The following is a 68,431-nucleotide window of genomic DNA, read 5'->3' on the forward strand; positions in this document are numbered from 1 at the left end:
GAGGTAGGCACATGGACCTGGAAGCCTGCTTGCCCCCGAGTCTTTAGAATTATTTCACTGGCCTCCTGATGAAATACAGACATGGCCAATCATGTCAACTCGCAGCAGACAGCAAACAGCTCCCATTAACACTCTAGCCCAGCCTTCTAACCAGGGGTACACAACCCTTGTCCACACTTACCTCTTACCTTGTTGCTCTTCCCATAGAATCCTGGCTTTTCAAAACTGCCACAAGTTTAGCCTGTTCCCAAGATCCAGAACATAGATGTATATTCAGTGAACCCAAGAGAAAGGTTTATTATTCCACTCCTGTCCCCACAAACTCCTTGATGACAGTGCAGACCTACATGTGTAACTGCAACAAAATAACTATAACCCTTTCCTAAGATGATTTTGATGACATCAGACTAGCACCAAGTACACAAACACAAAAGATGCCAAAGAATCTCAATAGTTTACCTCTCCCACAAGTTCTCTTTAAAAACAAGAGAATTAGAATCAATGCTGCCACCTAGTGGCCAGCCAGATAAATCCAGTAGCAGAGAAGCTAAAGAGGCACAGTGGTTAGTAAGCGGTTTCCTGGCCCGGTGACATCTTCCTACCACACTGGGTGCAATGCCTTCAGTCTTGGGATACAGAAGCCTCCAGCTGGCCTGCAACACAGATCCCCCCCCATACACTGTTCTCCGCCCATTTTAAGGTCCTCAGTTGCTTAGTCCTATAGCCAAGTAGAGATGACACAAAAGGCCAAGAGCTCATCCACAATCTTCTTCTGTTCAGAGTGTATACACAGTAATTTTGATGTCTGTTGCCTCAAACACCTCTTCAATAATGGCAGACACATTTTCCCACTGCAGGCGGTCCAGACCACATCCAATCCTGAAAACAGAAGAAAACATCTCATCTTTCCCTGGCTTTTTGGTGAAGACCAACTGTGAAAAAACAAACCCCTTGTGCTGGTTATGATAGAAGTATTTAGGAGACTGTGCCTCCTCCCTCGTCCTCTGGACTCTATCCAAAGCACATTTCTCTGGGCTCATACCTACAGGCAGCCACAATGAAGAATCTATAGTTGAGTGAAGTCTCTGGGGACAGTTCTTAAGTGGCTGTCATAACTCCACTTTCCAAATATTTATTACTCTTTAATATCATTTCATTTATTTCACATAATCTAATATTATCTCTATTATTTCATTCTGACACGAGGCACTAGCCTAGTTACCCTCTTTTGATAAAGACCAATTTCAGTAGATGGGGCAATGTACCTGCATTTAAAACACACAATAATGGAGTGTTAAGGAGGATGCAAGGGAATGGGAAACCTTTGCAAAAGGAAGGAAAAAATGGAATGCCCAGAGATGCTGGCTGTGGCCAAAGTGAGGTCTTTGCAGCCTACTGGTCAACCTGTAAAGCTCCACCACCTGACTCTTTTCTTTTAATATGACACTGTACTGAGTCTCAACAGCCCTAGGGACAAAGGGCCCTAGGGACAAAGGGGAAGCTTTAAACTGCCAATTTCACCCGAAAGCAAGACAATCAACCTCCTCAAGAATAGATACCAAAAAAAAAAAAAAAAAAACTTTCTGACACATGAGTACATGAGTATATTAAACAAAAAAAAAAAAAAAAAAAACAAACAAACAAAAAAAAAAGATGATGGGCTAGAATGGCTCATTAGTTAAGAGCACTGGCTACTCTTCCAAAGGACCTAGGTTTCAATTCCCAGCATCCACATGGCAGCTCACAGCTGTCTGTAACTCCAGTTCCAGGGGACCTGACACCCTCACACAGACATGCATGCAGGTAAAACACCAATGCACACTAGAAAAAAAAAAGGTCCTGGGGTCACACACAAAGTCACTTGAGCTCGGCCAGCATTGACTGAAGGTACTAGGGTATTACAAAGAGGAGGGGTATGGACCAGTTCCCGAGGAAGCAAAGGGTCACTCAACACCCAATGTCATTGACGTCCTCAAAGGGACATGAGGGCCAGGTTCTGACGGCTGTCTATTGGAAGAACAAGCATGCGTGCAGCAGAAAAGGCAGAGGTCACTGACACCTTTCCGGGCGGAAGTAGCCTTAAAGGAGCTGCAGCTGCTCAGTCTCTGCGCTGCAATCCCGCCGCTTCAGCAGCAGGGGCCAGCACTTCAACACAACTCTAGAACTCAACAGATGCGCGTCGCAACACCAATGAGTCCGGGCGAGGCAGGCGTGTGCCTCCCACCACTTGCCCCGATTCTTGACCTCAAGCTAGGAAACAGCTATGCTATGGCCTCACAGCCACTTGGTAGGGAGCTCTGAAGAGCAGGGTATGTCCACCTTTACGTTTATCCTTTCAGCGTGGCCTGGAAGTCGGAGATTAAACCTCACCAATCAATCTTCGGTTAGGACCCCGGATCTCCTTGCCTGGGCATGGAGAGGTCAGTGACTCCATTCTTCAAACAATGGGACTTCATAGCCTCTAAGCTCTGCCGCAGGTTCTCATATGTTGGCTTGTGTGACGCCCGTTTCTTTGTAATCTGAACACAAAAAGAAAGGATTCAAACCCTCATTCGCCCCTCCTCCCAAAAAAGGAATTGGTGAGGGAGCTGACCGATTCCTCTACATCCTATGAAGATACTTTTTAAAACTAGATTAATTCACTGAATTTGTCTAGAGCAGACAATGTCCTGCAGTCACAGGAAAATCCACCAATGACTGAGAAACAGGCTCTGCCCTGTAACAAGGAAACCCACCGCACGGGAAAGCTGTGTCTAGTGCCATGCTTAAGCAAGGTGGTGAAATCTGTGCAGATAAGTGGCATTCTTGTGTCAAGGTGCCCATACTGCCTGAGCGGCCCCCAAGGTCTGTTCCCCACAAAGGAAGCAGTAAGAGGTAGTTCTTCTAACGGACACTCATTCCAGGCTTATAGGACAGCTCACAGGGTAGTGATCTCCCAACTCTGTTTGCTGACCAGAAAAGGTTTGCTATGGGTCCGGTTCTAAATCACCCCCAACTGGCTGTAAAGAAGCCACACCTCTTCTGGGGCCAAAGATGGCACGGAAGGTAAAGAATCCCACATTCCCACAGCAGCCAGGAGAGGGGCAGGACATTCTGTGGCTCTGCATGTAACAGGGAAGATTAGAGCCAAAAGGGTTCCTTTCACGTGACTATGAAAGGGCAGCGGGTCTCCCTAAGGCCTGCCACTCTTGGGCCACAGGCCTAGGGTGGACGGCACAGGAGTCTAACCATGGAGGAGTCTCACCATGGAGCTGTGGAGCAGCTTCGTATGCCACCTCAGTGCTCCAAGCAGCCTGCCCCTCTGGAGCTGAGTGCTGTCCAATTGAAAGCTGTTCAGCATCCTTTGCTGTCTAGGATTAAGTACTGACTGACAAAGGGAATCTATACGGTGTGAAGATTTCGCCCCATCTTACCAAGTAATATATATATCGTCCATCTCTCTTCAGAACGGCCACTTCTCCAGACTTCTTTTCTAAGAAGTTATTTAACAGTTAAAAAGGAAAAAGAAAACGGTAACATCCGTCGCCACACTAATGATAAGAAAGTTCTTAGACCTGGCTGTACCTAGCCCAGTTTCAAATGCACTGGCATCTGCCCACTCAAAAAACAGTGACGTTAACTGTCTTGGAACTGTCCCAGAATATGCCACTTCAAAATCTGTCAAACATGTCCATTCAACAAGATCTGTGTGTGTGTGTGTGTGTGTGTGTGTGTGTGTGCGTGCGCGCGCGCGCGTGCGTGCGCATGCATGCACAAGTACAGCCACAGACATCAGACCCCCCTTGAGCCAGACTTACAGGCAATTGTAAGATAGCAATGTGGAGGTTAAGAATAAAGTTCAGGTCTTCTTCCAAAGCAATATATACTGTTAATCAGAGTCATCTCTCCAGCACCCCACCCCGCCTCACACCATATTATATATATATTTCAATCTCTCTCTCTCTGAGTCATGCCTCTCACTGAAACTGGAGCTCCCTGAGTCAGCTAGACTCACTGGCCAGTGAGCCCCAGAGATCCACCTACCTCCACCTCCCCAGGGAGGAGCAAATGAGTCTGTACTTAGCTTTACATACTAAAGCACAGGAATGAAACTCACATCCTCAGGCTTGTTCATCAAGCACTTTTCGAGACTGAACCATGTCCCCACCCCAACAATCAGTGACCTTTCACAGCACTGTATTAAGCATTATGAGGGACGTCCCCCCACCCCCACCTTGGGCTTCTCTGTGTAACAGCCCTGGCTGCCCTGGAACTTGCTTCGTAGACCAGGCTGGCCTCAAATTCACAGAGACCCACCTGCTCAACCATGAGAAACATTTCTTAAGGTCCGCAGTTACTATCTTTGGATAGAAGCAGAAGTAGCTGTTCTAAAGAGGGATGGGCCTGAGAAATTTCAGAGGCTCCAGATGTACTGTACTGCAGAGCTCTGATTTAAAGTCACTGGTAGCGGGGTGGAGAGGTCTGTAAAGAAGCGGTTTCCAAACTAGTCTCCACTGGTCTAAGTGCATAGCCCTGGTTGGCTTGGACTCCCCATGTAGACCAGGCTGGCCTGGAGCTCACAGTGATCCACCCCCTACTCTATATCCTGATCACTGAGATTAAAGGTGTCTGATAGCACTTCCAGCACAAGCCACTTTTTGAAGAATAAGTTGAGAAAGTAGTGGCTCATGCCTGTCAATGTCAGCATTCAGGAGCCTGAGGCAGGAGGACTGCTTGGAGTTCAAGACAAGCTTGGGTTACTCAGCAAGTGCCAGGCCAGCCTGGGCTACACAATAAGACTTTGCCTCAGGGAAAGGACAAACAGAATAATGGGGTGATATCTTTCTTACACAAATAAAGCCTGTCTGGGGGTTCAGAGAATGGAGCTTGCCACTAGCTAACTATAGAGATCTGGAGGTCTGGACAGATAGGAAGTGACCCGGGACCTGATGCTCATGCTAAATGGGCAAGCTCTGTGCTCAAAGACAGATAGTGTCAGCCTCTGGCCTATACACATGTATCTGCACACTATGACCTCTCTCTCTCTCTCTCTCTCACACACACACACACACACACACACACACACACACACACGGAAGATTGGAAACTTTGACAAGAACTCTGATTTGGTGTGGTAATGATCTAAACCAGACAGCGGTCATTCTTGTGAGAAAATTGAAATGAACTGAAAAGTTAAAAGCAGTTACAAATCTCTTTGAAGACCAAATCATGCTTCAGACAGAATGAAGCAGGCTAGGATCAACTGTCAAAACTCACGTTGATTCAACAGTTCCTGCACCCCTCCAAATTTCTTCTTGAAGAGAACAGCTATCCCAGCACCCATTCGGCAATCCTCACTGATACAGTGGGCTAAAGAGTCTGTTTTGGGACATGCGAAAAGATCTCCTTTCACATAAGTGATCTAAAATGTGCAAAGGGAAAGAAAAAGCCTGTTAAAAACAGAAAAAGATTACTCCTTTCAGATCTTCAAGAGAGCCCCCAACCTCTTCCCTGCCTCTCCATTGCCCTGAATTAAAGCCAAACCTTCCCGTCTTACAGAATTAACCACCATATATTTAAGTATCTGTAAAAGGAAAGTGATGAATGAGCTCTGCCTAGAATTGTATTAGCCTTTCCTAAGTAAACCAGCTAGAGAAAAACAAACGCGCTGGGGGAGGGGTGGCAATCCAATTATTGGTTTAATTAGAAAGTGTTTATGTTTTTGACCTCAATTATTCTGAATTTCACTTCACCGAGAAATTTGAGAGCTGTCACGTACTCGACTTCCTTCTGGATCTTCACTAACGCGGCTGGCCATGGTACTGAGTCGCTATTTCCAGAATTAAGAGTTTCTTCTGCTAATGAAAAGGAAAAGCAAGTGAAAACGCCCAGGCAGTCTGAACGTAGCATGTTCGGGCCACCCTGACAACCCACGCTTTCCCCACGTCCTCTACTTGTATCTCTGAATGTGAATTCACTCAGCCTTCAACAGGCAACACAAAACAGCCTTCCAGGAGCGGAAGCTAAGGCGGTCCCAAGACACGCCTCCTTACTTCACACAGTCTTCCTAGCAGGATAGATTGGAGGACAGTGTGGCGTTTTCCCAGAGGACTTATGGCTTAGAAGTCCCGAAGCGCTGTAACCAGAGTGGACCGAACTGAGGTGTGCTGCGCGCGGGCGGAGACAAGAGCGTCTTAGGGGAAGATCACCATCACTCCTAGAGGCGCAGGAAGTCTAAAGAAAGCGTCCCATTTTCTCCTCCTAGCCTAAGGAGGGTCAACCCTGGGATCCCATAGGAGTGTGTGCGCGGGTCATCCTTCACCTGCAAAGGAATCGGCCGTCAGCAGGCCCTCCTCCAAGCAGGGAAAGGTTTGAGATGAAACCCTGGCAGGCAGGAAGCCACAGAAGAGCCCCGGCGCGGAACCAATCCCGCCAAAGCCTTTGACTGCACGCTCCCAAGATGGCGGCCCCCACCGCTTACCGGGGCGGAAGTGAGCCTCTCTGGCCAGCCAGCTGAGCCCGCTCTCGATGGTAAAAGCTTCAGAATTTCCGGCGGCAAACTCCGTAGTCTCCCGCCGCCGCTCACACATGCGTACAAGGACGCCGACCCCGCCTTGAGAAGAGGAGCGCTTGCGCATTTGGCCCCAGGGGGGGTGTGTCCCGGGGCCGCTCAGAAACCGGCGGACAGTTGGAAAAAAAAAAAAAAAAAAAAAAAAAGGGAGAGTTAGCGCCTGCGTAGTACATCACTCAGTATGGCGCCTGGAGAAGGCGCCTGCGTAGTCCTCCGGCGGAAGGCGGGGTCAAATCCAGGAAGTGGGTGTGGCCCCCGGGACGCCTGCGCAGTGCTCCCCGGGGGGGCGGGGCCAGGCTGGCCGGGGTTATGGGGCGTGGTCTCGAAGGCGCCTGCGCGAAGGCGGTTGGAGGGAGGCCCGATTCCTCTTTGTTCAGATTCGCCATTTTGCGAGGCAGCGGCAGTGGCGGCGGCGGCGGCGGCTGGAGCCTCTGATTGGGTTTCGGGGTCCGGTACTGGAGCCAATCAGCGCGGGCAGCGAACCGGGGGAGCGAGGCACGGTGAGTATGAGGAGCCAATATCCAGCGGCCCAGAGCCGGCCCCAGCGCCCCGATTGGCGGGTCTCGCTGACCACTCAGGAGAGGCCCAGGCGTCCGTCGAGCCCGGGAGTCGGGCCGAGGCTGCCGGAGCCGGGGAGCCGGCTGCCCCGGCTCGGAGCCTGTGGAGGCCTGCAGGGGTCGTCGCAGCGTGGGGATGGCGCCCTGGAGCCAGGCTCCGCGGGGTCCTGATCCTGTCCGGGTGCGGATGGCGGATGCACCGCTGCTCCCCGATCCCTGGGTCCCCGGAGGGCAGGTGGCCGACCGGCCCGTTAGGGACCGTGGCGGTTTCACCGCGTCGTTCCGGCCTCACCCTCCGACCTGCCCTTGCGTCCCCACGTTCCGGGCCCCCGGGAGGCCCGTTCCTCTGAGCCTTGAGGCAGTTGGGCCGGCAGATTTGAAGCGAGGCCAGGCGGGGACGCGCTGCGCGGCCTCTGAGACCCACCCCGGGGCCGTTAGCGCGCCCGCCGCGCCCCTCCTCCCGGCCCGCCACCCCGGGCTCCATCCCGCCGCCGTTACCACCCCTTTCTGGCTCGTCATTTCCTCTCCTCCCGCCCCGCTCGGCCGCTGGTGCCGGCTCACCTCGGTGCTGGAGCCTAACCAAGCGCTCTTCCTCGTTTTGCTCGGTCTTTGGAACCTCGCCCTGTGCGAGACTGATAACCTCGTGCATTGTTAATGACCTGGGGACACATTTCAGTTACTGCTATCCGCGTCTCCTCCTGCGAGCCTTCTGCCTTGGATGCGCTCCGATTCTGTTTTCCTTTAACCTTTTGTGTCAGTGTCGGGCTCCACTCAGCTCAGCCCACTGCTGTCTATTTTCTCTGATATATTTCCAAATTCCGTGTGAACGTTTTCTCAACAGATGTTTAAAAACTTAACATTCTGAGTTCTTTTCCTGCGGGCCGAGGAAGCCTTCCTTCCATGCGCCGCTAGCTGCTAGTCTTTGGCGGGCATCACCAAGTGCTGCTAGGGGGGAGGGGAGAGGTTGAGAACCACGCCTGTTCGGTGGAGATGGGCTGGTGAAAATCAATACCGGGGGTTAGTGTTATGTAGGGGTCTAGTGCAATACCGGGAAGTGCCAGCCAGTTTTCATCGGCACACTTCTGATTGGAGGGTAATGTCCTCGGAGAGGAGAGCGCGCGTAGGCTGCAGATAGACAGTGCTGCTGGACTCAGCGACGGCCAGGAGTACTGAACGTTTAGGCGGGAAAGTCCAGATTGTGAAACCTTTGCAGATCTCACAAAGGAATTTGACTGGAGCTTAAAAGTGATGTAGAGTGGATTTTTCTCCCTAATGTCGAATATAAAAGAAGAAATTGTTGACCTAAGGACCTAACTGAGTTTTTTTTGGGTTTTTTGTTTGCTTGTTTTCTTTGCTTTTTTTTTTTTTTTTTTTCCTTAAGAAGAAAAGGATTTTTTTTTTTTTTCCTTAAGAAGAAAAGGATTTTTTTTTTTTTTTTTTTTTTGTCCTCCGGGCGGGGGACATTGTTTTTACTCAGGCCAGTCGAGTATCAGTTGTCATCATTTGATGGGAGCCCACTTTCTGGGTGTGGGGCTGTGGTTTCTTTAGTCGCACTTATTGAAAACTTAACTGGTGAGTTTGAGAAAACTAATCCAGTGCTCTTTCTGAGCCAAAACAGCTTATATTCACATTTTAGGAAGAGTTTTTCCTTTGTTAAATTGTTAATTCCCTGTTGCCCTAATTCGCTTTTTTTTTTTTTTTTTTTTTTTTTTTTAATTGCTGTGATAAGCACCACATGAAAAGCAGCTTGGGGAAGTTTATTTCAAGTCAAGTCAAGAATGCAAGCAGAGGCTATGGGGTGTTGTTTACTGCCACGCTCCTCACGGCTTGGACAGCTTTTAAGTTCAGGACACCTCCCCAGAGGTGGCACATCCAAGGGGCTTGGATGTTCATCAAAAAAATGCCACACGTGTTTGAAGGAGACATTTCTCAGTTGTTTCCTCATCCCCACGACCCTAGCTTGTCAAGTCAAGAAGTAACTAACCAGCACACCTTATTTCTTAGTTTTGCAATAGAAAATGGGTCTGCATTAGCACGGCTTCAGTCTTTATTTTTAAAGATAGAGTTGTCTTTGGACTCTGTGTTCTGACCTTAGTATTTTTAAATTGGATGCGTAGTTATACCCTCTGCCCAGGCGTGTGGAGCCTCCACTCCTTCATCTGCCTCTGCATTTAAGAAAAAGCAGTGCAGACTCACTTTCTCTAGACCCTGCCTGAGATTTGCCCTTGGAGTACTGCAGCCTAGGCTGCCATCGCCTAGCTGAGATCTCACATGTCACTTAATTCACATGACACCTCCTGACATTTTCCTTGATTTAGTCCCAGCTGGAGAATCATCTGTCCTCCAAAATTCCTGTTTACTTTGTTTTCCTCTTAGGACACTAATATACATTTTTGTTCCTTTTTGGACTTGAAAGCCACTTTAAAGTTAGAGGCTTCTATTATTTAAGTTAGAGGAAAGGGGCAGATTTGGGGCCTTCAAAGATCCTAGTCTGATGTTGGCTTGGGGTTGTCAAATCTGATGGCCTCCATTGCTATTATGCTCACTGTGGTTGCATTTCTGAACATTTCAGCTTTCCAGTAACTTCAGATAGACTACCTTTCTAAGCACTGCCCCACTGTTCCTGTGCCTTCTAAATGGGCAGGGAATGCTATGGAAAGACAGCTTCTGAGACCAGAATAAATCCATTCTCATTCATATTCATTTCAAGTCTCACTTCCAAAAACACATTCAAAATTTCGGGGAAGAGCCAGACAGTCTTAAATCCAGCTGGCTCAATTTTGTCATAATCTTGGGAGATTGAGAGTGTGTCTGATTGTGTAGAGGTTCTGGTGCCTGAAGTTGACAGAAGCAGGCACCTTGAGCAGCCCGAATGTCATGCTCCAAGCTCCATGGTTCCCTTGTTAATGCAGACTGGCTGCTGTACCCTCTAAAGTACAGTGGGTGCCAGTGGCCTGAGAGGGAAGCGTTTGTGTCAGCAGGGTTAACTAGTGACATCTAAACGCTGCCTGTTAACCATCCGTGCCCCCTTTGAGCTCCAAGGAGAAAGCCTTATAGGAAGGAGACTTGGGGCTAGTGAACGTATTGCAATACAGAGAATGTTAATCTCTATTTTTCACATCAAAGTGTAATCACTGTAAGGTTTTTTGGTGAGTTTTTAAACCTCTCTGTACTTGTACAGTCCCTACTTCAGGAAAATAATGAGAACTTTTGTTGCCCCCAGAAGGTTTACAGCTTGTCCAGCCAGTCTCTCTCCCTCTCTTTCTCAGGCCCAAGGAACTCTGATCTTCCTCCTCTGTCTAGGCTACTGTCATAAAAGTTTTATATAAATGGTGCCATTTATATAAATATATATATATTAAATTAAATAAATATATATTGTTTGTATCGTAGCCTTAATTTCATTAAAGACAGATACATTGTTAGACACAAGGTAAAATCTGGAAACATTGGGCTTGCTGTGGTGGTGCATGTCTTTAATCCCAGCACCCAGAAGACAGGCAGGTTTGAGGCCAGCCCATAGAGAGGGTTCCAGGACAACCAGGGGTATACAAAGAAACCCTGTCCATACACACACACAAAGGGAAAGCATTGGTTTCCCTAGTAGAGCTACGAAGTTTGGCTGATTTCCATAAGAATCAACTCACTCAACTGGCTCAGAAAAGGCTGGTATAAAAATCTGTAGATTTAGCCAGCTTTTCATCTGATGGGATTAATATCCAGAATATAGAAAGAACTCAAATTAAAAACCAAAATAACCTAAGCAATAAGTAGTTCCCAAAAGCTTACAAATGGCCTGTAGGTGTATAAAAATACCACACTGAACCAGCAGGAAAGTGCAAGTCAAAACTATACTGAAATTCTCACTCCAGTCAGAATAGCTGTTGTTAAAGCAATAGAGAATGGCGGTGTGCACCTTTAAACACAGCACTCGGGGGCAGAGGCTGGCAGAAGCCAGCCTGGTCTGTAAAGTGAATTCCAGGACAGCTGTTACACAGAGAAACCCTGTGCTGAAAAACCAGGAAAAAAAATAAGAATGCAATTGAAGATAGGATATAAACTAGTTCATCCACTATAGAGAATATATGGAAATTGGTGCATCATGTGTTAGGGTTCTCAGAAATAGAACTGAGAGACTGCATGTGTGTTTAGGTGATTTACAGGCATGGTCCAACAATGGCTGTCTATATCAACAGAAAGTCCAGGAATCCAGTCGTTGTTCAGTCCTTGAGGCTAGATGTCACAGCTGGTCTTCATATACACAGAAGAAGTAGGCTCTGATGCCAGGGAAGGCATGAACTTACCAGCGAGGGCAAGCAGTCAAAGAGCAAAAGCTTCCTTCTTCCATGCCCTTTAGATAGGCTGCCAACAGACGGTGTGGCCCAGATTAAAGGTGGGTCTTCCCACTTAAAATGATTTAATTTAGAAAAATTCCTCACAGGTGTGCCCAGCTGCTTGGATTTAGTTAATACTAAGAATGGCTATCACATGTCTTAAATTCTAAAGATACTAAGAACAGAACTATGATCCTGCTGTACCACACTGCTGGGTACCCCTGAAGAAAGCAGAATCAATGTACACTTGATTGCAGTGCCTTCTCAATCACCGTGTTAGGGAGTATGTATGCTCAATGGAATATTATACATTAAGAACAGAATTACGTTATCTCTGGGGAAATGGATGGAACTGGAACATCACAGTAAGGGAAAGAAGGTATGTTCAGAATTACAAACACCAAGTATGTTCTCTGATGTGTACTCTAGATTAAGACAGGGACAAAAAAGGGGGGGGATTATTTGTAAAGTGAAAATCGGGGTTAGAGTGTTCCAGACGGGCTACACTTAGTATAAAAACCATCACTTTATACAGTGAACACATGCTATAAAGCAGTAATCACTCACTTAGGTTGCTAATAAAGTAGTGGTTAAATTTAATTATGTTGCCTTTCATGTTATCTTTACATTGTAAGCCCTCACTAAAGGCATAGTGGTCTGTTTTGGTTATGGATAATGAGCCTGATTATTATTTTACTCTTGGTGTTTTGAGACAGGGTTTCTCATGTAGTTCTGAAGTTTGTCCTGGAACTTGCTCTATAGAACTGATTGACCTTGAACTCACAGAGACCCAGCTACCTCTGCCCCCTGTGTGCTGAGACTAGAGGTGTGCACCACCCCTGCTCAGCTCCTGGTTATTATTTTTATTGACTATTTTCCCCAACATTTTAGTGTAGAAATTTCTAGACAGTGAAGTTGAAAGAGTGCCCATGTACCTGTAACATTAGCAGCTGCCGTATTAAACGCTGATTTATCTTCCCACCTGTTGTTTTGTTTGGTTTTTTTAAATCACGAGAGGAAAACACTTAAGATACAGACAGAAAAGAATGGCCTTCTATCCAAGTACTAAGGGCTGATTAGTCCCAGCCTTGGTTGGCTTGTGAGATCCGACAAAATCAGGTGTGTCCAGGATGGTATGCCAGGAAAAGGATAAGAATGGCATTGGAAATAGTCTTAAAAATTGGCAAGTGGAAGCCGGGTGGTGGTGGCAGCGCACGCCTTTAATTCTAGCACGCAGGAGGCAAAGGTGGGCGGATCTCTGTGAGTTTGAGGCCAGCCTGGTCTTCAAAGCTACACAGAGAAACCCTGTCTCAAAAAACAAAACAACAAATTGGCGGTCTGTGCTGCTTCTGCCAAGCCGTAGAGCCTATCAATGGATTGGCAGTTTGGTTCTGTTATTTAATTTTTGCAGTGCTGGGGTCTGGGGAGACAGCTCAGTTGGTAAAGTATTTGCCGCATGAGCACGAAGGCCTGAGTTTGATCCCAGGATGTTAGAACTCTGGGTGTGCTGGTGAGTGTACAAGATCAGAGCTGTGAAGGCAGGGACAGCACAACCCCTGGGGCTCTAGTTCAGCCTGATTGGTGAGCCCTGTACCAATGAGAGACCTTGCCTCAAATGAGAGCGGCCCTGCGGATGCTAAGGTATACTAGCAAAAATGTTTATTCTGCAGCCTGTTCACTTTGCTAAACCTTAATTTCACGAAACTCGAACTCTGTGTGAGTTCGAGGCCAGCCTGGTCTACAGAGCTAGTTCCAAGACAGGCTCCAAAGCTACACAGAGAAACTGTGCCTTGAAAAACAAAGTGGGAATTAAAGGCATATGTCACCACCACCCCAGAGAGGGCTGTTATTTTTAGACTTGACCCCAACATCCTTAGCCACTAGGGTAATGTAAATTAAAATTTACCCCATCCCTCCTCCTCACCCAAGTTGAAATGGCTCTCATGTAGAAGACAAAGACCTACAGATGCTGTGAGGACAGGGAAGGGTAGCCTTGTTTGTTTACACTGCTGGTTTGTGGAAATGAGTGTGGAGGTTTCTCAAGAAATGAACAAGAACTACCATGTGACCCATCTATAGACCTGTAGGCTTGAACCCAGGGGTTCTATGAGATATTTGCACATTCATATTGACTGCTGTTCTAGGCATAATAATAAGGAAATGGAACCAGCCTAGATATATGGATAATGAAAATATTATGCATGTGCAAAATGGAATTTTACACAGCCATAAAAAAATGGAATGAGCAGGAAAAGCAGATAAATCTGGGAAGCGTTGCGTGATGGCTATTCTTGGTTGTCAACTTGACTGTCTAGAATTAACTAAAACCCAGCAGGTTGGGTGTACCTGTGAGGAATTTTTCTTAATTGAATTATTTGAAGTGGGAAGACCCATCTTTCATCCAGATCTTTTGAGGTAGAAAGACCCACCTTTAATCTGGGCCACAGCTGCTGGTGGCAGCATATATAAAGGGCTTGCTTGCTCTTGCTCTTCACTGGATTAGAGCCTACTTCTTCAGGATTCCTGACCTACACTGAACACCAGCTGAGACAGCCAACTTCGAGCACTGAACAACTGCTGGGTGCTCAGGCTTTCTGTTGGTAAACAGTCATTGTTGGGCTAACTGGATCACAACTTGTAAGCCACTGGTGTAAACCTTCCATCCATATAAATATATGTATGGGTCCATTCTGTTCTCTTCTCCAGAGAGCCCTGACTAATTCATGTTACATTACACCAGATAAGTCAGACTAAAAAAAAAAACCACACCTCCCTCCTAGGCCATAGGCACCCTTGCCTGTGTAAGTATGGGTGGGTGGAGGTCTTTGTGGGCAGAGATCATATAACTAGAAAGGGCACAAAAGGTGTAGAAGAGGTGATAGGAAAGCATAGGAGATCAAGGAAGTTTTAAATGTCAGCGTGTGGGCACACTGAATATTGTTAGGTGCCTTTCCATTTCTAAGGAGCAGCTGAAGCAGTTGACCAAGAAAAGGTTCGTTGGGCGCACTGTTTAGGCTGTGCTGTAAAGTGAATGTGCAGAGAACAATGTGGAAAGTTAAAAAGCGGCTCACTGGTCGGTGGTGGCACTTGCGCCTTTAATCCCAGTACTCGTGAGGCAGAGGCAGGCGAATCTGAGTTATGCCAGCTTGGTCTACAAAGCTACACAGAGAAACCCTGCTTTGAAAAATAAAAACAACAAAAAAGAGAGGCTCAAGAGAGAAAGACCCCATGCAACAGAGTTCAAGCAGAGGGGTTTTTTTTTATTAAGGGGAAAGGATTGCAAAAAGGGGAGGGGGAGACTGGGGGACAGGAGCCCCGGGAAAGAGGAAGGGGCCGGGAGGTGGGCAGAGCCCTTTTGAAAGGGAACATAGTGAATAGACTCAGGCCGAGCTCTCAGTGGCAGCAGCTGAGGGCCTGGCGTGTTATAACTGCAAAGGCAGGCCAGTAAAATGCCTAAATACTAACAAATAACAGAGGATTTGATGCTAAAAGGTTTTAGACACCTGCTGTGTGTGAGTCGTGAACACCCACGTAAACAGGCTCTGCTGCGTGTCCTTGTACCATTTCTTTGTCTTAACTGTCCTGGACTACAACACAACTCCCAAAACTTGCTAGAGCTTTACTACTTGGTGCTATTTAATGGAGTTTGAAACAGGGTAGCTCTAGGTGGAACTCTCAGGAGACCATCTGTCCTGGGACTCAGACCTACCTGCTGTTTGTTTGTAGCCAAAGTCGCACTCCAGCTAAGTTTCCTGGGACTTATGTGTAACCCAGACTGGCCTGACACCAGTGGTCATTATCTTACCTCAGTGGAGATTTTGGCAAGCAAAATCTTTGAACTGTTTAGTAACAAACCTCCAACCCCAGGTGGCTTATGGCATACATAGCTCCAGAGAGTAGCATGTTTGAGTACAAGTGTGTGATACAAATTCTCTAAAATAGGCCTATGGCCTTGAGGCACAAGAGGTGACCAACAGTGCCTCAAACTGTTAATCTGGTAATACTGAGTGATCACTTTTATTAGTTTAACTGGATTGAGAAACAGCAAATTAGTCAGGCAAACCTGGGTATGTAAGGGTGTTGCTTACAAGGGATTGCATCCTGGGAGCTCTGGTTTGAATGGATTAATTCCTTGGTGCATTTATATGATGTCATTATTGGTAGTTGGGGCCTAGTTGGAAGAAGTGGGTTACTGAGGGGTGTGTCTGTTCTCGGGGACTGTTGTCTTATCCTGGCCTCTTGGAGTATTCTTTTCTATGTCCTGTCCACCATGGTGTGAAATGTACTTCTCAACCTCACACACCCACAGTGGATAAAATCCACTAAAAGTGAGCTAAAAGAAACAGTTCCTTTCTCTTGTTAGGTTCCTGATCACAACATCACAGATAGCTAATATACAAGGTAAGTTGCCAGGACAAAAATAAGTAGAAGCATTTTTAAATGTGCACATCCAATGCCATGTTTCTTGGTCTGTTGGTTAGTGTTTTTGAGGAAGGTTTGTATAGCCCAGGCTGTCTCAAACTCTGAGCCTCCTGCCTCAACTTCTCCAGTGCTGGGATTGTGGGCGTGCACTGCCGGTATGACTGTAACATTTTATGACTCTGCTATATAATCTTTAAAAAATATTGAATATATAAACATCTCCTTGGGTGTTTTTTTATTAATGTTGCAAATAGTTAGAAAATAAATTATTGTGTCTTAAAAGAGAGCCTTTACTGATTGACTCATTTTAGGTTTTTTCCTTCCCCTTCTCTTAGGAATCCCTACCTGGCAGCTGCTTGGGATCTATAGAGTGAAGCTTCAGAACTCTTAACGTGGCTGGGCCATGGAGCAGTATACCACAAACAGCAATAGTTCCACAGAGCAGATCGTGGTGCAGGCTGGCCAGATTCAGCAGCAGGTATGGGATCGAGTATACTTTGACCATCACAGTACCACAGCTGGTGATGTTGCAGGCTGTTTGGGGTTACTCAAGTAGAAGTTCTTGGGTCCTATCAGACCTAGGTCTCGTGATTGTACTGTGCTGGGATACAGTCTGTTGATCACTTTAAAAATAGGTTGGCCTTTGTAGCTTATTGAAATGGAAGTCTGCCTTTCTCTGGATTCAGTCTGTTTGTTCTCCTTCTTTTATGCTAACTTGTGATAAAATAAGGGTTTAGCCACAACAGACAGTAGTCAGAGCCACAACAGACAGTAGTCAGGGTTCAGGCAGTCTACTGGTCTGTTCTATACAGACCAGAGTTTATTCTGAAAAGTTGAATGTTAGAATAATACTTGGGTGCTGCTCTATGGATAAGTACATCCTGAAAAGGAGCTCTGTTGCCAGCTTCTTCCACAGTAAATCTGACCAGTTGTGTGAATTAGTACACGAGAACATTTGCCATGTTTTTACCTGGGTTTATAGTAGGGAACCTTCTCTTCCCCCATTCCTGAGCTTTGGGATAAAAGGCATTGTTTCTATTTGATGACAGGCCAGTACTATTGTCCTGGGTGTGTTTTCTCCTCAGAATAGAGGGAGGGTGAAGGAAGGGTTGATGTTGAGTTCCAACCCACTGGTGGGGGTGGGGGCTACTCTGAATGAAAGGGGGGGGTTAGCTGAGTGGTGGCTCCAGCCTTCCTAGTCTTCCTTATCCACACTCTGCTGTGCACTGGCAGCTTGTTGGTGTCTCTCTTTCTGGAAGGACTTCCCCAGGATAGGAAGTAATGCAGCTTCCTGAAGGCATTGCCTCTAAATCAGTCATTTGGATAGAAATGTCTTCATTGGGGACATAGAAGCTGTAGCCTCCTGAGACTGGAATTTGAAATGCCTTGACTACTTCCTTCTTCCTTGGTGATGCAGTTAAGCCCCAGAAACTCTTCACTGTAGCTTCAAGGCTTTAAAGCCTGATGGTTTTGTTCTTATGACAAGACAGTAAAGAAACGTAGGTATGAATGTATAGCACTGGGATAAAATTCCTATTTTTGGAAAGAAGGAAGGACTGTATTATAAATTTGTGTTTGAAGTCATAGAAGTATGATGTAAGGTGCTCTCTGGGTATGGATCTTGCCATATGACAGACAGCTTGAATATAGGCGTCCACCTTTGTAGGCTCCTGTGAGGGGTGAAGCTTTTCAGAGACACTCCGCCTCCCTCAAGTGATCTCAGATCTTGAGCTGTCCGTTTCCATCCTGATACAATCCGAGCTCTTCCTGTTCCTTCTCAGCAGCAGGGTGGTGTCACTGCTGTCCAGTTGCAGACTGAGGCCCAGGTGGCATCCGCCTCAGGCCAGCAAGTCCAGACCCTCCAGGTAGTGGTGCCCTCTCCGAGTCTGTGTGCATACCTGCATGAGCATCGCCTGTCCACTGCTGTTTGTGTTTGGGGCTCAAGTTGAATGGCAAAGTCGCATGCCTTTTGTGCTGCTAACCTGTCTCCAAGTCCAACATGCCAGTGTTCATGCTAAGACATTGATGCTGTATCTGTCTTCTGAGAAGTACATGCTGAGTGTGTTGCTTTAGAAATGCCAGGAAACAAGCAACAGGAAGACACTGTACAGGTGGCTTAGAGCATACTCAGATGCCCGTCCAGCCACTTGGTAAAGTTTTGTAAATTGTATTACACTGGAGAAGTGGGTGTGTACATGGATAGACTTGGCTGCACAGTGTTTGTTTTTGCTAAAAGTTCAACCTGGCTTCTAAACAGTCATTGCACTGAGCAAAGTTCATCTTAGGACTGAATAACTTTCCTGTCTCATTACGAGTTCTGCAGAGGTGATTGTATATCTCTTGGATGGGCATGTGTAAGTGCTAGCATAGGGCATGGTGGTGCGTGCCTCCTGTCCCGGCACTTGGGATGTGGAGCCAAGAGTATTGCTGGTTACAGTAATATGCTTTAAAAAAAAAAAAGAAAGAAAGAAAGAAAGAAAGCTGGAGTTAACCAGAGCTGTTCTTCACTATTGTGTATGGTCACTTTAAATATCCTAAGTTCCCTTGAAAAACAAGAGTAGCAGCATTGGTCTTTTCTGGGTCCATTGAGAACTAAAGATTTTGAGAAATTGTCGAGATTCAGATGCCTGCCCTCCCTGTCTTCCTCCACTGAATTGGAATGACTTAGCGGGGCTTCCAAAGTCAAACTGGCATCTCACTTTGTAGTTGGTGCTGCTGGGATCCTCTGGGAGATGATACCCCTTCCTGTAAGACAGCTCTTCTCAACTTCCTAATGCTGTGACCTTATACAGTTCCTCATTGCTAATTCATAACTGTAATCCTGCTACTGTTTTGAATCGTAAGTAAATATCTGTGTTTTCTGATGGTCTCAGGCAACCCCTATGAAAGGGTCATTTGATTCTTTTATGGGGGTCATGACCCTTTTAACCTGCCCTAAACCCACCACCTAGTAAAGTTTGGTGATGACATGTGGCCAGTCCCACACATAAATTAAGTTGGTTTTGTCTTCCTGCACAGTTGGCATCTCAGCAAGTGCAGCAGCTTTCTGTCCCTGCCTGCTTCATCTTTTTAATACGTGAGGTGGTGTCTGGGATTGTCATTAACCACTGTAGAATTCCCATTCTGTTAACTGTGTGGGTTCTGTCTCGTGCATGAGTCCTTATCATCTGTTGTAGACACAGTGAGCTCTTCAGAGTTTCACATCCTTTATCGCATGCATATGTGTATATATATACATACATGTATATATATATGAAATATATATATATAGTTAGTGTGGGGGGTGATGGATAACCAGAAAATTATCAAGTGTCTTAAATTTATGTTCACTCTAAGAATGTTTGCTATGCAAATGTAAAGACCTAACTTTGAGTCTGTAGAACCCACATAAATATGTGTATTTGCCCCTGTAGTCCCTACACTAGGGGCAGAAACAGACAGAACGTGGGGCAGGCGGACTAAATCAGGGAGCCGTGGTAGACTGCCTCACACACAGCAGCAATGTGGTGACCAGGAGGCGACATCCATTGTCAGCTTCTGGCCTCCCCTTTCACCCAGGGGAACTTGACAGCCTTACAGCACACAGTAACCACAGCTGTGCTAGCTTAACTACATCTAGACTGCATTGAAAAGAAATGGGAATTTCCTTCTACAAGTCTCATCATTTTAGGAGAATTTTAAATAGTTCTTTCTCTCCTTCTGTAGTAAGGCTTTTGATAATTTCCTAACACAGCATACAAAAATTGGTGTAGCAAAGGAGATTTAAATGGAGAGTGCAAGCAAATAAGCCATAAACTCTTTCAAAGTCGAGAGTTTCTCGGGAGAGCCCTGAGGTTGGGCTACTCCTAGTGGTTCTAATGGAGAGTGATAGTAGAGAGCCTCACCAGCTTCCTTATCTAGGATAAATTAATCAGTCATACAGTTGATCGATGCCGTTGGAGTAGACTGCTGCCAGAACTAAGAACACGTATTTTGGTGTCTTGTTACAAATAGTTTCTTCACGCAAAGTCTACAGTCAGTGGGTTTGTCCTGTTACTCTTCCATCCGCACTTCCAAAGCAGTTCTGCCCTGACCTCTGAAAGGCATTCTCCCTGAGTTTTCACATTGGGGTTCAAGATGACAGCATTGTAGCCACTTCTTTTCTAGAATAAAGACTTGAAGATTGGAAGTCATTTACATACAATAGCTGTCTGATTTCAGTGTTTCACTGCTTCTGATAATTAAAATAACTGAAAAGATGCAGTATGCAGAACTCTACTGTGATGGTCACAGGCTGACTGTAAGTGTTTCTGGAGAGTCTTGCTTTGATTTGATTTTGAGACAGGGTTTTATCAGGCTTACCTGGAGCTCACTGTGCATCTGTCCTCAAACCCATGCTTCTGCCTCAGCTTTCTGAGTGCTGGGATTACTGACCTGCCCAGTCCATGAGTCTTTAGGGCAGACTCCTTAAGCAGCAGTCAAGTGGAGGGGAATGTTCATGGTTCCCCTTTGCGTGAGGCCTAGGAAGAATGTTCAGGTGAGCTTTCGGAGCTCTTCCTATTAAGCCTCTAAAGTTAGGGCTGCCCTCTGATTCACTTCTTAGTTCCCCACCACCATCACCACCTCCCTTCATTGCTGCCTTTCCAGCCTTTGGCAGAAACCGTCCTTAGGTATCAGTGTGAGAAGGCAGTTTTCGTAACTTGACTTTCTCGGATTCGCCCTGTTTTTGCTGATAAATGCATTATTGAGATTTTCCAGATTCTAGATAAGTTCCATTATTTTTGACTTTTGAATATCCATCTTGGCACTTAACAATATCAGTTGTCTGAAGAACATAAGACTGACATTCTTGGAGCTTCAGAGATGACTCACTGGTTAAGAACACATTGCTACTGCAAAGGGTCGGAGTTTAGTTCCTAGCACCCATGTGTCAGTTCCGGAACTCAAGTTCCCAGGGATGTGACACCCCACTCTCTGCAGCATATGCATATAACCTACACACACACACACACACACACACTGGGAGGCATGTAAAAAGACTGACTTTGCCAGAATATCTGAGTTCAAGGCCAGCTGGCACTACATAGACTAGAATGACCCTGTCTGGGGGAAAGAGGAGGACTGACTTCCCTAAGTCTGCCTTGCCTCCTCCTGCCATCAGGAGGACAGTTCCAGTGACCAGTGAATGTCTTGGTGAAGCCACTTGTGTCTTACGCTGTTTCATTGTTGGTGTTTTATTTCATTCTAGGTCCAAGGGCAGCCATTAATGGTACAGGTCAGTGGAGGCCAGCTGATTACATCAACTGGCCAGCCCATCATGGTTCAGGCTGTGCCAGGTGGACAAGGCCAAACTATTATGCAAGTACCTGTGTCTGGAACACAAGGCTTACAGCAGGTGAGTAGTGGATTATTAAGAATTTAGATTATGTATCAGCAAAGTTTGGTATGACTGTGAGTTAAGTAGTACTCAAGAGTCCTTAAGAAAACTTGGGCAGTGTATACTTATTTAGCCTAACAGAAAGATCCCAGAATGTCTCTAAGACATGAGGCCATGTCCTGATTCCCTTCTCCTTCCCTTTTACCAGGAGTCAGTCAGCTGGGGAGCTGGAGGAACTTGAGGCTCTAGGCATGTCTTTCACGGACTCAGGCTAGAAGGTAGCTGGGAGGAATTAGCTGAAAGTAACCTCCCAGCTGATAGATGTGCGAAGCAAGGCTTGATTGAGAGGGTCAAGGAAGAGGCTAGACCATAACAGAGCTGGTAAGAAGGGAGATGGAGGTCTGCAGGTGGCCACGGGTAAGGACTTGGTGTAAGTAGCTGGGCCCCCTGGGTTTTAGGTTGAGGGTATTCTTGAGAATAAAGTACTAGAAATTTTGAGTTGTGGGGCCTCCCTAAATGTTTGCTCATTGGATCTTTAAAGGTTTGTATCCAGTGGTCAAGGAAATAGGGTTCTGTACATTGAGTAAAATGGTGGAAACTTTTCCCTTTTGTCAGTTACGAGATTTCAAAGAAAAACTTTTAAAACTTGGCAAGTTTCTGATGACACGTCTAACAAGGTTTGGATACCACACAGGATCTCCTGCTTTCCATACTTGCTCTGTGAGGTTTGACACTCCAAGAAGTGTGGAAGAGATAGATGGACATTATTGGCAATACTGAGTGGTGGTGAGGGATTTGGAACTGAATTAAGAGGAACATAACAATATGTCATATCCCTTTATCTATCTACTGCTGTGTAACACATTGGTTACAGCCAGAAGCATCCTGTATGAATTAACCTATGGTCTGGCTCACAGTTTAAGGCTACCAGTCCAGTATGGTAGGGAAGACATGGCGTGGCAGCAGGAACCTCAGTCAATCTAACCTAGAAATCCCTCAACAGACATGCCTAGTGCTTGTTTTCATGGGGATTCTTTAGCCAAACAAATTGATGATTGTGCATTTCAATTTCTTTGCCTCGAATCTTGACAGCTGATCTCTGTCTCTCTCAAGGACCTAATAAAAGTGTTGACCTTGGCTGACGTTAGCTTAACATTTGAATTGGAAAGAATATATTTTGAAAGCTGTTTTATTCATTTATAAAGCACACGAATATTTTTAAGCAAATGTACTTTAAAAAAAAACCATGCCAGCAATAATTGTCTATTTTTAATGAATGTATCGATTCTTTAATTGTTGATATCCCAAACAATATTATTATTAGATGGCTTGAAAAACTGAAACAAGCTTTTCAGTAATTGATAGCTGATATTAGAATAAGACTTCTGTCCTCTCTCAAAACATTTATTACTCTGTTGTAGTTTTGGGGACAGGGTCTCATGTACCCACACACTAGCCTCAAACTCACTGTTTCCCTAAGACTGGCCTTGTATACTGATCATATTGCCCCTGTATTTCCTAGAGGGATTTATTCAGCTAATTTGCAGAAACCAAAGGAGTGAGACTAGAGAGATGGCTCAGTGGTTAAGAACACTGACTATTCTCCCAGAGGACTCCGACTTGATTTCTAACACCCACATGGTGGCTCACAGCCTTCTGTAATTCCATTTCCAGAGGATCCAACTTCCTCTTCTGGCCTCTGGACACAAGGCGCACACACACATTGTGAATGCATACATGCAAAGCAAAACACCCATACACATAAAATAAAAAGCAGAAACAAAAACAAGGGAGCAAAGGGATTGTGTCAGTTTTGTGCCAACCTTTTTTTATACTCTCTTGCACAGATACAGTTAGTCCCCCCTGGTCAGATCCAGATCCAGGGTGGGCAGGCTGTGCAGCTGCAAGGCCAGCAGGGTCAGACCCAGCAGATCGTCATTCAGCAACCACAGACTGCAGTCACCGCCGGCCAGACTCAGGTGAGCCAGTCATTAAGCCATCTTAGAAGAGTGTGAATGCAGAGGAAAAGTATCAGATGGACTTGGGCTCTCTGTGGGCCTTTGGCCTTTGTTGAGTATGTCACTGTTTGTTTCTATAGACACAACAGCAAATTGCTGTCCAGGGACAGCAAGTGGCCCAGACTGCTGAAGGGCAAACTATCGTCTACCAGCCAGTTAATGCAGATGGCACAATCCTCCAGCAAGGTAAGCTACCGCTATTGCCCTGGGACTTGTCAGGGCATTAGTTTTAGCCTTTGAGTACTTGTGAGTGCTTCAGAGTTGTTGTAAAGTCCACGTCACATTTAAACAACAGGGTTCCCAGCAGATCTCCAGTGACTGTCAGTTCTTGTCAGCATATATGATCAACCCATTGCTACTTGTAAACTAGAATTCCTAGACTCTAGTTCTAGGCCTCTACATCTGTTTATATATAGTTGTTTACTTTAGAGTCTAAAGCACTTCTCAAAGAGCCTCCACCCAGCTAAGAAGATGTGGGCGCGTGCGCGCACACACACACACACACACACACACACACACACACACACACACACACACACACACACACCCTAGGAAGAGATGCATGAACACAGGAAACATGCTCAAAGTAGACTTAAATGCTTTCGAAGCTAACTAATTCCAGAAAGGCTGTCTGAGTCAGATTCCAAGATGGTTTGGTTCAGACCAAGATTTTGCAGTATGCTAGATGCAGAGAGCGCAGTGGATGTGTGTTCACACAGGAGAGCCAGGCTGGACAGAGCCTTGGCAAGGTCTCTTTCCATGTGACCGGTCTTCATGCTTCCTGCCGCAGATTGTTTCCACACAGAAAAGCAGCGGTGGCGGCTGCATTGCTGGAGGGGATGGTGCTGTAGTAGGAAGGCCTCCACATCATCATGCCTTTTTAATCCCATTGGTAGAGTCTGCAGTATGGTGGGTGGAAATAAGATGTATGCAGAATTGGGCCCTTAGCCCATTAACAGAAACTTCCAGAAAGGAACTTAGACAGACTGCACGGCAAATGGAGGGAAGGAGTAGGGGAGGGCATTTTCTTCCTTCCTGGTGCTTGCCGGGGCTTTTGTCTAGGTTACGGGAGCCAGGTGGAAGGGACTAACCATCTTCCCTTCTTTCTGTTCTGTGTGCCTGTTTTTTTGTTTTGTTTTCTTAAAGTTACAGTCCCTGTTTCAGGCATGATCACCATCCCAGCTGCCAGTTTGGCAGGAGCACAAATCGTTCAGACGGGCGCCAACACCAACACAACCAGCAGTGGCCAAGGGACTGTCACTGTGACACTGCCGGTGGCAGGCAATGTGGTCAACTCAGGAGGGATGGTCATGGTAAGGAAAGTGGCTTCCCCGTTTCTGCTGTTTGGCGCTAGAGCTTTCCACAAGCTCTCTATCTGAACTGCAAGTTGATGTTTCTTGTGAAGTTGGTTATGGTGTGAACTTCTTGGAGTTGAACTCCACCCCTCGGGCGCTAACAGGGGTCTCCACTCACAAGATGCATAATTAATTCACTCTGATGTCTACCAGTGTCTTAGACTATTCAAAACACTGGAGATAGATGGAAGATAGATGTGAATGTGCAATTTTATTTAGAATTTTCGTGCTGCTAATAAGGTCCGGTCTCCTGTTGATGCAGATGGTGCCAGGAGCTGGCTCTGTGCCTGCTATCCAAAGAATCCCTTTACCTGGAGCAGAGATGCTGGAAGAAGAGCCCCTGTATGTGAATGCCAAACAGTATCACCGCATCCTTAAGAGGAGACAAGCCAGGGCGAAGCTAGAGGCAGAAGGGAAAATTCCAAAGGAAAGAAGGGTGCGTGTGCCGTGGTGCAGGAAATAAATAGCACATTTGCTGTGCCTTGTGTGACAGTCTTGAAGCCGGGCAGTGGTGGCTCACACCTTTAATCCCACCACTCGAGGAGGCAGGGGCAGGCAGATTTCTGAGTTCAAGGCCAGCCTGCTCTACAAAATTACAGCTAGTTCCAAGACAACTAGGGCTGTTACACATAGAAACCCAATCGTGGTGTCGGAGGTCATCTACGATATGCTGTGTTTCCTTGTCCCTTCCAAACAATGCATGCAGGTTGCTATCAGAACAGTGACATTTCCCTCTTTCTCTTGAAAAGAAGTCCAATAGGGTGCTTGTACATCAGTGTGCAGGCATAATGGCTGTTGTGCTCTAGCAAAGGGTATAATAAGAAAGGGGCCCTTTCTTTTTAAAAGAGTTCATCCATCACATTAGCCACCATCCAGTGACCCAGTCTAACATACCTGCAGAAGTAGAAATGGTGTCTCCTCCTGACCTGCCATTTGTTCGACCAAAGCATGGTGGGTTGATGAAGCAGAGGAAGGTTTGATGCTCTCAGGACAGTAACTATGATCACGTTTCCCTCCTGTTTGTTTGTTTTTGAGGCAGAGTTTCTCTGTGTAGCCTTGGCTGTAGACCAGGCTGGCTGCAAACTCACAGAAATCTCTCTGCCTCCTGCCTGGTGGGATTTTTTTTTTTTTTTTTATGGTGGTTATGTGGCCACCAGCTGCCTTGCTCTTCAGGGCTTTCTCCATCTTCGTGTTCCTTTGATTGCCACTGTCTGAAACTTTCAACAATTGACTGTGCACTAGGTCATTTCTAGCTGGCTAGCTCTCACAGTTACGTGGTCTTATTTTCTTTCTTCAGAAATACCTCCACGAGTCTCGGCACCGACACGCCATGGCACGGAAGCGCGGTGAAGGGGGGCGGTTCTTCTCTCCAAAGGAGAAGGACAGTTCTCACATGCAGGTAGGGAGATGAAGTCCCTTTCTGAGCTGCCCGCCTTCTCTTTAGCAGCAGCCGGCCAGCCTCCGTTCAAGGAAATGTGTCCTCCACGGAGTGTTGTTGGTTAGCCGCTTCTTTTTAAAAGCACTGGAAGTTTTGGCCTTTGCCTTCTTATTTTTCTGAATTTTTTACTTTATCTTCCTCTCGATTCTTTTCCAAGGAAAAGTTGTATTTTATTTTAGCATGCTGTATTAGAAGTAGGTGACATTTAATATTATATGGCAGGTCTTGTATTAAGCACCCCAGTAAACTTTTAGTTGTTGTTATTTTACTAACTAGCAACTTCAGGTCCATGGGATACAAATGACTTCTCGTCACCATTTTTTACAGATGAATATGTGATATGAGTTTTTGAGAAATAAGTAACTCTATATGTATAAAGTTAATACTTATACGCTGAGCCTGCCGTGGTGGTGCAGACCTGTCAGCCCAGTTACTCGGGAAGCTGAGACAGGAAGATAGCAAGTAGAGGCCTGCCAGGGCTATTGAGTGAGTTAGAGACCAGCTAATTTTGTGAGACTTGGTCTCATAAAGGGCTAAGGGTGTATAAGCTAGCTCAGTAGTGGAGAGTGTTTGACTGGCATGCAAGAGGTTCAACCCTGTTTCCTCCACAAACAAACCCCTTGACTGAATTCATATCGAGGGAGTAGAATTCACTAATTACCTCTTGGTGTTTCTGAATCCATATGTCCAAAATGGAGTGGTTGGCTCGTTAGTCTATTACCCAAACCAGTGACTCATCCCAACAAGTGCCTTGTTACCACCCAGTTATTAAAGTTTGGATGGTTTGGATTCTGAAGTTTTTGGCTTTATCTCTGAAACATAATTTGAGACAGTTTGCTCCTCCCCTGCTAACTGATGTCAGCTTGGCCACGTCCTCTTTGGTTTGGATTAATTACTATGTCCGCTATCTTCCCCGCTCATCGTCTTCATGTTTCCACATCTTAGCGTGTCTTCTGGTGTCACCTCTTTAGCCTGCCTTTGCTTTTTCAGCCATCTTCTGCTGGATTTGTGATAAAATACCCCGAGTCCTGGCTGTGGCTAGTAAGCTTGTCTGCCTGTTTCTAGCTTCCTTTGTTCTTTTTTGTCTGCTGTTTACCCATATATCTGTTCTACCTGGTCCTTTGTCTTTGCAGTTTCCAGTCTGTAACGCTCTTTTCTGCATCTTTTTGCATGGGTATCTCTTCCTACTACATAGCCTAAGCTAGACTCAAATTTGCAATGTTCCTGTCCCAGTTTTCCAGGTGCTAGGATTGTGGGTATATGCCACCACGGGCAGTTTTTGTCTCCCCTTACTTTTAAGCCTGCTTAGCTCTGAAAGGCCTTTAGCCTGCTCTCATCTCTAGATAGAGCTCTTTTTACTCCTGTATTTTCCTGCAATTTCTTCCTTTTCTTTAAAATACAAAAATCATCAAGAGATTTCTCTTTTGTCCACACTGCTTCCTTTACTGGAATGTAAGTTATATCAAAGTAGGTTTTATTCTCTTGTGTTCCTTGGGTTTAGCTAAGGATCCAGTTCTGAACAAATACTCAGTAAATACTGGTTGAGTTAATGAATTCCTTTTGTTGGCTACTTCGCTAGCAGCAGCAGCAGCAGCATGGAATCGCTCTGTTCTCACAGTCTCTTTAGTTGACCACAGACAGTTCTGTATCAGATAGTGAAGGCTGTTGTAGTCCACTTAAGGCAGCCTGGGCTTCCTTGCATGTCCACAGGTGCGCACTTAACGGTTTCCTTCGGTCCTGGTGGTTTTCTCCTTCCGCGTGACAGCCCCTTTATTCTTGTTGCTATCTGTGAGTGCTCATTAGGAACTGCCAGCTGTAGGCCATTGCATTAAAGGATTTCCTTTTTCTCCAGGCTGACAGGAGGGTCTTAGTAAGTTTAGCCTCTTCAATGTATCTCTTCACACGTGGAGTAGAATGCTATTAGGATTCCATTATTTTGAGATCATCATATATAAAATAACGACACAAAAATACAGCATAGCATGCATGCTGCTTGCTCTGGGTCTTTGTCCTAGCCACCCAAGTACCTATACCGTTAGGGTAGCACAGGTCAGGGTGTTTATGAATGCAGTGCTTGGTGGGGAGTCAGGCCAGGCCGTAGTGCTTGTAGGGAATGGGTCTGCTGCCTCTTCTTTGCTGGTGGAGTTGTGTTTCATTGCAGAGGTTGAGATCAGTCTGGAGCTTCCCTTTACTTGAGTTGTGTGGGTTCCCTGGGGAAAGTTGTAAGAACCAGGAACTCCTGCTACTGATGTAAAGGACTATTGTGCTTTCTTTGTAGGATCCAAACCAAGCTGATGAAGAAGCCATGACACAGATTATCCGAGTTTCTTAACCACAGGGGGGCGGCAGAGCTGATCAGTCACATTCGTCTCCACTGTTTCCACTGTTCTTGGAAATGGACCGACTCTTCCAATGGGACGCTGACGACTGCACTCTGCCCTTTCTCAGGACAGAAACTGCTTAGCTCAGTATTACAGCTGCAGTGATGGCTGATGAACTGAAGTTGCAAGCCTTGTCTCACCCTTTCATTCAGGACCTGTTTCAGACTGTTGGTGACACTGACCTTTGTGAATTTGGATGATACAAGGAGGTATTTACTGGCCCAGCATTACATACACAAGCACTTACATTGAGTGGTATAAGGCCAGCTAGTCAGCCATCGCAGTAGGGGAGAGCAGCCATCTCATCCTGGTCTACAGTCAAGGCAGCCACAGCCCATGCCTTCCTGTGAAGTCTCACCAGCATCCATCCCCTGGGGGATGTCCACCTGGCGGATGCATGGGCACTTTGCACTCAGATGCCTCCCAAGCAAAGAAGCTTCGTACCACGGCATGGAGCAGTAGGCTGGGCTGCAGTCTTCTGATCCGTGTCATGAGAGCCTGTCCGCCCACATGCTAGGTTGGTGTGTTTTACTTCGGCCAAGAAAGTCCAAAGAGGATCTTTTGGACTCAGGATAAAAGGATAGGAGACCTTAAGGATCTAAAAGGTACATCGCTGAATCTTTCTAGCTCTGGCTGTGGTCTGCTCATCCCTGGTAACAGGCCATCTGGGCCGTCCGTCATTGGTACTGGGTCACTTTAACACTTTAAAGACAGTTTAGAGAGTAAGTGGACCTTGCAGCAGATTTCCCGGGAGAGAACAAAACTTCGCAACATCTGCGCTCAAGTATCGACGTTTACACTTGTTCCTCAACAGAGGCAAACCTAGGATTCTTAATCATGGGCTTTATGACAGCGAGTAGGGAACAAAAGGATCTTTGCATCTCAGTCCAGAGAGCAAGTGTCCTACCTGCCCGAGTGCTGCCAGAGCATGATTCTCCAGTGGCTGGGTACCAGGCATGGGTCTAACGCTGAAGACCGAATTACTCATAGAAACACTGACAACCTTCTGCCGTGCACTAAAAGGGAAGTTGGAGGTGTGCTTCTTACATTGTGTGAAAAAGCAGTTGGGGCCGCTGTCCTGGACACAGACTGGAGGAGAGACTGGGCTTCACCCCTGCCTCTTTGTGCTGGCCCAGAGGGTGAATGTTCTTCCCAAGGCAGCTGATTTCTTTGGTGCCAGTTTCCACTCATTTTCTCCTTTCTCTGTAGGGATCAACTACAGACCTGGAAGAAGATTCCTGCGGGGTCAGGAATTGGGCCATAGTTCCCAGGGTGAGCTGGGCCCTAGAAATCCGTTTTCTGGACAAGCACTCTACCACTGAGCCACACACACATAGCCCAGAATCTGCTGTGCATACTGAGGCCTGGAGGAGAAAGCCACAGTTGACTTTTCAGAAGGGTTGGCTGCCTGCTCTGCAATCAAAGTCAGATGCAGTCATTCCAAAGACTTTGGGGGTTGGTTAAAATACCAATCAAGTCTGAAGACATGCTTTGACTTTGTTCTGAGTTAAAGATGGGAAAGATTTTAACCTTATAAAAGAACATCACAGGGAGACCAGTTTAATCGGAGAAGCAGGAATTAAGCCATCGCTCCCTTCTCCCAGGAATCTTGCCATTTTCTCCTGGCTTCCAGATGTCAGAGGGGGCTAATCCTTTTTTAGTAAACTTACTAGAAACTTCCGGCTCTTCACACGAGCTTTCTGATATTACTGAAAACCGTGAGGAATTTCTACCTTTGTGGTAGTGAGGGGAAGGAAGAGTTGAGGGATTCCTCAGGCCTAATGTCTAATGCTTACGCCAGCAATTGTAGAATGCTATTTATTTGTGTCTGTAAGTTTTGTACATACCTTAACCTCATATTGTTGCTGAGTTTCATTTTGAGGAAGGCAAGTTTGAGTTTTAGTTCCTTTGAAACAGATGCTTGGGTTTCCCTTTTGTCGCTGCATTGCAGTAAGCTCCTAACCCTTTTGTTGTGGTCGTTCTACCTAACACAACGCAATAGCCCGTAGGGGTGGGGCCGAGTTTTTGATTTTGTTTGTTTCACTTAGTTCTTTTTGCTTGTTCTTGGAATTGTAGTGATGGCTTCAAAGACACAGAGTGGGTGGAGGAGTGGGCTGCTGGTCCACTGCATCTCTGTACTTCCTGAGCAGGACGACTAAATGTATATATTTTAATTGCACTGGTAATGGGACACGCCAGCCGCTAGACACTGCACCGATAGCTTCTCATGGCTACAGGGTGCCTGATAATAATGTCTTGATTTTCCTTTGGGACTCAACTATGTAGGTCTCCCCGCCAGCAAGGGGAGTACAGGTGATCGATCACTGATGTCATTGCAGTTCTTTTTTTTTTTTTTTTTTTTTTTTTTTTTAATAAATTTATAAAAACACTAAAAATATGTTTGACTTTGTTTTGTTTGGCTTTTGGGGTATTTGTTGTTTTGGTTTTTATTGTTGGGTGATACTTTTTGGTTTTTTGTTTTGAAATATAAATTGGCTATGTAGCCCAGGCTGGCCTCCACTCCCAGAATGGATGACATCTGAGGAATCAGCATACCCTGTGTCTGAAAAATTCATCATGTTTAAGTTGTGACTTTTAGACCTAAACATTATCAGGTGTCCGGCCTCTCATTATGGTCTCTTAATTGCCCCCACCCCCGGATCTCATAACCATTAGACGTCAATAAGTAAACCTCTGAGTAGTATTAGCCTTTCATCACCAGAACAGCGCTGATATGTGGGGCTGGGCAGCTATCTCCATCTGAGCCTGGGGGCCTCGTTTCAGCTCTAGGTACCACATGCCAGAGGCATGGTGGAGCTGAGCTTAATGTTGGCAATGAGGATGGCAAAGCAGGGCAATCCTGGGATTTGCTGAGCAGCCAGCCAGCAAACAGTCCTGAGGAATAATGCACTAAGGTTGGCCTGGCTTCTGTACACACAGACGCACTTGCAAAGCACACACAGCCCGTCAGTACTATCACTGCTTTATGATCTCCAGAAATCTGGAAACCAAGTCTAACTTCTCCATTTATCCCAGGAAGCTCTTGGAACCAGGATGGAGAAAAAAAAACAGACCCTGGGAACTCAGTGAGATGCAACAGGCCTGCCCTGCCAGAAACCAAGCCCTCCCACGTGAAAAAGGACTGGTAGTGTTGAACAGCTTTAGTCTAATTCTTACACTTTGCTTTTAGTCACCTGGGTGACGGTAGGACCTATCCTTAAGTTCTTAGGTGAAGCAAATTCTGTTCTCGTGACGGAGAAAAACACTGGTTCCCATCCTAGGTACCCTGCTTTATTCTAGCGCTATCCTTAGGTGTCACAGAGCCAGCATGGAAGCTATGCTCCTCCTGGGTGGCTTCTGGAAAGCCCATTAGGATTGCAAAGGCTATGGGAAACCCACTTACTCCCTGCTCCCTGACAGATAGGAAGATTCTATTTGGAGGATCCCTCTGGTTCCCTGTCTGGGACATGAGGATACAGCACCACATGTCTCTATAGTGGTCTGAAGAGTTCTTATCAGCCCTCCAGGTAAAGCTGGGGTTCCAGGCTTGGAAGAAAGGAATTTCAGAATGAGTCAATGACAGGGCATGTCCTCCTGTATATATGTTTCTCATTGGTTGATGAATAACACTGTTTGGCCCATAGCCAGGCAGGAAGCATAGGTGGGGTGATCAGACCAGGAGGATTCTGGGGAGACGAAGAGAGGCCATGAAGAGACTCCAAATGTAGAAACCCGGAAGGTAGGACGCACCAGGTGTTCTATGGTAAGATAAGGCCATATGGAAATAGGTAGATTAGCAGTTATGGGTTAATAATCGAGACAAGGCTAGCCAATAAGAAGCCCTAGCCATCGGCCAACAGTTTTATAATTAATACAGCATCCATGGGTTTATTTGGGGCAAGTGGGCTGCGGGGCCAGACTGGAAAGAAACTTCAGCAACAAGTCAAATATGAAGCATAGTGTGAAGGGAGCTCAGGCAACAGGAAAGTAGCTTTGTCAGAGCCCTGGGAGGTCTTGTGGCTCTCTGAGGCACATCTCTAAAGCTTGCTAAGAACACCCCTCTTTCTGTCACTGACCAGAGAGTGTAATTTGTTATGAGGCTAAAAGTAGCTCTCTCGTTAAGCAAAGCTCTTTTGGAGAGATGGCTCAGCAGTTGAGAGGTCTTGCTGCTCTTGCAGAGGACCTAAGTCAGCATGCAAGTTTGTGGCCTCATAACCCCCTGTAACTCCAGCTCCTGGGAATCTTACATCCTCTTGTGGCCTCTGCAGACATGCTCTCATGTACACAGAAACACACTCTTAAATAAAATTTTTAAATTCTGTGGGGCCTTGACTCCAAGATGACTAAGGGAAGAAGAAATAACAGTTGTACCAAAAAGGGGGGGGGGGTCCAGCCACGTAGCCATGCTGCATGAACTGTCTGAGGAAAAGGTCATTCAGAACATTGCAGAAGCCTCTGCCACCAGGGACAATGCTTTTGTTCTTCCCAAACTGTCAAGCTGCATTTCATGAGTGGTGCAATTCATACAGAGCAAGGTAGTCAGGAACCTGTCTGAAGCTTGGAAAGCTGGGCCACTGCCACAGAGCCATGTAAAGAGCTGGCTTCATAAGGACAGAAGAAAAAACATGAAGAATAAAGTGGAAGTTATACTTTAAGTATATAGAAAGCAAGATTCATACACAATTAAAAGTCCAGCAAGGTGTGTCACCCTGCCCACCACGGTCTCAGCCTCAGTGTCTCGGGCAAGGTCACTCAACAAATTAGAAATCTTCCTCCAGAAGAGAAGTCTCTCCCGTGGGTGTTCTCTTCTTAAGTTATTGTTCTTACGTTTCAAGGAGAACCAACATGATGCTGTGTCCCTCCAATGTGGCTTCTAGAAAGCCCGTGAGGGTTGGATTGGGTGTGGGAATCCCACCCACCCACTCCCTATGCAATTAAGGATTGTTCCAAAATCCGACTTAACATTTTCAGGAGCCAACTTTAGAATGTGATGCCTTCTCTAGCAGTAACAACATGTAGAAGAAGGACAGGTACAGACAGGGCTTGGTGAAATCACAATGCTTCCCAACAGCTGCGTCTGGGCCCTCAGGTGGGGTTACCTCAGCTCTTCCTGAGAGCCTTCCTCTGCTGCCCACCCCTCAGGGCCTTCCTCTGCTGCCCACCCCTCAGGGCCTTCCTCTGCTGCCCACCCCTCAGGGCCTTCCTCTGCTGCCCACCCCTCAGGGCCTTCCTCTGCTGCCCACCCCTCAGGGCCTTCCTCTGCTGCCCACCCCTCAGGGCCTTCCTCTGCTGCCCACCCCTCAGGGCCTTCCTCTGCTGCCCACCCCTCAGGGCCTTCCTCTGCTGCCCACCCCTCAGGGCCTTCCTCTGCTGCCCACCCCTCAGGGCCTTCCTCTGCTGCCCACCCCTCAGGGCCTTCCTCTGCTGCCCACCCCTCAGGGCCTTCCTCTGCTGCCCACGGACAGATGTCTGGGTGGTGAGAGGGAACAGAACTTTCTGCTTAGCCCTGTCTCCTCCTGCTTACAGAGCCTCTGTGATAAGGACAGGCTGAGCTCCAACTCAGCTCAGCTCCTGCTGGCACCAAGGTGATCCCAGCTGAGGGGCTACGAGTCAGGCGAAAAGACGCTCAGGGAGATGAGTGTGCTTTCCACTTAAACATTTAAGGTGGCTAACCTGCAGATTCTTCAAGACGATGACTTGGTGGGCTCCTCCGCCCCATGTGTGTATGCCTGTGTGTGCAGTCTCCCACTGACAGACTCCTGTGGCAGGAACCAATAAGCTTCCCTGTCTTTGCCAGGGATTACTCAGGCCCTGTGGATACCCCCAAACTATAGCCAATTCCGAGGGAGAATGGGAACTCATCCCACATGTAAACATAAGAGCCCCAACCTTCAGGAGGATTCAGACACTTGACCCCAGTTCCCTCTCTACTCCCCCCCACTCCCAGATCCTATATGGAGTGTGTGTGTGTGTGTCTCACTTTCAATAAAATCTGTCGGAGGTACTGAGACCTTGCTTTTCCCAAACGAGTGAAGGAAATTTGACCATATCACAGCCTCACAGTTCATTGCCAAAGTATGTCTAGAACCTTCTCCACATTCCTACCCACATCTGCAGCACTCATCTTATTCTCCCATCTCTGGGTCTGTTCCAACATGAACTGATCACCTTGGCCAAACAGTTGGCTGTTGTAGGATATTTGTACACTGTGAAGATGTATTGCTGCAATTGGTGTAATAAAAAGCTGAACGGCCATTAGCTAGGCAGGAGAGATAGGCAGGACTTTCCGGTGAGAGAAGACAAGGAAGAGACAGGTGGAGTCCCCAGCCAGAAACTGAGGAAGCAGGGTGGCAAGTCCAGAAAAAGGTAACTGAGCCACGTAAGAGAACACAGGTTAAGAGAAAAATATGGGTTAATTTAAGTTATAAGAACTAGTTAGAGCTGGGCAGTGGTGTCGGCGCACTTGGGAGGCTGAGACAGGAGGATCTCTATGAATTAGAAACCAACCTGGTCTATAGAGCAAGTTTTCCAGGACAGACTCCAAAGCTACAGAGAAACCATGTCTGGAAAAAAACAATTAAAAAAAAAAAAAAAAAAGCAACTAGTTAGACTAGTTAGGAACAAGCCTAAGCCCAGGCTGACCTTTATAATTAATAAGTCTCCATGTCATTTTTTGTGAGCTATAGTGGCCCAAAGAAAAAATCTGTCTGGATTGGCTAGGCAAGTCCTTCAGCTACTGAAAAGGAATTTCCTCTGGACCTGGTCTGGTGTCTTTTTTCAAACGTTTCTGAAAAAATTCAGTAACGCTGTTTCCTGAGCTAACCTAACACCGCCCCTCCTCTCCCACCCCTCCCCCATCTCCCATCCCCCCCCCCCGGGGGGGATGTGAAGCCTGGCCAAATTGTCTGGTTCTCTTTGGGCCATGGAGAACTACAATGACAGTAGGACCCAGCCTGGAGCTCTGCCTGTATTGCTGTAAGAACCCTCTTTCCCTTGCTGTCAGGTAACCAGAGAGGCAACCAGATGTATGTCTTCCACCTTCTTCCCCCAACCACCGGAATGTGGCAAATAGAAATTGGAAGAATGAGCCTCTGTGGGTGTGTGCCATTGTGAGCATGCTCACTGAGGCCCTAGGTCAATGCTGGGTGTGTCCCGTCCCCCCCCTCCCCGCTCACTGTCCACTTCATTCTTTGAGACAGGTCCTCTCGCTGATCTGGAACTTACTGATTAGTCTAGACTAACCACTGAACTCCAGGGATCCATCTGCTCTGCTCGCTATTGCTGGGATTACAGGTGTACACCTCCCTGCCTGGATTTTTACGACACTGGGGATCCAAATGCGGGTCCTTATGCTGTCACAGCAGGCACTTTATCCACGGAGCCATCACCCTAGTCTGAGCTTTAAAAGAAAAAACAATACCGTTTCCCTAATTGACATGAATGGCTTTAAATGATACATGAGGTTCAAAGCAGGAGGCTTGGGAGACACTTCTGGGTTTGAACGACTACAGTGGCCCCATGGGAGTAGATTCTGATCTCTCGTGGGGAAGGAAAACTGGGCATTGGCATAGTAGGGTGTGACCACCCTGTGTTTCAAGACAAAGACAAGCTGGGTGCATTGCCTCTGGACACTATTGCCTGGAGGCCACAGCAACAGTCACCAATTTATCTACATGGCTGCTCCGATACAGACATCAAGAGAGGATGAACCAGCCCTGAGCTTTTCTCAGAAACATTAAGAGCTGTGGAGAATGATGCGGCATTCCTGTTTTAGCATGGATTTCCAATAAACTAGGCTTAACTGGACACCATTTCTCTTGTGTCTGAGTTGGGTTTCTTGTTCATGGCTCACAGATGGGTTTCCGTGTGTGTGTGTGTGTGTGTGTGTGTGTGTGTGTATGTGTGTGTTCAAAAGAGCCTCCAGGGAAGGCCTTGGCTATACATGGTGGAGAACCTGCTAGAAGGAAGGGAATGATGGAAGATATTCAGTCTGACAGTATGTACTGTAAATAACCATGCCGAAAAAAGCGAGGCTGTCTGCACAGCAAAGGAAAAATGTCACCAGAATGAAGAGACAGCCTGCAATGAGAACAATCTTTGCCCAGTGTACATCAGACAAGATTCATATCCAGGGTGTAAGAGATAAGGGGATGGCCCAGCAGGTAAGAGCCCTTGCTATGAAATCAAGAGGACCCCACTTCAGATCCCCAGCACCCACATATCAGCTGGGAAGGGATGGATGCTTGTGAGGAAAAAAAAGATATACACATATGTAAAAAAAAACTGCAAAAATTAAACACAATCAATCAATACCTAGGCTAATAGGAAAGAGCATTTGATGGGGGTAACATAACTTTCACCAGGTTCTCCTAGAGTCCATGTTCTTTCTTTCTTTCTTTTCTTTTCTTTCTTTCTTTTTTTTTTTTTTTTTTTTTTTTTTTTTTTTTTTTTCTTTCTTTCTAGACGAGGTTTTTCTGTGTAACAGTCCTGGCTGTCCTGGAACTCACTCTTTAGACCAGGCTGATGTTGAACTCACAGAGATCTGCCTGCCTCTGCCTCCCGAGTGCTGGAACTAAAGATGTGCGCTACCACCACCCAGCGAGTCTGTGTTCTTAAAAGGAGTTGGAAACACTAACTTAGGAAAAGGGGAAGGAATTGGGTTGTTCTAGTTTCAGTGTCCATTACCTTTCACCTGCCTACTCAGTATTTTATGAAAGGATCCTGATGCCAGACGCGATCATGTGGCTGTGGGGAGGCCTGGAGCATGTTAAAGAAAGCACATATATGTTAGGTGATGATAAACATGGAAGATAAAAGTGAAGTAGCGCGGGATGTAGGGCTCCGGGAAGTCAGTCTGGTCTCAGAGAATGCCTCGCAGCAGGCTGACATTAGAGAGGAATCTGGGGCAGGAGTGGGCAGGCACCGATGCAGGCAGGCACCGATGCAGGGATGCGTGGTCATTCTTTCTGTGCAGGAGGAGCGAGGAGGGGAGGAGATGAGCTCAAAGGAACTGGGGAGGGGCCTTTGGCAGAGAGTGCGGCCTCGTAGGGCTGGGGTTTTTCCTCTTTAAAAAAAAAAAAAAAAAAAAGGGAAGCCTTCGTGGAGTCTATAAAGAGGGCAAAGTTTACTTTTATTTATTTACCATGTGGGGGAGGGGTGCCATGATGTGCCTGTGGAGGTCGGAGAACAATCCCAGTGTTGGTCCTCACCGCCCACCCGTCTGACACAGGGCCTCTGTGCTCCTTTCGGAACTCCAGAATTACAGATTTGCGTTTGTCCCAGCCTCCAGCTTGCACATGGATTCTGGGGTCTTGAACTCTGGTCCTCACACTTGTTCAGTTCTGCTTACACCATTCTGGATTCTCTATTGAGAACAATCTGAAACCGGCAAAGGAGGAAGTAGAGAGACCGTCTAGCAATGAAGTGTGAAGCGGAGCCTGTTGTCTAGCTAGATAAAGCTAGCAGGATTCACTTGTGATCCTGTTCTGGAAGGAGAGAAGGGCGAGAGTCAACGATAACCCAAGATCTACATCCTGAGTCTCCAGACAGATGGGAATACTTCTAAGCTGGGGGAGTGTGCAGGAGAAACAGATTTTGTGGAAGACCGAGTGGTGTGTGTCCGGAGATGCCTGTTAGCCAGGCGCAGCTGAGTGTGTGAGTCTGAGGTCGTAGGAAATGGCTGGCCTGGAAACACAAATGTCGTAGTTGTCAGTGAATGTTATCGAAAACTGGGAAGCCAAGTGGAGGCCTGTCCTGGTTTGCTTTTTCTTCCTGTGATAAACACCATGACCAAAGCAACCTGGGGAGGAAAGGGTCTATTTATTGGTCACAGTCCCTCACAGAGGGAATTGAGCAGGAACCTGAAGGCAGAAACACACAGAGACCATGGTGGAAGCTGCTTACTAGCTTGCTTCTTCTGGGTTGCTTAGCTACCTTTCTTTACAGCACAGGTCCACTCTCCTAAGCCTGCAATTGGGAAAATGACTCCATGACACAGCCGCAGGCCAATGTGAGTGCCAGCTTCTCAATTGTGAGTCCCTCTTCCCAGCCATGTCCAAGTTTGGGTCAGGCTGACAGAAACTGACCCGCGCAGACATTAATGGGATGAATGTAGAAGAATGTTAAAGGTTGGAGTGGCAAGGGTTGGTTTAGCAAAAGAAACCAGACAAGAGGGAAAACGAGAGAACATGGTGATCTAGACACACCACACCAGGAAGACAGCGAGGGACTGACTTTTTGGATCTATCTGCACTGCTGATAGATCTATCTTTCTTATGTCCTGAGTGGGGAGAAGGGAGCCCTCTCAGGGAAGTCTGGAGTTGCCATTCCATTTCCTCAGCCAGGACTGTCTTTCTCCTGACCTCTCCAGGAAGCAGTATCGTTTGATTGGCTGGCCATTCATTCATTCATTCATTCACCCGGTGGTCAGTCAGTCAGTCATTCAGTACGTTCATGCATGCATGTGTTTAGGTCAGAGGTAAACCCTCAGTGTCTTCAGGCATCACACTCTGCCTTAATTTTTGAGGCAGGGTCTCCCACTAATATCAGAGTTCACCATTTTGGATAGATTAGCTGGAGAGGGAGAATGCACATGCCTCTGCCCTCTCTCCTCTCCTCTCTCTCTCTCTCTCTCTCTCTCTCTCTCTCTCTCTCTCTCTGTGTGTGTGTGTGTGTGTATGCCTGCACGCATGATACAGACTGAAGCCAGCACAGCTCACTTTTATGTAGGTGTTGGGGGTCCAAACTCAAGTCCCCATCCTGTCCCAGCAAGCATCTTTACCCACAGGGCCATCTCCCCAGGCCATTATTTTATTTTTTAATTAATGCAAAGTATCCAATTTCCTTATGGAATTTTCTTTCCCACTTAGTTTTGGTTGGTGCTACCCCAGGCTCCCTCCTTTCTTCCCCGTCTTGAAGCTCCAGTCCCACCCCCAAGTATCTATTTGCATGCATCCGCCTTCAGTACCAATCACTCAAGAGGCAGTAAACTAAAGGCAGGGCATCTGGAGAGAACACACAACATTTGGGACTCTCGCTGATCCACTCCCCCCGCCCCTCCCCTGCCCGCCCCCATGCCACGTGATGCGGGGGAAGTAGAAAGAGGCAGTGTTCAGGGCTCTCACACTGCCCCAGGCATTTTCCCACCTTTTTTGCCTGGAGACAGTCCTGATCCTGATCCTGGGCACAGATGTTCTCTGTATAAATAGAACCGTGAAGAGATCGTGAGGATGTTGGGTTGCTTTTAAAGCATAAGATCCCCCAGAGTCTCCTGGACCAGCTTCCTGTCTCCCTGGCTGCTCAGTAGACTTGCTCTGTTCCACACTCAGGAAAGTCAAAGGAAAGGCATGGTCATGATGTCCTTGGCCCCGTCCTCTGCTTACCTAGTCCTGCTGTTTTATGGGGAAGGTAAATCTTAACAAACAAAACTTCTGGAACTTTTTTTGGTTTTGGGGTTTTTCTTATTTTGGTTTTTGTGGGGTTTTTTTTAGGGGGGGTTGTGGTAGTTTAGTTAATTTGCTTTGTTTTTAATTTGTTTGGTTTTAGGTTTGGAGTTGTTGTTGTTGTTGTTTTTGAGATGGGGTTTCTCTATGTAATGATCCTGGCTGTCCTGGAACTCACTTTGTAGGCCAGGCTGACCTTGAACTCACAGTGATCTGCCTGCATCTGTCTCTCATGTGCCGCCACTGCCCAGCTGATTTTTGTTTGTTTTTTAATAAAAATGGAGTTGGATGGTGTGGTAGCTTGAATGTAATTGGGTCCCCATAAGCTCACAGGGAGTGGTTCTATTAGGAGGTGTGGCTTTGTTGGAGTAGATGTGGCCTTGTTCTAGGAAGTGTGTCACTGTGGGGGTGGGCTTTGAGATCTCATATATGCTCAAGCCACACCCAGTGTCTCAGCTCACTTCCTGTTGCCTCTGGATTAAAGATGTAGAACATTCAGCTCCTTCTCCAGCACCATATCTGGCATTCAGAATGAGACATTGCCATGTGGCTAGGGTAGAGTGAAGACCCCTCATGTGTTCTGCTCAGCAATTAAAACACAGCTACATTCAGGGGGTCTGGGTCAATCCTATGCTGGTTTCCCAGCGATCTGACTGGGGTGTCTGTGGGTGTCAGTTAGGAGGCCTGGGCAGTCTATGGGGTTTCTATTCTGTGAAGAGACACCATGACCACAGCAACTCTTATAAAGGAATACATTTAACTGGGGCTGGCTTACAGTTTGAGAGTTAGCTCATTGTTGTAATGGCTTGAAGCATGACAGCACACAGGCAGACGGTGCTGGAGAAGGAGCTAAGAGTTCTACATCTTGATTCGCAAGCAACAGGAAGTGAACTGGCACACTAGGCATGACTTGAGCTTATATGACCTCAAAGCCTGCCCACAAGTGACACACTTCCTCCAACAAGGCCACGCCTGCCCCAACAAGGTCACATCTCCTAATAATGCCAGTCCCTATTGGCTAAGTATTCAAACACGTGAGTCTGTGGGGGTCATACCTATAAACCACCATAGTGTGAAAATATTTTTTTTTAAAAGTTAAATCTTAGCCAGGCGTTGGTGGCGCACGTCTTTAATCCCAGCACTTGGGAGGCAGAGGCAGGCGGATCTCTGTGAGTTCCAGGCCAGCCTGGTCTACAGAGTGAGTGCCAGGACAGGCTCAAAAACAATACAGAGAGACCCTGTCTCAAGAAACAAAAAACAAAAACAAACAAACAAGCAAAGGTAAATCTTGCACAAGGCTCTGCTATATTCTTGAGGAACCCAGAACTGAGGATGGAGCCGAGGTCTGGAACACAGGTAGTCGTGAGCCCGGCCCTCAGGCATGGCCTGCGCCCTGTCTCCTAAAGTTTGAGGGGTACATGCAATTTTCAGGCATCTTCCTTTCAGGTTCTCTTTGTTCGCCTTTCCCAGGTATACTGCGCCCCAGCTCCTACCTTGGAAACATATCCTTGCACAGTTGCCTTCTCTGCCACGGTTACTGTACTGGCCTTTTGATGAGTGTCTGCATTTCATTCATTACTGAGTGTAGCTGTGTTTTTGCGTTTTTGTTTTTTTATGTTTTTTGTCCCCCCTTTTTAATTTAAATTTTAAACAAGGTTGTTTTACATGTCCATCCCAGTTCCCTCACCCTCCCACCCTCCCCTGCCTCCCCTCAGCCCCCATCCCATCTGCTCCCATCCCCTTTCTGCTCCCCAGGGAGGGTGAGGCCTTCCATGGAGTCTTCAAAGTCTGTCATATCATTTGGGGCAGGGCCTAGGTCCTCTCCCATGTGTCTAGGCTGAGAGAGTATCCCTCACTGTGGGATGGGCTCCCAAAGTCCATCCATATCCTAGGGATAAATACTGATCCATTACCAGAGGCCCCATAGACTGCCCAGGCCTCCTAACTGACACCCACAGACACTCCAGTCAGATCGCTGGGAAACCAGCATAGGATTGACCCAGACCCCCTGAATGTAGCTGTGTTTTAATTGCTCAGCAGAACACGTGAGGGGTCTTCACTCTACCCTAGCCACATGGCAATGTCTCATTCTGAATTTGTGGGACAGGGCAGAATTTTAGAGCTACACGGAAGCCATTTGGGTTATTGTACCCTCTTGTGGGATATTTGATCACACTGTGGACCCAGAGATTTCGTTATTTACTGGAAAAAACCTGTTTCTAGTTTGATGTGGCTCAACCCTAGCACATATCTTTGATCCAAGAGGATTCTGCTCGAGTATTGTAAAGAGGATTAAATAAAGCCAATCAGTTAAGAGGTGGATCAAACAGACAGGAAAAACCATAGAGACTAGGAGGGAGTAAGGGAGATGGATAGAGGCATGCACAGGAAGTGGAAGGGAGGGGCATTCAGTTTGAGGAGTTTTGCTTGAGAAAGTGTAGGAGAAGGCTTTCTAAAACATCAGCAGAGGATGCTCATCCCCGTGCTTGCTCCGCCTCCTTGAGCAGGATGCTCATCCCGGTGCTTGCTCCGCCTCTCTGAGCAGGATGCTCATCCCGGTGCTTGCTCCTCCTCTCTGAGGAGGTCCCAACATGTGGCTCCTGAGTCTTTATTGGTAAAATCAAACAGTTGAGATTTTGTTTAAAACAAAACAAAACAAAACAAACAAACAAAAAAAAACAGTATCACCCCCTCCAGCCATTCTGGAACTCAAGCTCCTTCAGCCTTAGGCTCCTGGAATTTATAGTTGTACATCACCAAACCTAGCTTCTAAAAGCTTTTAATGACATTTGTTCCCTAGCCTCTATGTCTTACTGGAAAGATCTCTGTGTCCCTCCCTTAAAGGATGTCAGCCCATAGACAGAAGGCTTGTTTAAGAGTTAGAGTAGCCCAAGGCGAGGCTGAATATCACTGCCCCCACCCCCATTTCTCCTTGAAGGCGTGTCAGTAGCCTTCATCTTTCTCTAGCATCCTAGTTCCGACTATGTGGAAGGACTTAGAACCTTATATGAGTGTGCTGGCTAGTTTTATGTCAATTGACACAGGCTAAAGTCACCTGAGAGGAGGGAGCCTCACCTGAGAAAAATTCCTCCATAACATCTGGCTGGAGGTAAACCTATAGAACGTTTTCTTCATTGGTAATTAATGAGGGAAGGCCTAGCCCATTGTGGGTGGTGCCATCCCTGAGCAACCTACAAGGAGCGAGTCAGGGAGCAGTACCCTCCATGGCCTCCACATCATTCCTGCCTGCCCTGTTTGAATTCCTGTCCTGAATTCTTTGATGATGAACAGCGCCGTGGAAGTGTAAGCTGATTTGTATTTATTTATTTATTTATTTATTTATTTAGCTTTTGGCCATGGTGTTTCATCACAGCAGTAGTAACCCTAACTAGGACCCATACGTCATCGTGTTGTTAAAGAGCCATGGCTGGTGTAGTGGTTTGAATGGAAATGGTCCCCACTAACTCGTAGGGAATGGTACTTGTTTTGATCACACCATGACACTCCTGAGACTTGACAATAAAGTTTACTTTGAATCAGAAGGTGGAGCTAGCTCCTAGCTGGCCAAAATCAGCCATAAAGGTTTTGGAGGACTGAGGACAGATAGAAAGTCAGCGGAAGTAGGGAGGGGCTTGTAAAAATTTTCAGCCCTTTTGGATCGAGGAAGGAGAGAGACAGGAGGTCACTGGCCACTCCTCTGCCATTTCTCCTGTAGCACAGAAAATCAAAGATCCAAGCTTCATGCTGAAGATCAGAAAAGCAAAGCAGCCGGCCACTAGCTCTTACTCTACCTCAGAATGAAAGGCGACCCTGGCTTCACCAACCCTCAGACTGTATGTAACCTCTCCTCAGTGTGGCTAGAGAATCCTGAGACTTCAGTGTCTTCCTGTCATCAGTGTGACTGGAGAACGAATCCCCGATACTGACTATTGAAGATCCTGCTCCTATCTTTTATACCCTGTAGTGCTGGGATTAAAGACCCATGTCTACTTAGGACTGGATCAATCTTGTGTAGACCTGGGTGGTCTTGGACTCACAGAGATCCATCTACCTCTTAATCCCGAGTCCTAGGATTAAAGGTGTGTACCACCACCACCTCCTAGCTTCTGGCTGCTGGGATTAAAGGTGTGTGCCTGGCTTCTATGGGTTGTGGCTGACTTTGCTTCCTGTATCCTCAGGCAAGTTTTAATAAATCATAATCACATCAATCAGGTGTTTCCCCTGGTATCTGACTCCTGAGTTTTTGTTGATAAAAGAATGAGAAGATAAATACTTCATTTGGCATCCAACATGGGTCATGACATCCAAGGCAGTTGCTCTCTGCTGACTTTGCAGCCACTGGAGTTACCACTGCAGCTGGCTTTCCCTCCATATCCTCAGGCCCTCCACGTGAGTCTGAGGATTTCCCATTACAGCCTCTCTCCAGCTCCGAGCCCTCACTTTCTGCCATGCAGGTGCCTTCTGCACATCCCTGTATCCACTTTTCAGGCAGCTGGCTGTCTCGCCCTGTGGTTGCAGGCTTCCCCTGGATGCCGTCCTTGGACCATTGCCATGCCGTTGGCCTTGACACCACTCAGGCTTTTAATGCCGCCGCCACCGCCGCTGCATACTCTCAGCACTCAGCTACACAAGAGCAATGGCGCTGCCCTTGACCAGACCATGCATGTACCACCTGAGTTCTCTGCCCAGTCATGGGCGCAACAATGGCCCACCTCACTCACACCTCATTGTCACGGTGGGCAGATCTGGTGAGACACCTGGGAACTCTTAAAGGGGGAATTAAAAAAAACAACACTCCCCCCATGTTAAGAATAGGGAACAATATTGCAATGCAGTGAGTTAGGTCTCTGTATGGTTTCACAATAAACGGTTTGAAACTGAAAAAAAAATTGTATGAAGGATGATCAAATTAGCTGGGATTGACATGGTGTTGATTATAATCATCAGTTTGGTGATTCATGTTTCATCCTTTAAAATGTGGTTTGATATTGGTGCCAAATACAAAAAAAAATGACTGATAAGATACAATCTTTATAAAGACCTACTACTGACACTAAGAAAAATATCCACACACAGACAGCAGAGTTTAGAGCTGAACCTACCTCACCATTCATTATGAAACCAAAGAGGAATAAATGGTCCAAAGTTATTAGAAAACCAACCGTAATTTACCCAGTTACCATTCAAGAACAACCAGCAGATGACAGGCACCGCCAAGGCTATTGGGAAGTTAACCGGGATCTTATAGAAATGTTAGGTTTGAAGAGATTTAAGGAAGCCGTAGTGTCTATCATAAGGCATGCATTCACCTTTTGTGAAGCAGGTGTTAAATTCATGGACAACTTGGAACTGAGAATTCACAGTTGGAAGGCAGACAGTTCCTGACTGCGGGGCTCCTCTTGTGATTGTCCAGGGTCACGGGAGTATAGACATACTCTGCACCCAGAAATATGGAAGTGTAAAAGTTTACATGGGACGCACAGCCACAGTGCAGATCTTGGATTCTACTTAGATTCACTTGAGAGTTTATGCTCTTAACCGCTACACTCTACCTGTATTTATAGGACCTAGCCTGTGAGAAGCTACCCTAGACCCTCTCCATGATCATGAGGACAGCCTCAAGGAAGGGAGGGAGAACTTCGTCTATCACGTGATGTCTAACCGGCATATCCACACATACTGGTTTCCCAGGCACTTGCCACAATTATCCTTCTCTATCTACTCCCCATGCCCCATCCCCCCACCCCACCCCCACCCCATCCCTCCATTCCCCCCACCCCACCCCCATCCCTCCATTCCCCCCACCCCACCCCATCCCTCCATTCCCCCCACCCCACCCCCATCCCTCCATTCCCCCCACCCCACCCCATCCCTCCATTCCCCCACCCCCCACCCCCACCCCATCCCTCCATTCCCCCCACCCCACCCCATCCCTCCATTCCCCCACCCCACCCCCATCCCTCCATTCCCCCCACCCCACCCCATCCCTCCATTCCCCCACCCCCCACCCCCACCCCATCCCTCCATTCCCCCCACCCCACCCCACCCCATCCCTCCATTCCCCCACCCCACCCCATCCCTCCATTCCCCCACCCCACCCCATCCCTCCATTCCCCCACCCCCCCACCCCATCCCTCCATTCCCCCACCCCACCCCATCCCTCCATTCCCCCACCCCCACCCCATCCCTCCATTCCCCCACCTCACCCCCATCCCTCCATTCCCCCACCCCCACCCCACCCCCATCCCTCCATTCCCCCACACACACACTTTCCTGCCTTCTCCTCACCCACTGTGTCCCAGCCTCCTCCTTCACGTTCCTTTACGTTTCCAAGTACCGACTTTTTAAGTAGCTAGCTGTGTTTGTGATCTGGGTACTGTGAACAAGGCTGGAATTTTCAGACAGTGGCTATGGTGGTCCGTCTTATGATTTTCCACTGTGCTCTGTATCTTTTACAAACTGTACTGAGGATTTTGAAGCTTGGTTCTTGCTCAGGCTAGTAGAATGCACAAGGCGGTCAGAATGCTGGGCCCCTAGCTCCCAGTCAGCCCCCCAGTCACAAAGGAAGCAGCAAGCATACTATCGTGTACTGTGTTGCTAGGGGGTACTCATTCACATGTATGTGCCGGTGTGTGCATGCATACAGAGGCCTGGGATTGACATAAAAAACCACCTTCCATCATCCTTCCACCGTATTCATCGGAGGCTCACCAACATGGCTAGCCTTGATAGCCAGCTGGCTCTGAGGATCCTGTCTCCACCTTCTAAGCCTGGAATTACACGGGGATGCCGTGCCATCCAGCATGGGCTCTGAGGTTCCAAACACTAATCCTCATGCTTGCATGGCAAATGCTTGTGCACGGAGCCATTTCTCCTGAGATCACAGCTTGAGATGCTCAGGGCAGCTAACATAGCCTACTGCCATTGGCTCTCTTCTGAGGTGCCTAGGTCAAACTTATGGCTCTTTTTATCTGTACCCTGTCATTGTCACGGTACTGGAGCCCCAAGCCTTCATCCCCCCTCCATTGAATCTCTTGTCCCAGTAAGAGCAAATCTTTTCCAGTCAGTTTCAGAAGAAATTCCTCAGGAACATTAGACATCCTTCTACTTCCAGCCCACGCTCCCCTTTCACTTACACTTGACTGTAGCCACGCCCCTCATCCCTCTGTGGTACCTTTTCTTCACTGGGCTCTTCCCAGGGCAAACAGAGCAGCTATGTGGCTGCCTACCTGGGAACCCCAGCTTTGGTGAGACTAGCCTCTGAGAAGCTCTTTCATTCCCCAGTGGCTTGAAGATGCTGTGTGCCCCCTGAGTGGGAATGCGGTGGGTTTCCGTCCTGTATGCCTTCCTGTTTCTTTCTGGTTTTAACTCCCACCCTGCCTCTGTCCTGAGTCTCCGTTAACTTATCAGTAACTGCCCACTTCCCCAACCCCACCTCGCACCCTTCATACCTGACAACCCACCAAGTCCTGTCATTGATCACAGGTCACTGCTCAAAAGGTATAGAGCAGAAGAGCTTCCTAGACTCAAGGATGAATCTGCACCTTCCGGCATCATAAGGGGGGCAGGAAGTAATTTGAAGCAAGACCTTCTGATCCCGCTGTCCTTCAGTGGTCTGACCAGAGGAGAAGCCACTTCCCCACTGGCAATGCAGGCTCAGGACCACTCTTTCTAGTTCATAAACCAGGTGACTGGTGAAACAGGCTTTGTCTCGTCCACTCAACCATTGGGGCTAGGGAAAATGCTGGATCCATAAATGATATTTGCTGTGTAAACCTGAGGACTTGAGTTCAATTTCTCAACATCCAGATAAAAACGCTGGGCGCCACAGCAGGTGCCAGTAATCCAAGCTCCGAGAAGGTAGAAATATGAGGATCCTTGGGACTCTATGGTCAACTAGCCCAGAGTCACTCAAAGACCTTTTCCCAAAAAGTAAGGAGAGTACCATTGACCTCTGGGTGCATACATACACACATGCACACTCATACACACACACACTCATACACAATGCATACTCACTCACATGCACACTCACACACATGTACACTCAAAACGCATATGCACACTCACATACACGTGTCGCACACACGTGCATACTCACACACACACACACACACGCGGGCTCACATACACATTTGTTGTGGGAATTCTTTCAGACAATAGTCTTGAGGTACTAGCCCCTTCAGGGTGTAGTCTCAGAGGTCACGTGCAGACTGGGAACGAGCTGACACTCTCTTGGGGGAGGTCAGAACCTCAATGGTACTCTACCTTACTTTGTCATTTGTGAGTGATTCCCCAATAAATGCCTGACTCCCCTTTATCTGGGCTTTCGTGGACTCTATTACAATTGTCCATCCATCACACACACGCACACACACACACACACACAGAGTTCACACATCATCAGGGTTTATTTAGCCTAGTACGTAATGGCAGCAGAACCAGAACCAAGAAGTGGCGGGCAGAGTTCTTCTCCAAACACCTCAATCACATCTGAGCACCACTTCCCATGTGCACCAAGCCGAGATCCTAAGCGGGGTCCCCAAGCCACCATTTGCTCACATACCCTGGGTGTGTTGGATAGCTACAGAGAATGCCCCAAGGGTGATCCCGGGAGTACAAAGGGAGGTGTATTAGTTAGCTGGGTGGGGGTTCACTGTTGGGAGATTCCCCAGAGGCCTCACGGGAGGCCCCTTCGCCTTTGTCCCCTCCTGGGAAGACCACTGTGGCATAAGTCGCAGGCTTGGGTAGCACCAGAACCTTAGGAGGCAGAGGGGGCTGTAGGGGCGGGGCTGGGGGTTTCCTTGTTGGAGGATCAAGAGGGAAGCCTGGGTAGGTGGTGTCAAAGGCAGGCGGTGAGTCTAGCCTCACATATGGTATGTCGGTGGGCAGCCCGGCAGCCAGTCCTGAGTCACTGCTGTGGTGGGCTGCCGAGGAGGGTTCCTGGAATAAAAGCAGGTAAATCACACAAAAGCACTCTCCAGAGTTCCCTCTGATGGGAACCCAGAGGCCGGATGGACCTGCTACAACAATCCCAGTGTGTCAAAGGACATTCCATTGGCCAGGGATGGTGGTGCGTGCCACACACACACACACACACACACACAGAGTCCCAGAACTTGAGTTCAAGTTCAGCCTGGTCTACATAGTGAGTTCCAGGCTGGACAGGACTACCTAGTGAGATCCTGCCCAAAAAACAAAACAACGACAACAAAATCCTGGGAGTCATGGCGCACACTTCTAACCCCAGCACTCGGGGGAAAAAGAGGCAAGTGGATCTCCTTGAGGCCAGCCTGGTTTACATAGTAAGTTGTAGGCCAGCCCCCAGGTATTCCCAGATAGACAGGCGAGGGTCTGGAGTATAATGGGCCTGTCTTTTCTCCACCTACCCAGTCGTGTGGTGGGTGAGGGGAATCTGCAGAGGTCTCTTACCATGCCTGAAGCTCCACTGCACTGGGACCGGCCGCAGACACCAAACCTGCTCCCTGGCAACAGAGCACAGCAGTGCTGTTGCTTATAGTGTGGCTCCAAGCATCCCAACGTCTCCAAAAGCTTTGTTAGTGCAGACTCACTTCCCTCTCTCTAAGCCCGAGCCCTCCACCCACAAGCCCGCCTTGTCCCTGCCGCCCTCTGCTTCTCTGGCTGCCTCAACCCTAAGCCTCCCCCTGGAGCTCTTTCCTTCTTCCAATCCTTCCCCTCCAGTCACTGCTCCTCCCCGGGCCTGCCCTAGCCGGGCTGGCTTTCCTGATCGCCCGTCAGCCACTGGGATTCCAGCATGTAGGGACTCTGCTAAAGAATGGTGAGATTTTTCACGTGGGAAACACACCCAGTCTCCTGGCCTTGCCTTCAGAACTGAGCCACCAGAGGAGGTGGATGGCTCCATACCTTTCCTTCTGGCCATCACAGCAAACAGGACAACAGCAACCACCAGCAGGCCCAGCAGAAGTATGGCACCCCAGATCAGGGGCACACTGAAAGACAGAAAGGGACAGACTGGCTTAGCACTAAGCCCTGAGGGCAGCTGCCGGCCAAGAATTAGGCCCAGATCGGGGACAGGAGAGGCACATTTTCCTAATGTCTTTGTTGGAGATCTACCAGTGAAGGGGCAGATGGTGAAATGGGTAGGGGTCGGTCTCTCTGCTGACGAGAAGTTCTCCCCCACAGTGGAATGAGGTAGCAGTGTATTTGATTCGAGACGATTTTTAAAATTTGTGTGTGTAAGTGAGATCACATATGCACATGCGTGCAAATAACTCCATGGGCCTAAAGAGAGCTTCAGATCCCCTGGGGCTCGAGTTGGGAACTGCTGGAACAGGATTCTGCCCTCTGCACGAACAGATACTCTGGACTGCAGAGCCATCTCTCCAGCCCTCCATCTGGTTCCGTCCACAGCTCGAAACCTGTTGTATGTTTAGATCCCAGGTCCCCTGGCCTCCCACAGCGCAGTTTCCGGCACCTGTTCCCATGCCTTCGGAACTCGTGGGGACTAGCGCTCCCCGCAGGGTCCAGGGAGGGCTCCTTTGGCAGACTTCCGGTCCTATAGCTTTCCGTCTTTTCCTCTACTTCCTTCTCTTCTCCTGGGCCAGGAACTGAGCCAGAAGGAAACATGTGGTGAGGGTCTAGCCATCCTGGAGCAGCTTTCGTGGCCGGTCAAGGTCTGCCGAACTGAGACTAAGGAAAGTGAGACTCCCCAGGAGGGCAGGCAGACTGGGAACGCCCCATCCTTCATTCGTTGCCTTGGAGAATGGCTCCTACTCTGTACCTCTGCCTGGCTGTGAACCATTTCCCCCAGCCACCGCCCCCTGTGTTTCTTCCTCTCTGCCAGCTCCAGCCACACCCTAGAATGCCTGCAAATCTCTCACCATCACTGTATGCATGCTTGTATCACCTGCCCATCTCAAACAGATTACCTTGCGGTCAATCACAACACCAACCTTGCTCTTCAATGAGGGCTTCCTCCTATGTACCTGTAGCCCCCTGTGGCCCCATCTTCAGGCTGATTAGGAAGGATCCCATCCCAGGCTCTGCCCCTGAGCTTTGCAGGGGTTCTGGCTTAGCACTAATGGGAGGCAACACTCAGTGACTTTTTGAGAGCCTAACTAGTACCTAGACTCCAATGTGGTGAGGTTTCTGTCATTCCTATGGTGTATTCAGCTTTGGCTGCAGGACTGGGGAGGGTGTTGCTGGGGGCGGGGTTTGAGCTTTCAGAAGTCCATGCCATCCTCACTGTCCCCTCCTCTCTCTGCCTTGTGTCTGTGGATCAGGACATGAGCTCTCAGCCATTGATCCGGTGCCCGCCTGCCCGCCCACTGCCAAGCTCCCCACTGTGATGGTCATGTACCCTATCTGGAATTGTAAGCCCCCAATAAACTCTTTCTTCTGTAAGTTGGTGTCTCATCACACCAACAGAAAACTAACGAAGCTGCGCTCTGAAACTGAATGCTTGCCCGAGGGACAGGCCATCCCCTCCCTGGACACCATACTCTACCCACCTGCATCCCCTCCATGCAGCATCTGCCCCACTGCAGTGAGAGGGGCTCCAAGTACCTGCTCTCTCTTCCCCTCTCCCATCTTCCCAGCTAGATGCGTCTGGTCACAATCTGTCTTTTGCCGAGTTAGAGCCTGAAGTTTCCCCAGGCACGGTGGAACACACCATGGGAGGCAGAGGATCTTTTCAAGTTTAAGGCCTTCATGGTGTATGTTGTGAGTTCCAGGTTAGCCAAGGTCATGTAGACCGTGTCTCTACTGAGGTGTCTCAGTGGGTAAAGGGCCTACCATGGAAGCATGAAGCCCTGAACTTGGTTCCTAGTACTGTGTACAAGCCAGGAATAGAATGCATACCTGTGACCCCAGCACTAGGGACAGGAGCATCCCTGTAACTCACTGATCAGCCAGCCTAGCACAGATCTGGGTTCACTGAGAGACCTCGTCTCCAAGAATAAGGTGGGGAGTAAAACACCCATCACTGACCTTTGTCCTCCATGTATGCACATTTCTACACGAACATCTATAAAGACCACAGATGCATCAAAAAGAGCAAAAACATAAAACAAAACAAAACTCAGAGTTAGGAGACCTCAGCATGTCAAGGATGAGGAATCCTAAGGACTCATGTTAGCCGGCATCTACTTACTGTGTAGCCATGGGCCTGCAAGATGGCTCAGCAAGTAAAGGGGCTTACCACCATGACTGACGATGAGTTTCATCCCCAGAACCACATGGTGAAGGAGAGAATCAACTCTCACCAATTGTCCTCTGACTTCTACACATGCACAATGACATGCCCAGGCATACACACAATAAGAAATGAATGCAAAATTTTAAGTAATAGTTGTGGTTCGATAATGAGGGGACTTCAGTGACAATCCTCATAGATCCAGGAAAACCAAAGGAATGAGAAGGACTTTAATTTTGTCATCAGGGGATCAGATACAAGTTACAGCTCACCAAGATAAAAGCCACCAGCCAGCCATCTCCAGAATTCTCCTTGCAGGGCAGTTTTTTTTTTTTTTTTTTTTTTTTTGAGCACCAGAATTTTAAATTAATTTTATATTATTTATTTTATGTGTGCATGCTTTGCCTGCATATGTGTGTACACTATGTGTGTGCCTGGCGCCCAAGGAGGCCAGAAGAGGACATCAGATCCCCTGAAACTGGAGTTTTAGGAGGCTGTGAGAACTGGAGTTTTAGGAGGCTGTGAGCTGGTGTGTGGGTGCTGGGAATCGAACCCAGGTCCTGGAAGAGCAGCCAGTGCTTTTAACCACTAAGCCACCTCTCCAGACTGCTAGCACCCTATTTTAAATTACATTTTTACTTTAATAAATGCCTAGAAAGATGTGATCTATGAGAATAAAACCTGAAAAGCAATGTGCTTTTGAAATTAAGATTTCTCAGGGAGTTAAACATTAATGCACTTAATAATAATGGATAAATAGCAGGTTTAAATATTTTAAAATTTTTAATTTAAATTTTTTTTTTGGAAATCCCCTCTCCCCAATTTAAAACTGAGTGGAATCAGGCACAGCATTATACACCCATAATCCCTATATTCAGCTGAGGCAAGAGGATCATGAGTTTGAGGCCAACCTAGGCTACATAAATGGGTCCCAGACGAGTCTGGGCTACAGTGTGAGATTTCTGAAAAAGCAAACAAATCCTGAATAAGTTAAAGTCCAATCCAGGAACCACAGGATCCCATCTATAGGTCAGGCCCTCACTTAACGCTCAGGGAAGACTCAAACTCTGTTAAGATAAACTTTAAATTGTCAAAGGAAGGCAGGGCTGAGGAAATAGCTCAGTGAGCAAGCATGAGGTCTTGAGTTCAAATCCCCAATACTCATGTAAAAATTCTGTGAAACTGTGCTGGGGACTAGAGATAGACAAATCCCTACCTGGCCAGCCAGTCTATCCAAAACAATGAGCGAGAGACCCCGTCTCAAAGTAATACCGAGGAGAATGACAGAACTGGACATCCTATGGGACTGTATAGGTGGTACATGTGCACACACTCGACACACTTGTGTATATACAATACACCCACACACACATTCATGTATATACAATACACCCACGCACCCGTGTATATACATACAATATACCCACACACTCGTGTATATACAATACACCCACCCACACATTCATGTATATATAATACACCCACACACCCGTGTATATACATACAATATACCCACACACTCGTGTATATACAATACACCCACACACACATTCATGTGTATGTAATACACCCACACACCCGTGTATATACATACAATATACCCACACACTCGTGTATATACAATACACCCACCCACACATTCATGTATATGTAATACACCCACACACCCGTGTATATACAATACACCCACACATTCATGTATATATAATACACCCACACATTCATGTATATATCATACACCCACACACTCATGTATATATAATACACCCACACACTCGTGTATATACAATACACCCACACACTCGTGTATATACAATACACCCACACATTCATGTATATGTAATACACCCACACATTCATGTATATATAATACACCCACACATTCATGTATATATAATACACCCACACACCCGTGTATATACAATACACCCACGCACCTGTATATACAATACACCCACACACTCGTGTATATACAATACACCCACACACACATTCATGTATATATAATACACCCACACACCTGTGTATATACAATACACCCACACACACATTCATGTATATATAATACACCCACACACCCGTGTATATACAATACACCCACACACTCGTGTATATACAATACACCCACACATTCATGTATATATAATACACCCACACATTCATGTATATATAATACACCCACACATTCATGTATATATAATACACCCACACACCCGTGTATATACAATACACCCACACACCTGTATATACAATACACCCACACACTCGTGTATATACAATATACCCACCCACACATTCATGTATATATAATACACCCACCCACACATTCATGTATATATAATACACCCACGCACCTGTGTATATACAATACACCCACACATTCATGTATATATAATACACCCACACACCCGTGTATATACATACAATATACCCACGCACTCGTGTATATACAATACACCCACACACCCGTGTATATACAATACACCCACACACCTGTATATATTCAATAACCCACGCACTTGTGTATATTCATGTACTTGTGTATGTACAATACACCCACACACTCATACACACACACACACACAGGAAGGCTCAAAAATTAATTTCTGTTAATGCGCTTGAAATCCACTTACAGTAAAAGAAAGATACAGCGATGCTATGACAGGAAGCCACTGTGAGGGAAAGGATAGGGGCTGCCCGCGAAACAGCTTATCTTCAGCTTCCCGAACAGTTCCGTTGCCACTCAGTCCCACACAGCTGTCAAAAAAGATACCTCACCCCAATGCTCGCTACCTCAAGTCCCCAAGAGTGCCGGCCACAGGTCATCTTCTGAGGACACTCACCTTGGGGGAGCACCAGCAGGGAGACCCGATGCAGGGTCTGGGGCCCCGCGGCTCCCTCCACCACGCAGCCATACTCCCCGGTGTCCTCCTCCTGCAGGGTCACCATAGCCACCTGCAGGAGCCCCCCACCCAGATCAGTGAGGAATATGCGCCCACTTCCTGGGTATCTTCGGTCCACAGCTGAGGTCACCAGTGGCCGGCAGGCTTCCTGCGAGAACCGGCACCACACCTTCCGTGCCCTCACATCCTGGAGCCTGTAGTGACACTGCACCTGAATGGATGACCCCACGGGTGCCTGTAGCACCTCGGGATGGCTGGCAGCTGAGCCCTGACCTGGGGAAGGAAGAGAGGTGGGAGAAAGGGCTGGACAGAAGCAGCCATGGTTCCCAGCCCACCCCCTGGCGTAGAGACGTGGGGATGGGGGCAGCTATGGCGTCTGTGGTGCTTACGGCTGGGGGAGGAGATGTGGCCCCATCTGCGCCTTACCTGCCAGTCCCAGGAGCAGCAGCAGCAGCAGCAGGTAGCAGCCCATGGCCTGGCAGATGTAAGTTCTGAGTGGCCTCCTCGGGGACACTCAGGCCCCTGGGGGCAGGAAACATCTGTCTCATACGGTCGTCACGTGGACTCTGCAGTAACCACAGGGACCGACAGTCAGACTGGTGGGAATCTCCAGGGCTGGGGACAGGGAGATTCTCCAGCTTGCTTGGCTCAGGGCTCAGAGACTCTGAGAGACTGGTAGGTGTGTGTGTATGAGAGAGGTTGGAAGAAGGGGGCCTGACTCCCGCCAAAGGAGAGGACCCAGCTCCGGGAGGGCAGGGGAAATAAGGATAATCTCCAGAAACCGCTATAAAGAAGAAAAGTAAGGTCCCTCCATGTGGCCGAGGCCATCTGATTCTCAAGTCTTTATGAATGGCACCCCAATCCTGGCTCCACACGCACATGCCACCCCAGCTCCCAGGAGAAGTTCACTCCATCACTGCAACCTCTTGGCTGCCTGTGTCCTGACTAGACTCTCCAGAGCCTTTGTTTCAAACCTTCCCTCCCCAGTTCCGGGGAACGTGATTCCCTTCAGTGTGGGCACATCATAATCCCCCCTGCTGTATGTAACCCCATCATAGCTGCACGAGCCTTGCTTCTTAGAAATTCTTTCTGTTTTCATAACTGTTCTTTCCTATTGTTTGTCTCTTTGTCCATTGTATTCTGGCTTCTAGAAACCTCTGCGTGTGATTTTTTTCATCCCCTCTATTATCTTTTTGTCATTTTCCTTTTGGAGACAAGGTCTCATGTAGCCCAGGCTGACCTCAAGTTTGATATGTAGCCAAGGGTGGTCTTGATCTTCTAATCCTCTCCGTCTCCCTAGTGCTGGATTTTCAGACTTCTGTCATCACCTGGTTTCTGTGGTGATGGGGATGGAACTCACGGCTTCACGCAGAGCACAGTAGGCAAGCACTCTACCAACTGAGCCACACCCCCAGCCCTTTCCTGTTTTCATTCTTTGTTTTAAAAAGAGATTTCTGTTTAAGCGTGTGTTCTGCCTTTATGTAAGTGCACTGAGTGTGTGTGTGTGTGTGTGTGTGTGTGTGTACAGTACTTCTAGAGACCAGAAGAGGACGCCTAAACCCCTGGAACTGGAGTTACAGATGGTTATAAACTGCCATGTGGGTTCTGGAAACTGAGCCTGGGTCTCTGCAAGAGCAGAAATGCTCTTAACCATGTGCCATCTCCCCAACCCCATTCTTCTTGATATTTTTAACTCACAAGTTCTCTTTCTTATTTTTCAAGCATTATTATTATTCTTCAAGCCGATTACTCTGTTTCCATGAATGCCGTGTTCTCCATGAATATTCCCGCCTGTTCACATGGTCTGACAGTGTGAGCACACACTCAAGTGGACTGAGCAGTGATCGTTCCCCAGGACTAGAGACTGCGGGGCGCAGAGATCCGGCTGCTTCACTTTCCTTCCTAAGCGCCCGCACGCCAGAACAATGGTCTTCCTCTGTCTCTGCCTCTCTACAGAGGGAGGCGAGTCTGTGAGCCTGTACATTACTTTTCTTATTGCTATGACAGAATCATCTGAAGGGTGGAAAGGTTTACTGGCGATGTTGGTCTGTTTGATAGCAAAGGCACAACAGGAGAATGAGGTGCTCGCCACACCGTGGAGGCAGACAGGAGGGAAAGACGGATTTAGAAGCAGGGCCCAACTTCTGTGACTCTTAAAGATTCTGTATGTCCCAGCACCCCCTGCTGTGACCCCTAAAGATTCCCTAACACCCCCCCCCCGCAGCTGTGAACTATGGATTCATACCCCAGCACCCCCTGCTGTGACCCCTAAAGATTCCCTAACCGCCCCCTGCAGCTGTGAACTATGGATTCATACCCCAGCACCACCTGCTGTGACCCCTAAAGATTCCCTAACCGCCCCCCCTGCAGCTGTGAACTATGGATTCCAAATCCCCAAGCACCACCTGATGTGAACCCTAAAGATTCCCTAACCGCCCCCCTGCAGCTGTGAACTGTGGATTCCAAATCCCCAAGCACCACCTGATGTGAACCCTAAAGATTCCCTAATCGCCCCCTGCAGCTGTGAACTATGGATTCCATACCCCAAGCAGCCCCTGTTGTGAACCCTAAAGTTTCCCTACACTCCACACACTCCTGCTGGAACTATGTGAGCCTGTGTGGGGCATTTCAAAACCCTAGCTCTTACATGTTTCTTGAATTGTGAGTCCACTTGGGGGCTCTTTAGATTCAGACTCACTGCCTGCCGAGGAAGCAACTGGTCCCAAAATTGCCCTGGGGAGTTGGGCTCTGGGGAACCAGACAGGACACGGAGAATCTGTCAGAACTAGAGCCACATGTAGGGACGGACGTATTGCCCTGGTGTGGAAGATGAGCTTCAGAGAAGGGTGGGAAGACCTTCTTCCTTCTGTCACTGTCAGTTCCTCCCCTCCCCCTCCCCCTCCGTCCCTCAGCTCCTCTTCTTCCTCCCTTCCTCCCCTCCCCCTCCCCCTCCCTCCCTCAGCTCCTCTTCTTCCTCCCTTCCTCCCTCCCCCTCCCCCTCCCTCCCTCAGCTCCTCTTCTTCCTCCCTTCCTCCCCTCCCCTGCCTATAACCCCTCTGGTAGGAATGAGGATATTCTAAAGAGACACTAGCACCCCATCTTTCAGCTATCAGACCATAGAGACAATGGACTCCCATGAAATAAGAGTTGCCCCGAAGCTCATGCTGGAGGAAAGAAAAGCCTGAAGCTCCAGTGCCATCTCTTGGAGGGGAATTGGTTTCCCAGGGAGAGACTTCACACAGTTACAATTGTCAGATTACCTTGCCAGACGAGGATGGTGGGCAGGATGCCACCAGCTGAGGTGCGTTGCCCAAGCCTCTCCCCTCTATTCAAGCCCAAAGCTCACGTTAAGACCCGGAAGAGGATGCTGGGGTGAAGGCTCTGCAGATAAGTGTGAAGGCGGGAGTCTGGGGCCTCAAGACCCCATCTCAGTGTCACTCCAGGTGAGGCAGCCCACCTGTAAGTCCATCCCTGGAAGACAGGGCCAGGGGTCCCCAGAGCAAAGTGGCTAGAGAGACTAGCCCTGTCATTGGGTGTGGTTAGAGACCTTGCCTCAATGAATGAAGTGGAAGCCATCAAGGATGGTCTTGGTTTTTTGTTTTTGTTTTTTGTTTTTCTTTTCTTTATTTTTGGAGATAGTCTCACTTTGTAGCTCTGGCTGACTTGGAACTCTCTCTGTAAACCAAGCTGGCCTTGAACTCAGAGAACACTGAGCTTCCTGCCTCTGCCTCTCTTTAAAGGCACTAAAGGTATATGCTACCAGCCCAGCAAGGATGATTGCTGGCATCAACCTTGAGTCTAGAGTCTCCACATGTACAAATGTGTACACACACACACACACACACACACACACACACACACACACACACACACACACATTTCATGTGTGTCTACACAAGAAAAATAGAGGGAAAAAAGATATTGACCTTGGGAGATCACTGGACTTGTTCCGTCTCCAGCGTGGCCACACTGGATTCACTTCCTTTCTCTGTATCTTTTTAATTGACTTAATGTGGAGCCAGGCTCTAACCTCAGTAAAGTGTCTGTTCTCCCTCCCTCCTCCTCCTTTCTTCCTTCCAGACACAGTTTGTTGATACCTAGAAGCACCCGGAGCCCCCAGTACCTTAAACCGAGCCTAGTAGAAGGGGTGGTAGTTTGAATGTAATTGGCCCCCATATGCTCACAGGGAGTGGCGCTATTATAAGCCCTGGCTTTGTTGGAGTGGGTTTGGCTTTGTTAGAGGAAATGCATGCGTCACTGTGGGGGCGGGCTTTGAGGTCTCCTTTACTCAGGATACTGCCCAATGTCCCAGATGACTCCCTATTGCCTGTAGTAGAACTCTGGGCTCCTTCTCCAGCACCATGTCTGCCAGCACGGTACTAGACTGCCTGCCATGATGATAGTAGATTGAGCCTCTGAAACTGTAAGCCACCCTGATTAAATGTTTTCCTTCATAAGAGTTGCTGTGGTCATGGTGTCTCTGCACAGCAGCAGAAACCCTAAGTCTCATATATTTGGATGTTGGGTTCCCACTTGGTGGACTATTTAGGAAGGTGTCTTAGTCACTGATCTATTGCTGTGAAGAGACACCATGACCTCAGCAACTCTTATAAAAGGGAGCATTTGATTGGAGGGTTAGTCCATTATCATCATGGCAGAAAACAGATAGGTATGGAACTGGAGAAGTAGCTGAGAGCTTTACACCCTGGCCAGCAGGCAGAGAGGGAGGGAGGGAGGGAGGGAGGGAGAGGAGAGGAGAGGAGAGGAGAGAGAGAGAGAGAGAGAGAGAGAGAGAGAGAGAGAGAGAGAGAGAGAGAGTCTGGTGCGGGTTTTTGAAATCTCAAAGCCCATCCTCAGTAACACACCACCTCCAATAACACAAGTATTCTAACAAAGCCATACCTCTTCCAAAGGCCACACTTCCTAACCCTCCCCCAAATAGTTCACCCCCTGATGACGATGAGCCTATGTGGGCCATTCTCTTTCACAGAAGGATAAGAAACTGTGGCCTTCTTGGAGAATTTGTGTCCCTGTGAGTGGGCTTTGAGGTTTCAAAAGCCCACACCAGGCCTCCTAGTCTCTTTCTTTCTTTCTCTCTCTGTCATCGTGGATCAGATCTCAAATTAAGTCCACAGCTACTGTCCCAGACCACGCTCCCCACCATGGACTTGCCCTCTGAAATGTTTCCTTCTCTAAGCTGCCTTGGTCATGGTGTTTCCTCACAGTGACATAATAATAGTAACTAGTACAGCAATTCTCCAGCCCCATGTGAAGTTGGGGAGGGTTGGTGGACTAACTAATGGCTTGACTAATCTTTTTACTATCAGCCAGCCTGTCATGGGTTGAGGAACCGAGGCTGAAGCCCGGGATCTATCTACTGTTCTGTCCGTGGTGATCCACAGCCCAAAGCAAGGCATCTCCATGATCCCTCGAACCCAGGGTGGGCAGCTTAGACATGAAAGAGCAGGCAAGGAGTGAAGACCAAACTCCAAGAGGAGAGCGGCCACTATGCCGCAGTGCCGGACATGTCACCAGGAGCTTCCCAGGCCCACTTCAGAGCCTGGAGCTCAGGGTGCAGGCAGCTGGAAAGGGATTGGCCAGACTGTGGACTGGATCGTGGGGATGAGGCAATGGCTTTAGGACACAATGAGGCAGTTGGAGAGGCCCAAAAGCAGGCTGACCCAGAATCTCAGAGCTCCAGGCCAGGCTCATTGAAGTGGTCTAAGTGGGAATGCACAAGGCGGGGTTGGAACCGTGTGGAGTGAGGCTGGAGAGCACATACCATGATGGACTTTAACCATTATTGCAAGCTCATGTTAGAAGGTAAAGCATGCGCATGTCATCCCGGCCACAAGGGCTGCTGGGTGTCCATTTCTCAGGCCTGGTAGAAAGCTTGGGTCTGTGGCTAGCCTAATCCCTCCCCATCTGGGTCCATCAGAGCGTTTCTACCCCACTCTCCCTTACTCTCTTCCTACCCCACTCATCCACGGTGTTGGGTGTGTGTTTGTGTTGGATGCTTTCAACGGTCAACTTGACACAACCCAGAATCATCTGGGAAGAGATTCCAAAAGGATTGTCTAGATGAAGATGGACTGTGGGTATGTCTGCATGGATGTCCGTGGGCATGTCTGGTGCATATCCAGGGGCATGTCTACCTATGGGCATGAATGGGGTGATGTCTGGGGATGTTCTGCGAGCATGTCTATCTGTGGCATGTCTAGGGAGATTGTTTTGACTGTTAACAGAGGTGGGAGGATTCAGCCTGAACTCAGACAGCATTGTTCCCTGGACTGGGAGGAGGAAAGCTAACTGAGCAAGCTGGCAGAATGGATGCATTTGTTCCCCTCTGCTTTTAACTGAAGATGTAATATGATGAGTTGCTTGAGTCTGCCTCAACTTTCCCAAATCGACGGACTATGACTTGAAATAATAAGCTAAACAAGTCCTTTCCTACCTCTGTTGCTTTTGGTCAGGATGTGTTATCACAGCAGCAGAAATGCTAAAGAGATGGGCACAGCCCTGGACGGTCCCTTGGCCTCACTCTCTTTCTGCTCACAATGTATGTCCTAGCTTCCTTCAGGCGTTCCCTTGGCCACCTCACCAGCTCCTCCTCTCCCTAGAACAAGACCGCTAATGTGGAATCTGCGCTGTAACTGAGGCTCGGATCATGCTCAGAACAACGCGCACTTATTGACAAACACACCAGCAGGAGACACTTGGACTTCCAGGCTCCGTCTCTGGGCCTCCTTATCATCTCAGTGCACCCAGGGGTGTGGATTCTGTTCCCAGCCCAGACCCTGTTGCTCAGCCTTTGTCGTTCCTCCAGAGGGGAAGTTGCAGATGGAAACCCAGCTCTGGGAGATGAGAGGATGAGTCATTGGGTGGGCGGCCCCGAGTGGCCGAGGTGGCAGTGGAGAGGAAGGAGCCTGGGGCTGGGAGGGCAACAACAAGAGGAGAGTAGAAAGATGGCCAGCTATCCCACAGAATGGTGGGTGATCAAATTTAGGGAAGCGAGGATGAAAAGATTGATCTGATTGGAGCCAATGAGATGGAAGACACGGTACCCGCAATGTTATGGGTACTTAACTGTCATGTTGACTCAATCTAGAACCAGCAAAGTTAGTCTCAAAGAGGGGGTTGTCTAGATGGAGTTGGCACACAGCCATAATGAGGGGGCTGTCTAGATTACATGTTGGTGGATGTGGGAAGACCCAGCCCACTGAGGGTAGCATCATTCCCTAGGCAGGGCTCCTGTACTGTGTAAGTGGTAACAGTAACAGGGAGGCTGAGCACAAGTCTGTATCCATTCCCTGTCTGCCCTTGCCTGTGGATGTGCTGTGGTGAGCTGTTTGAAATTCCTGCTGCCTCAACTTCCCTTCTGGGATGAGGTGTAATCTGGGATTATGATCTAAAATCAACCCTTTCTCCCCTAAACTGATTTTGGCCAGCATTTAACCACAGCAACAGAAATGGCGCTCAGACGGTGGCTTTGGACCCCAGGCCTCTCATCCAGATGCATAATCCTGCCCTGGGAATTATCTCAGTGGTGAGCTCATGCCTACCATGCACAAGATGCATGAGTTTAGTCCCAGCACCGAGAAGTGGAGGACCTTTGTGAGTCACAGGGCCATCTAGAAAGAGTGGATAATCCCGAGTTAGTGTGTGAGAGGGTTTAATGCCCACAGCCCAGAAGTTGACAGGTGACCTCCCAGCTCTCTTCCACACTCAGTGCACACATACACACATGTAATTGCTTCCAGGAGAGGCACACTTTAGGCAGAAGTGGCCTCTGAAGCCAGAGTAGCAGCAGCAGAAGTCTTGGTGGCAGAGGAGAGAGTATGCAAGCTGGATGACTGTGGGTGGATTCATCTGGGCTTCTCCAGCGTGGAGTTCTCTCAAGCATCTCTGGGTCCTGCAACAGACAGGGCTCAATCCCTTCCTTCCCTGCCTGGCTCACACAGGGCCCAGTCCCTTCCATTGCTGCCCTGCTCGTGCCTAACATCCCCAGTTTGTCCCACTCACCAGTCAGGATCTGAAGCTGGTGCCCAGCATCATGGCCGCAGTTCAGCCCATTGGCCACAGGTGACCCCAGCTTCTGCCTACCCCTGACCACAGCCCAGAGGATGCCGGCTGTAAGAAGCTTGCTGAAGAGGACACAGGCCAGGAGGAAGAGGAGGATGGAAGTGGGTGGGAAGGAGATGTCTCCTGATTGGCTCCTTGGAAAGAGAAAGCAGAATAGAGAAGGTAGAAAGATGGCAGAATAGAGGTGATCTTCTAGATGAAACCCACCCTTGGAGATGGAATAGAGAGGAACCAGGAGTTCCTAGGGGCTTCGGTGACAGGGAAGGGACTTTGTGGTGCTCAGAGTCAGTTTTAGGATCTGCTGAGTGCACAAAACATAAAACACGTGCTCAGGGATTGTAAAACACAGTTCTGTATTAGCACATAGGAATGGATGGACCTGCACACATGCTCTGGGGCTGCAGAACACTTCTGAAGCATTCAGAATGGGTCCTGGTTCTTCTGAATAAGCAGAGACCTAGGGCTCTTGGTTTTAACCTACAGTCCTGAGACTTCTTGCTGAACTGCAGGGGGCTGTGGGAGCTGCCCTTTCAGAATCTTGGAGTGGTACTTTTGGAAATGGTCACAAAGGACTCCAGTTTCTTAAGCTCTAAGCCCAGTAACATCACTGTGCTAGTGGGTGGGAGGGTACTTACACAAGACCACACCTGGGCCTTCAATGACCAACATGTTGGTCCTGGGACCTCCATCCCCAGTCACTGCCAGAAGTCTGACGGGGACCATCACTGTACCTAGAGGTGCTGTGTTCCACTTGAGCTCTCTCAAAACTCTCTGATTCCTCGGGGACCCATAGATCTCCAACATCTTGGTCATCTAGAGGGTCTGTGAGAGACAAGCCATGAGAACACTGTTCCTTTAGGCCACTGCCTGTTGGGGAGGACCATATAACTCAGGAAGTAAAGGAAACTACAAGGCTCAGGAATCTCATGAAACTTAACAAGATTTATACACATATCCCAAGCCATTACAGACATGGGGAGAGGAGACTCAAACCAGGACCAGCTGCCTACAAGTTGTTCAGGAAGCTCCAGGGATTCAGGGAGCTCCAGGGAGGCAGGGAGCTCCAGGGATGCAGGGATGGGCTTTTCAGTGATGCAGCTGCTTCACTGAATAAGCCCTCACCCATGCACCTACAAGTAGCCCCAGTAAACTTACTAGTTCACTGAGCTAGACCTGGGTGGAACCTTTGCTTGGATCTGTTGCTAGTGGCTAGTTGGGGACAGACATTTGCTTATGTCTCCCAGGAAAAGTCACACAACAATGAGACTTGGTCCAAGGACCAGCCAAAGGTGCAGCCACTGTACTCACCTGCCAGAACCTCCACCAGGACTTTCTGAAGGACATCAGCCTCTTGGCCTCGGAGGCTCTGACACTGGTAGAGGCCCGCGTCACTGGCTTGGAGGTTTCGCAGAGTGATGGTGAGGGTTCCAGCCAGGGTGTCATCCGTGATGACCGTGCTCCCGTTCCGTTTCCTCAGGAAGGCCAACAGCCACACATTGTGTGTGCTCACCACACGCTGGCAAGGGCCCTCCTCAGCCAGCTGGCGACACCAGGCCTTTCGTCTTCCCCAATACTTCAAGGAGTCATAAGTACATGACACCCGCAGCGACTGGCCAGCCACACCCTGAAGCACTGTTGTGTTGAGGGCTTGGGAAGACTCTGCAGAGGAGACTGCCATTTGTCACTTCATCCACCCACGAAGTCTTCACTGAGTGTCTGTCTACCAGGAGCATCAGACTATGCAGACAGGATCCTGTCCTTAAAGAGCTTAAGGTGTCTAGGGGGAAGGTGGGTTCTGGGATGCTTTCCAGATACCTTTGGAGGCAGGTGCAGGGATGCTGGGAACACAGGGACATGTGGTCATCAGAATAAGCTCTGGTCCTCAGATACCTTCCACTTTTTGTTGGAAACAGGATATCTTACCAGTGTGCAAGAGAGTAATGTTCATGGTCAAAGTGACGGACTCTAGAATCAAGGGGGCAAACTTCTGAGCTTGTGTGTGAGGGGTTTTATAGATCAAGTTAGCCTGTGGGAATATTGATCAGAGAGTATCTGGATTCAGCTCATTGGTGTGAGAAGATCCACCCTGAATATTCCAGCATCAAGGTCCCCAACAACAGCAAAAGGAGGGAAGGAACCTGGTAGCTACCCTCATCTCTCAGCTTCTTGACTAAGTACACAGTGTAGCAGCCACTTCCTGCTCCTGCCACCATATCCTTCCTTCCAGAATGAACCGTATGCCCTGGCACTGCAAGCCAAACAACCCTTTCTTTCATCGAGTCAGTTTTGTAAGATGTTTTATCATAGTAACACAACAGTAACTCGGAACTTCACAACAGAGACCAAGCCGGCCCGTGCACTTGTAAGGATCTGACCCGCTCTGCCTCCTGTGTCTCCATCCCTGAGAGACAGGTGCATGCCACTGCACCTGGCTTTTCTCATGGGTTCTGTGGGTCCAAACGCAGGCCCAAATGCAGTCAATTCAAGCAATCCATTGACTAAGCCCTGCCTTGTTCTTAAAACCCCTCTGGTTCTATTTTGGACATCTCCCCTCCGGTCATATGGGACCAGGATGTCTCTTTTCCGCTCTTCGTCTCAGGAGAGCGAGGTTCATGGATTCTTGGAGCTCGGCTGGTTCCCCAAGGGTCTGGGATAGCCGTCTCCCTTACCCTGCCTTGCTGCCCTCTCTTCTGCCATCCATACTGGGTGGCTGTCCCTTCCTACCGTTTAACTCTCAGCTTCCCTATTTCTGCGGCTCTGTCCCTCTTTTAGGAAGGACTTGTCTCAAAGCTATTTTGGGGGAGACACGAGGCTGCTATTTTGGGGATCCTCTTGGGGTAGGGTTGGTAGCATTTGAGAACCTGCCAAGTTGTGGCCGGGGCAGAGGGGCTGCACCTTGTCTCCAGCTATTACTGAGATGGGCACATGAACGGTGGGATCACAGAGCCGGTGGCCTGCCTTTTGGAATAGACCTCATGTGTGTGTTCACATCAGCCCCTCCATCCTTCTGCCTCCAGGCAGTCTAAGGTACCTTACATCTCCCTTCACTTTCAGGTGCTGTGGGGACAAGACCAGAGCAGCCTCTTCTCTCTCCTGAGTTTGTACAGGGCTCCTCAGCTGCAGGAGGCACCCAGCCCGCAGTGGGAGGAGGCAGCCTATCACAAGTGAGGATGCCTTCAGCATCCTCACCTCCTACCAAGGGCTGAGGTAAAATATGGGAGGGGCTTCAGGAGGATGCAAACCCCAACCCGAGTCTCTCCTTCCTTCCTTCTCCCGCATTCTGCCACTCCACTTAGACTTACGGGCTTCTTGAGTGTTTAAGGGCTCTTAGCAATTCTACAGCTGGCCTCCCTTACAACTCCTTCAGTGGCCAAGTCCAGCAGCCCCTTAACCCTCCCTACACATGGGGGTTAATCCTGGGGAGGATGGCGTGAAGAACATGGACCGGTAGGGAGGAAAGCAGAGCTAAGCAGGACACTTGAGCATGCAGGACTCCAGTTCCCTCCGTAACAGCCGCACCCCACCCGGTCACGTGCTCAAGGAGGCATTGTAGAGAGCAGGTCCCACCTGTGATCAGCAGCAGGAGAAACAGGTGGAGAGGCCCCATGGCGCCCTTCCTCAGCCAGCCGGAGAGGACGGACAGACGGACAGACGAGGGGAAGTCCCTTGTGCAAGATCTCTTCTTTCCCTCGAAGTGCAGAAAAGAGAGGGCCAAGCCAGTCAGGCGCAGCCCACAGGAACTGTGCTCTTGGATTGAGCAACAGTCAGGACTAGGGTAGGCACTATGATTCAAAGGCATGAGGGAGGAAGGGAAGGAGGTCTCCGCAGTGAGGCCCCCTGCGATGCTGGCCAGGGTGGCAGTCACCAGACAGGCTTTTACATTGTCCCATCTCCTTTGCAGAACCTCATCCAGAGGTTGCTATCCTCACACTGAAGCCAGGGTGTCTGCCATCCCCACCGGTCCCACCCCTCCTAGAGGACAGTTGCTTCTTACGAGGCTGGCATGTCACCAGTTCCTGCTCATGTCCCTAATGGGTAAGGCAGAAGCTAAGGACATAGATCAGAGCCAGACTTCCTGCTTGCTTGGTGTATGCTAAGGCCTCCAACCTGCTGTGCCTCATTTTGTGCATCTGTAAAATGGGACAATTGGTGATAAGCAAGTTTATCCGGGGCTTTCTTACAATCAAGGGTCCAGATGCACAGAAGCCCTCAGCAAGGGTTACTGTGTCGTCTATTACCTTCAGCAAGGGTAAACCGTGTCTATTACCCTCAGTAAGGGCCACTGTGTCTATTATTCCCGGGGGTGGGGAAATGGTCACGCTCTGAGTATGTTTTAGGAATCCCTGGGAGAAATGTAAACATGTATCCCTGCCTCATCAAGGACAAACCAAAGTAAGATTCCATCTAAATCCACCCTGGGAACTGAGGTGGTTTGGAGAGAGCAGCCCCGTTTCAGTTAGTGTCCATTGCTAGGAAGAGGCACCATGACCAACTCAACTACTGTAAGAAAAAGCGTTTAAGTGAGGACCTGCTTACTGCTTCAGTGTAGTCCATTATCATGGCGGGAATCATGGCCGTATGCAGGTAGACACTAGAGCAATAGCTCAGAGTTGCATCCTGACCTGTAGGCAGAGAGACAGACAGAGATAAGAGAGACAGAGAGAGAAAGAGAGAGAGAGAGCTGACAGACAGACAGACTGGGCTTGGCATGGGCTTTTGAGATCTCAAAGCTTACCCCAAGTGACACACTTCTCCACCCATATCCCACCTCCTAATCCTCCTAATCCTTTCAAATAGTGCCACTCCCCGGTGACTAAGCATTCAACTCTATGAGCCTACGGTGACATTCTTATTCCATCCATACTCACAAGCTCATATAGTTAAATATTTAGTCTCCAGTTGGTGGAATTGTTTGGGAAGGATGAGGAGGTGTGGCCTTGCTGGCAGAGGTGCCACTGGCAGGCTTGAAGGTTTCAAAAGCCCATGCCATTCCCAGTGAATTCTTTCTGCTTCCTGGTGCATCTCAAGATGTGAGCTCTCGGCTACTGCGCCAGCGCCATGCCTACCTGCTTTCATGCTCCCCACCATGACGGTCATGGGCTCTAACCCTCCGAAGTGCGAGGCCCAAATAAACTCTTCTTTAAGTTGCCTTGCTCATGATGTCTCATAACAACAGAAAAGTAACCAGCACCAAAGTCGATGGTGTGTGTGTGCGTGTGCGCGTGTGTGTGTGTGTGCGTGTGCAGGTGCCCTCCAAGGCCAGGGAAGGAGTTCATGATATGAGCACTTGTGAGCCTCTAGGATGGGTGTTGGGAACTGAACCTGGGTCCTCTACAAGAACAGCAAGTGCTCTTAACCACAGGACCATCTCTTCAGCTGATGAGTATTAGGCTTGCTTACAGAGCGTGAGCGAGGTGAG

At 48.1% G+C, this 68,431-nt stretch overlaps 5 protein-coding genes across 11 annotated transcripts; 1 reads left to right on the forward strand and 4 right to left on the reverse strand.

The window, feature by feature from the left end:
• Positions 1-272: 272 nt before the first annotated feature.
• Oard1 (O-acyl-ADP-ribose deacylase 1) lies at positions 273-5,922 on the reverse strand. The gene is made up of 5 exons (XM_051204455.1): positions 5,759-5,922; positions 5,257-5,401; positions 3,414-3,472; positions 2,407-2,519; positions 273-879 (listed from the first exon to the last, which is right to left on the reverse strand). Exons 1-5 carry the CDS (start codon positions 5,795-5,797, stop codon positions 777-779), a joined length of 459 nt encoding a protein of 152 aa, XP_051060412.1. The 5' UTR covers positions 5,798-5,922; the 3' UTR covers positions 273-776.
• An 804-nt stretch (positions 5,923-6,726) lies between these two features.
• LOC127236555 (WAS/WASL-interacting protein family member 2-like) lies at positions 6,727-7,756 on the reverse strand. The gene is made up of 2 exons (XM_051204260.1): positions 7,400-7,756; positions 6,727-7,323 (listed from the first exon to the last, which is right to left on the reverse strand). Exons 1-2 carry the CDS (start codon positions 7,754-7,756, stop codon positions 6,727-6,729), a joined length of 954 nt encoding a protein of 317 aa, XP_051060217.1.
• On the forward strand, positions 6,903-30,744 carry Nfya (nuclear transcription factor Y subunit alpha). 7 transcript variants are annotated; one of them, XM_051204314.1, is made up of 10 exons: positions 6,903-7,050; positions 16,199-16,341; positions 17,645-17,731; positions 21,091-21,237; positions 23,067-23,198; positions 23,318-23,423; positions 24,384-24,550; positions 24,855-25,028; positions 25,890-25,991; positions 28,309-30,744. In XM_051204314.1, the coding sequence occupies exons 2-10, from the start codon at positions 16,267-16,269 to the stop codon at positions 28,360-28,362; spliced, it is 1,044 nt and encodes a 347-aa protein (XP_051060271.1). In that variant the 5' UTR covers positions 6,903-7,050; positions 16,199-16,266; the 3' UTR covers positions 28,363-30,744. The 7 variants fall into 7 exon arrangements, with proteins under 7 accessions (XP_051060271.1, XP_051060275.1, XP_051060273.1 ...); XM_051204318.1 differs by having other exon boundaries at positions 24,402-24,550; XM_051204316.1 differs by having other exon boundaries at positions 17,645-17,728.
• A 17,500-nt stretch (positions 30,745-48,244) lies between these two features.
• Treml1 (triggering receptor expressed on myeloid cells like 1) lies at positions 48,245-55,450 on the reverse strand. Its single transcript, XM_051204420.1, has 6 exons — positions 55,357-55,450; positions 54,871-55,203; positions 50,309-50,441; positions 49,738-49,823; positions 49,285-49,337; positions 48,245-48,795 (listed from the first exon to the last, which is right to left on the reverse strand). The coding sequence occupies exons 1-6, from the start codon at positions 55,400-55,402 to the stop codon at positions 48,490-48,492; spliced, it is 957 nt and encodes a 318-aa protein (XP_051060377.1). The 5' UTR covers positions 55,403-55,450; the 3' UTR covers positions 48,245-48,489.
• A 7,135-nt stretch (positions 55,451-62,585) lies between these two features.
• Positions 62,586-66,784, reverse strand: Trem2 (triggering receptor expressed on myeloid cells 2). Its single transcript, XM_051204354.1, has 5 exons — positions 66,580-66,784; positions 64,321-64,671; positions 63,744-63,834; positions 62,953-63,146; positions 62,586-62,842 (listed from the first exon to the last, which is right to left on the reverse strand). The coding sequence occupies exons 1-5, from the start codon at positions 66,617-66,619 to the stop codon at positions 62,826-62,828; spliced, it is 693 nt and encodes a 230-aa protein (XP_051060311.1). The 5' UTR covers positions 66,620-66,784; the 3' UTR covers positions 62,586-62,825.
• Positions 66,785-68,431: the final 1,647 nt, after the last annotated feature.

Source organism: Phodopus roborovskii, unplaced genomic scaffold (assembly GCF_943737965.1).
Source record: "Phodopus roborovskii unplaced genomic scaffold, PHOROB, whole genome shotgun sequence".
Taxonomy (NCBI): Eukaryota; Metazoa; Chordata; class Mammalia; order Rodentia; family Cricetidae; genus Phodopus; species Phodopus roborovskii.

Coding starts and splice junctions, on each gene's coding strand:
- LOC127236555 (XM_051204260.1), bottom strand. CDS start 7,756: ATGCACGAGGTTATCAGTCTCGCACAGGGCGAGGTTCCAAAGACCGAG. Junction 7,324..7,399: donor ACGCAAGGGCAGGTCGGAGG/GTGAGGCCGGAA, acceptor CCGGGGACCCAG/GGATCGGGGAGCAGCGGTGC.
- Oard1 (XM_051204455.1), bottom strand. CDS start 5,797: ATGGCCAGCCGCGTTAGTGAAGATCCAGAAGGAAGTCGA. Junction 5,402..5,758: donor AAGATCCAGAAGGAAGTCGA/GTACGTGACAGC, acceptor TGCACATTTTAG/ATCACTTATGTGAAAGGAGA. Junction 3,473..5,256: donor GCAGGAACTGTTGAATCAAC/GTGAGTTTTGAC, acceptor ATAACTTCTTAG/AAAAGAAGTCTGGAGAAGTG.
- Nfya (XM_051204314.1), top strand. CDS start 16,267: ATGGAGCAGTATACCACAAACAGCAATAGTTCCACAGAGCAGATCGTG. Junction 16,342..17,644: donor CTGGCCAGATTCAGCAGCAG/GTATGGGATCGA, acceptor GTTCCTTCTCAG/CAGCAGGGTGGTGTCACTGC. Junction 23,199..23,317: donor TCACCGCCGGCCAGACTCAG/GTGAGCCAGTCA, acceptor TTGTTTCTATAG/ACACAACAGCAAATTGCTGT.
- Trem2 (XM_051204354.1), bottom strand. CDS start 66,619: ATGGGGCCTCTCCACCTGTTTCTCCTGCTGCTGATCACAG. Junction 63,835..64,320: donor CCTGGTGGAGGTTCTGGCAG/GTGAGTACAGTG, acceptor TGTCTCTCACAG/ACCCTCTAGATGACCAAGAT. Junction 63,147..63,743: donor GTGGAACACAGCACCTCTAG/GTACAGTGATGG, acceptor TCTCTTTCCAAG/GAGCCAATCAGGAGACATCT.
- Treml1 (XM_051204420.1), bottom strand. CDS start 55,402: ATGGGCTGCTACCTGCTGCTGCTGCTGCTGCTCCTGGGACTGGCAG. Junction 55,204..55,356: donor GCTGCTCCTGGGACTGGCAG/GTAAGGCGCAGA, acceptor TTCCTTCCCCAG/GTCAGGGCTCAGCTGCCAGC. Junction 49,338..49,737: donor TGTGATGGCCAGAAGGAAAG/GTATGGAGCCAT, acceptor CTCTGTTGCCAG/GGAGCAGGTTTGGTGTCTGC.